Here is a 72,089-nt window from a genome sequence, read left to right as displayed (position 1 = left end):
GGCCTGTACCATCTTAACTGAATAAACCTACATAATCTACACTACTGGCTACTGGACTGATTACCTACACGGATCTTACTTCATTAAAAAAAATTGCAACGATTTTGAAAAGAACCACGTGTGAAGAGCCAAGAAATTACACAAGAAACTAAAAGGTGCTTTCCAGAGTCTAAAAAGAAGCCTAAAAACAAGCCTGAGCAACGGCTGAATGCCCCACCGGTATCTACTACAACAGACAGCCTACACGTTGAACATTTTGGGCGCTGGACATGGTGTGGCTTGAAACCTGCTAGCCTACAGACAGCCTACTGAATGTGAGTTTTGAGTGTTTCATCCTTTAGTCAGCCATCTGAAGTCATCTAGAAATGTTGGATGTAGGCACTTCATGGATGATGTTGGGGCTACATTTCACAAGGAGTAAACCGTCTGTGTTATTTGGCAGCAGTCATCTGATATTTGGTAACCAACCAGCAACATTGCATTGGGAAGTGTACATATAGAGAACCAGCAACGCTGTTAAATAAATAGAACCGGAAGTTGAAAAAAACTCGAACATCGAGTTGGCTTTAACTTCAAGCGAATATGTTTAGCACAAGGTGTTCACGTAAGGAGTCAAATGAGGCCAGTGTACAATCTGAATTCTACCCACTGTGAGTAAATGGCAGTGTGTTTCCGGGAGTTCATATGCTGAGAGCACTGAGTGCAAGAGACATTGTGTACATTTTAAACCTTAAAGGACGCACTCGCTAGTCCTTCAACGGCAGCATCTACATCTACTGTGACGTATGGATGGCTCTAGGACACACTTTAGCGCGCTGGTGTGCTATCTGCTTTCATGGAGCAGGTAAAACAAAATTTTGTATACCTCCTCTATTTGCATCAAATTAATTACGTAATCACTCTAAGCAGTAACTCGTACTAATTAGTTTGAAGTGAGACAACTAACCAACCCTTACACCTTGATAAACACAAGATACACGTGGGACTAAAATGCTAATTGCATGGCAGAGCAACTAAATGAATTAACTGTGGTACGCAAACTAACTTTAGATTGTAGTGAAATAGAAAATTGCATTATTCTTGTTGCTTTTGTGATGGTTTGTGCTTTCAGCAATGCAGAATGGTGAGTATTATTGCTTTAAATGTTGCTATAAGCTAGGAAAATACTAATATACATTGGGATTGGTGTGGGATTAAACATTAGAATCTTCATTTCTATATTCTAATTACTGTTATGTCTGTTTTTGCTTAAGTTGGCTTTGGGCCTGCTAGGCCGCAGTACTGAAGATGGAGCTCCTGTGGTGCCGCCGTCATGTGAGCGCGATGACTACTGCGCAGAATCGGATGGCTCTGGAGATCTCCAAGTGACCTCAGCTCCTGTACCGGCATGTCCCTTGTCAAGGATAGCAGCATGGAGGGTTGCCAAGTGATGAACAGTGTGAACTACCAAGGGGACAATAGCTTGTTATTACTTCGGAACTTTCGCCTGTGAACCGAAGGATACCGGACACATTTGTACACTTTGCTATGCCAAGTCTCATGGAAAACCGTGGGACATGTGAAAAATTTGAGAAATTGCAAATTGAATTGAACTGACCAATCCGAACAGTTTCTACTCTTAAAATTGTTGCATATTGATCTGAAGCAAGCGGGAAAAGGGTATAAAGACCCTCGTCCACCTTAGGGGGGTGATTCACTGGGCTGATCTTCCGTGGCGTTGGGTCTACGTTGAGCTGATGAAGATTTCCATGGTTTACCTTGGGTTTCTTTGATTTTTTCCGAGAAGTTGTTCCATCTGATGATTTGAGCATTGCTGTGGGTTGAACAGTTCGGGAGATTGTAGCAGAGACTTTGAAGATTACATCTGTGTGATCGGAGGGTCAGCAACGTTTGATATTTGGTAAATATAATGCAATTCGAAATCTATGCTTATATTCTAAAGATTTGATTTCTTCTGGAAATAAACTGAATCATGTTATATATTGTAGCGCCTAAATGCGGATGCAGAGCTAATTAATATTAGATAAACAAATTTGGATTAATAAGAAATGAGTTTGTGATTCTTTTAATTGAGTTCTGAAAATTAATCAAATGTTTCCTAGGCTTTAATTGTGTTTTAGCTGGTTCTAAATCACCATCAACCAGTCCAACGAATTGGTCCGTCGACCAAGTGGTGGAGTGCCTTGATGTTAAGGTCAGGATACCATAGGTGCAGATGTATATAATGTAAAGAAATGTAATAATGTAGCCACATGTCCAGCGCTTTTTCTCCCGTGTACAGATTCGTGTGAGACGAGTGCGTTTTGGTGTTATGCGCCCCACCAATGAATGAGTGTATGAATGAGTTAGTATGGTAATGAGTCTGTGACATAGGGAGAATATGTAAATTTGCCCTTTCCGCTGGAGCAATTTAAATAAAGACATTAGTTCGGGGGCGTAAGACGGGCCCCAGGGAGAGCTTAGAGGAGAAGGTAGCATCTTTTCTGATGTGACACTCTTGCGGGAAGACTTTGTTGTGGACTTTTTAAATCATTAAAAACCCGCGCTTGTGGCAATCACCGTTGTGGTGAAGAACGTTCTTCCTGCCATGCGTCAGTCTGCCGTGGGTTGCTTACCTGTCCTTGTGCGGTGTGATTCAAGCTGTACCTGCGAGCTTAGGAGGGCATGAGCCGCGTCACCGGGGAACTGTCCATGAGTGGCGTGATTCAAGTTGTAGCCGCGAGCTTATGGGGGCTCGAACCGTGGCACCTGCCTATCATAAAGGCCATCTTTGACTGACCACAACTGCAAGCTTCGACTTCGTGGGAGGAACCGCTGTGATTTTTTGGATGCAGCTCGCATGTGCCAGCCTTTCAACATTGGCTGTGTTGTGTTCTTGTGAGGAGGCGCATGCGTGCGCAAAGAAGTACAAGCAGAGGTTTGCCCTACTTGCTTAAGTGACATCGTGGAATTTGGGCCAAAGTAGCAGTGTGTGCAGGATCGAGTTGGTTCTGCCAGTGTAGTTGGCCAGTTGTATGTGCCAAGGGGGTCCACCGGACAGTTTTTTAATGTACAGGTAACGCTTTTGAACCGATTTTGGTGAATAGACTCATGGAAGGAATCCATGCATAGTGTGAACTGGATGATGGTGAACGGATTTCTTAGTAGTACTTTAAGTCAGGAGTTTTGAAGTCATACATACTCCTTGTTGATGCTTATACATTTTGTATTGAAGCTAATGTTGAATTTATTCTTCGTGTGACCTTGCTGGGTACTTTACGTAAGTCTGTGGTGAGATTGTGTTTTGATCATCCTTGGTCCAAACGTTAGGGGACCAAGTAGCTGGTTTGTGCTGTAGTGGGTCTGCAGTGCGCACAGTTGTGGGGTGAGGAAGTTGCATCCTGCCTGGAACATGTGCTTTCCTTTGCTTAATGAGATGTGGTGTGCTGTAGTGGTCGGCAGTGCGTACAGTGGTGGGGTGTGGAGGTTGCATCCTGCCTGGAACATGTGCATTTTTTTGCTTAACGAGATGTAGTGTATCGGTAGGGGTTCTGCAGTGCGTACAGTTATGGGGTGTGGAAGTTGCATCCTGCCAGGAACATGTGCGTTTCTTTGCTTAACGAGATGTAGTGTATCGGTAGGGGTTCTGCAGTGCGTACAGTTGTGGGGTGTGGAAGTTGCATCCTGCCAGGAACATGTGCGTTCCTTTGCTTAATGAGATGTGGTGTGCTGTAGTGGTCTGCAGTGCGTACAGTTGTGGGGTGTGGAGGTTGCATCCTGCTATATATGTATATCTGGTGTTGTCTTGCAAGATTTATAGTATGTAATATTTATAGTGATCTATCTTTGCATTGATCTTCCTTTACAAATTCAAGGAATGTAATGATGATTGTAGAGTGGGGTAATCTTATGTCAACTTTCCTGACAATTCTAGGAATGTAGTGATTTATGCAAAATGATCTTGTGTGATCTTATCTTCCAATTTAAGGATTGTAATTATTCTAATATGTGATTGACGTGATGTTATCTTTCTTACAATCTAGGAGTGGAATTATTTATGTAATGTAATGTGATCTTTTCTTGTGATTTAGGATTGGTTGCTTACATGTACAGGAGGCGTGAATGTGTATTTGCCTTCACCTTGCTTCCTGTCGTTTTTAGGTCTCGCCTAGCTATTGCGTTTACGCAATTGCTAGGCGAGACTCTAGTAAGAGGGGCATTTCAAAGTGCTCCCAAAAGTGGATTGCATTGCGAGCACGCGCACAATCACGTGCATCGTGCCGCCATGCAATCCGTTTGGGGAAGCGCTTCAGCCCACTGGCGCACAGCCTCGGCATCATACTTCAAAGGGTCCGCTCCCCCACCGGGAATGCGCTCCCCCGCCCCCGCATACGGAGAGATTGCCCCGATCTGAGTGGGCACGCCAGGATTTAACAGGGCAACATAAATATAAAAGAGCAGCTTCACACTCTGGTGCTGAGCACAGGTCATTGGGGTCATCTATCTAGAGCCCGTGCGCCTCATTTCCTTAAGGCCCCCGTTCTTGGGTTATCACGCACGAGAGGAGCCCTGCTGCCGAGGCGCACAAAACGCGTACCCTTGCAATGACACTTCTCCTCAATCATTCTTCTCCCCCTTACAGTCATTTATTCTTATCTGCCCCTGCCTCCAGTTTTCTCTCTCCTTCTCCCTCCCCCGTTTCTCCGCCCCTCTCAGAAGGGTATGCCTTTCTCTCCATCTTTCTACCCCGTCTCTCCTTTCATTTCATGGCACCGCCATTGCCAGCGTGTTCTCTTCCACCTCTCTCTTTGAAAGGCCGCCTCTGGTGCAGCAGCTCTGCGAGTGTTTCTCTCCCCCCTCTCTCTTTTCTCACTCTTTCCCTCCCCCTTCCTCTTTCCCATTTACTCTCCCCCCGCCAATCTTCACCACCGCTACCCCCTACCAGTCTGACGGCGAGAGGAGAGACTTGCCGTGAGAAACTGGCCTGAGTGATGCCTGGAAAACTGAGTCAGCACCGTGAGGGGACTGGTTTACTGGGAAGCGCTATATTCAATCCAGTCTTATGTACACGCACATAACAAAATTTTAGGACCTGCCATTTAGAGGCAGACAGAAGGGGAGCCGTATATGCTCAATGCATTAAATCTCATCACGGGACATTGTAGCAAACGTGAAATAAAATTAAAGGTAATGTAGCAAACACATAGTAAAAACATGAGAATATCCTTTTATGGTAACGTAAAAAGGAAACCGACTCTGGGTGCGAGGTGAGGGGCGACAGCTCTACATACCTTCCTCCTTAACATTCCCCTGCCACGATACTTAGCTTTTAGTATATACTATTGCGCTTCATTGACACAATAACAAGTGCTGAATAGGGTAGAATGAAAGGCGTGGTACCAGGACACTCGTTTTAGGGGTTTAGATAACAAGGAGGGAGGGGTTCATAGGACATGTAATGAGAAGCGGTAATACGTAAAAGCTGGCAGTATGGACATGGAGTCTACCCCGGCACGGAACACGGCCTTCCCTCCATGAGCGCCCCACTGTTAATGGCTGGCAGGACTGAGTTTAATATGCATCCCGCCATTGTATTTGTTTTTGTTTACTCCTCACGTTAGCAAACCGAGCTTAGGCGCCTGCAGTGAGATCAGCGGGTTTGGCATTCGGTGTGGTTTTGTTTTCCCGTTGAGATATCAGGGATTGCGTAGGCGTTGGCAGTGAGATCAGCAGCTCTACAATTGTGTGTGGTTTCTGTTTCAGGTGCCTGCCTGGAGATCAGATGTTTTTTTTTCTGTGTGTGGAGCTATTGGCATTGTAAATGACAATGCCTTTTATTCATGTTTTCAAAACCAACACATAGATAAAAGTTTTGTCATTTACAATGCCAGTAGCTCAAAGTCTCGCAAATGCGAGACCTATTGCATTGCAAATGCTTGTTATTGTTTCCTAAAGGAAGGAGTTGTGTTATATCTCATGTCTCCTAGTTCCTTGCTGCTCAGCCTGTGTGAGTGTGATGTAATACAATGTTCACGAGTGCATGGTTTGGATGAGTGGTCAGTTGGAATGAGTGGGGCTGAGTAGCAGGATGCTGTTCCCGGTGGGGCCTGTACCATCTTACTTGTAACTGAATAAACCTACATAATCTACACTACTGGCTACTGGACTGATTACCTACAAGGATCTTACTTCATTTACAAAACATAGGTACCTAAACCTAGCACTGGATGTATTTGAGGCCCAAGAGATCTGGTAAAGTGGCCTCCCAGTGTCTCTAATCTCAAAACTGTTGGTTCAGCAAGCAAAACTAATATCAAGCGAACAGGATGCACAAGCCCTGAAGAAACTGGCACACGGTGCTTGGGCTACAACACTGTATGAACCAGGGGTCCTTCTGACCTACCTCACACTGCCTTTTGGTAAGTCCATGAAAAAGCAGGTGGTGAGTCTTTGATTTGATCTAATCCCCCCAAAACCCTAATGGTATGGCCGGAGGAAGCCGGACGACTCCAAAAGACAATGTCATTTTTGTGCAAAAGGAAAGAAATCACTGACTTCTCTGCATTTGTGAAATCCTGCTCCCATTAAGAAAATTCTGGTTGCGGCCAATATGGCGTACCCTTCACATCAGGACCTGCCGAGGCGCTGTGCAGGCCTGCCTGAGAGGCAACTCATCACAGCTATTGGCTAGACTTCTGAAATGTATGTAAATTGCACTAGCACCTCCTGTCATCACGATGGACTCTGAACTTTTAACAATCTGCTAAGAACTAAAGACTTAAAGCATTGCACTTTATACGGGCATCAAGAATTGACCTCGCACATTAGACAAGCCAGCAGGTTAGGTATTGGGGATACAGGTGAACCGAGTATTCCATGCCCATCAAGGTCCTTATGGTCATGAGGCCAGATAACACTATCCCCATCTAATCCTTTTTATCTATTATACTTAACAGTCCCCCGTCTTACTTTAAATTAAGGCAGCAAAAAACCTTGCACTTTATATAGGCCTGAGCTTCGGTCCTTCAACTATTGGCAAACAGAGCTCTATAGGCCTTGAAGGCTAGACACTACCACCTCCAAAGCAGGCCTCCCCATTGAACAGACTATCAATACCCATGCACCTTTTAAAACCATTGCACTTTTCCTAAACATCAGCACAGGAACTTATAACAGAGGCAGCCAGAGTATCCCTAACTCTGGGAGATCAGGCAATTCCATTTTCAAGGTAAAGTTAGCACCTTAGGCATTTAAAGCACTTTAATTTATTGCATTTTACTTAGGCCCCAGTATTGGAATGTGCATTGGGGCAAAGCTAGAATTGTAGATATTGGGTGAAGAGGGTTGTTTAAACTGTTTTTTTTAATGCCTTTTTGATGCATGTGCTTTTAAAATTCACTTGTCTGCAGCCAACCATATATTATGCTTGCCGGGGAACTTGGGGGCTCTATTGTAATGATTTTAATTAATTGTAAAATAAAGAATCTAGATATCTTTCTATCTAGCTATCTTCCAAGCATACACCTAGCAAATAATCATTTACCCCATTCTTGCATTAAGAAATATACAGCTATATATCTGCTGATTTGAAAATTTGCTAGGCAAGTGCAAATTCACGTACTAAAACTTTTTATCTTTTCTCTCCAGGGTTTATCTTTTAACCCATGTAAAAACTATTCTCTACAAAAAGTTTTACTCCTGCCTTTGTCTGCAGTACTAGAGTAGGAAGGGGCTAAAAAGGAGTTGGTGAACGCCCTTAAACATTTAGGTCTGTGGGGGTGCAACAACTCACTGATCATCCCACCCTTGAAACTAACACTTCCTGCCCGTGCCAGCCAGTGGATAGATTTGCACACATGAAAATCTTCATATGGGTAAATCCTTTTATGATTGCAAAACCAATTTGTATGCATGTAAGCCAAACCAACACATGTAAACAGCTTGAAGAACTGGGCTCGTGACATTGTGACTAACAAGCAGTCGCAGAGATCAGCTGTAAAATATAATTGTCCAGTCATTGATAAAGAGCCTGGCATATGCTCACGACTATGGCAAATAAGTAAATTGAGGCACAATGTAGTCAAGTGCCCAAGTATCATCTGGGTTTATTTAGAATAACATTCTGTGATATCAAGTGAATACTTAAAGTTTTTAGTGCACTTACTGGACACTTCATCAGAAACTAAAGTAAGAAATAGAACAACTGTGCAAGAAGGATAGATCATAGGCTCTGCGGTAATGTGAACTCCGGTATAACGAAAGTGCTGGCCTTTTCATTGCACTGCCATTATCAGAGAGGAGCCCTAAATGGATCCCATTCATAAACAAATCCTTTGCATATAAAGAGTCTGTGAATATTTAATACTTTAGCATAAATAGATCTCTGTGATATTAAGAGGCCGATATACTTAGCAAGGGGGCATAATCAGACCCTTGGCAGAATCCAGACGGTGGCCTAACAAACTCTGGCATAATCCTTTAAACCTTAGAGAAAGCTTTAGCAGTCTCAGTAATTGTCCCAGGTAGTGGAGCTGAGCTGGTTTAGATGTATGGCCAATGGATATCTGATTGGAGTGTACAATTTACATATTTTACTGGCAACTGACAGAAAGAAACACAAAAGATGATGGATGGGGTGCTGAACATTGTCAAACAGTCGCCCCCAGTACAGAAATCTGGGCCTAAATCCATTGTTTTTTTGCTCATCCTGCCAGTCCAGTTTGGACCCCCCAGAAATATGCAAATTAGTCTTGACCCTGCTCCCCATGGTAACAGTCCAGCCCAAAATGCCAGGCCAGGTCCTCCGTGGACTGGTCTCTGTAGAAAATAAAGTTTATAAACCAAGCATTATTTTTTTTTACCTATTGACCCCAGGCTTCCCTCTTAGATCACAAACAGGGCAAAGGAGCAGATGTAATAATTAGTTCTCAGACCTTGGTCCTAGGAGCACACTCTCCCCGGCAGCTCCGCTGTGATCTGCGTTCCCCTCAGGGAAACCAGCCCGCCGTTGCAGGGTTCGAGCACACCCTGAATCCGGTCCTTTCAAGCACGCCGTGACCTGCAACTTAATTTGCTTAATTTGTTTATTTTTGTGCCTGCTGCTGTTTTTTTGTTCCAATTTACCCCTTATTGCCTCACTGTGTGCTGTTTGTCCCCCCTCGTCTCCCTGCAGTCTCTCGCTGCTGCTGACCTCTTGACCCCTCCCCCTACCGCCCCGCTCCCGCCTCCCAGCTGCACAACCCTCCCCCTCCCCTACATTATGGCGACCGCTGCCCGACCCAACCCCGACCAGCGCCAGGACCCCTGGTTCTCCTAGAACCCTCCGCTACGACTCAACCACCCTCCACACACTCAACCCCAGAAGAAACGCCGACTGCGCAAAATCCTCGCCGAACACCATCCACGGGCAGTTCTAGTGCAAACCCTGCCGTAGATCCTTCACCATCGACATAGCTCCCACGGCCGCCGGAAACACGCCTGAGGCATGCACCACCGAAACCCTGACATGCATCCTTCTCAACGTGCACTCCCTGCACCGACACGCCATAGAGATCTGGGACCTGACCGACACCCTCTTGCCCGACGTCCCCTTCTTCACCGAAACCTGGGAAAACGCCAACTCTGGCCCCGACATCGCCACTGCTATCCCCAACAGCTACAAAATCCAGACAAAGGACCGGCCGCACCGCCCATAAGGAGGTCTCGCCATCGTACACAAGACCCCCCTCCGACTCTCCACTTCCAGAACGAGTGACCCCCACTCCAACACAGAACACCTCCATTTCAGATCCAGACAAACCCCAGGACCACGCTACGCGGCACCCTCATCTACAGACCGCCAGAACCTCGCACCCACACCGCAACTACCATAACCGAGCTCGCCGCACCACCCACCATCACCTCCATGGACTACATTCTACTGGGGACCTGAACTTCCACCTCGACAAAGGAAACAACCCCTACTCCACCACTCTCCTCGAGAACCTTGCCAACCTAGGATTAAAGCAGCTCATCAACACACCCACCCACAGAGCGGGTCACACCCTCGACCCCATCTTCGCGGGAGGAACAAACATCCGCTTCAGCCACACCATCCAGCCCCTCTGTACTGACCACCACTGCGTCCATTTCACCTGCAACACCACCACAGCACCCAAACCCGCCCCACGCCCGCCATGACGGAACTGGAGCAAGGTTACAGAGGAGCACCTCAACAGCACCCTCCATCAAAACCCCCATTGCCACCACCGACACCAACTCCGCAGCCAGGGAATTTCACCGCTGGGTCTCCTGCTGCACCGACAAGCTTGCACCCCTCCACCCTGCCAAACAACGCCCTCTGAAAGCCACCTGGTTCACCACAGAACTCCAATAAGCCAGAAACTCCTGCAGATGCCTTGAGAAAACCTGGCGAAACCTGAAAACCATGGAAGCACAGAACAACCACAAGAATGCCCAAAAGGAATACCACCAGTGCTTAAGAGACACCAAACGGACATTCATAAGAGACAAGGTCCAGAACAACGTGACCAATGCCAAGGAACTGTTCAACGTCATACACCAGTTCGCAAAACCCACCTGCAAAGTCACGGATGGCACACCCTCCCAGGAACTCTGTGACAAGCTCAGCTCCTACTTCCATCTGAAAATCAAGGCCCTCTACGACAACTACCGCGAACCAACAACTAACACCACCCCCCTACCCACTCCCGCCGATAAGCCGACCATCACGTCCTGGGATCCCGCTACCTTGAACTCATCACCACAACCATGAAGACAACTCACTCAGGAGCCCCTATGGACCCCTGCCCACCTCACATATTCCACAGGGCCGCCTCCGTCATCGCACCCGAACTTGGATGCATCATCAACGTCTCCCTCGGAGCAGGCATCTGCCCAGATGACGAAATGGGCCCCTCCTCAAGAAACCAACTGCCGACCCAATGGACCTGAAAAACTACCGGCCCATCTCTCTCCTCCCGTTTGCAGCCAAATTCACCGAGAGACTCGTAAACACCTAGCTGACCGCCTTCATTGAAGAGAACTCCAACCTGGACGCCTCCCAGTCTGGATTCCGCAGCAACCACAGCACAGAGACCGCCCTCCTTGCCGCCACCGACGACATCCACATGCTACTGGACCAGGGACACACTGAGGCCTTCATACTCCTAGACTTCTCCGCAGCCTTCAACATCGTTTCACATCGCACGCTCGCAGCCAGACTTCACGACGCGGGAATAGAAGGAGCCGCCCTCGACTGGATCCTGTACTTCCTCTCTGGCAGAACACAGAGGATTCTACTCCCTCTCTTCCTCTGCAAACCCACGGAGATCAACTGCGGAGTGCCCCAGGGATCATCACTGAGCCCCACGCTCTTCAACATCTACATGGCCCCCTCGCCGTCATCGTCAGACAGCATGGGCTCAGCATCGTATCATACGCCGACGACACCCAGATCATCCTCTCACTCACAAAGAACCCCGAAGACACCAGACTCTGCTTCCAGGAAGGAATGAAGAACGTGGCAGCCTGGATTAAGGACAGCTGCCTGAAGCTAAACTCAGAGAAGACTAAGGTCCTCATCCTTGGACCCTGCACCTCCGCCTGGGAAAACACCTGGTGGCCCTCCACCCTCGGGAGCCCACCCACCCCCACAGACCACACTCAGAACCTCGACATCATCCTAGACTCCTCCCTCTCCATGAACCGCCAGATCAACGCCGTCGCCTCCACTAGTTTCAACGGCTTCGCATCCTCCGTAAGACCTTTAAATGGATCCCCCCCCGACTACAGAAGGACCGTCACCCACGCACTCATAACCAGCAGACTAGACTACGGCAACGCCCTCTACGCCGGAATCAACAAAACTCTGCTACACAAACTCCAAACCATCCAGAACGCCGCAGTCAGACTCGTCCTCAGGACACTGCGCCACGAGCACTTGACTCAACACCTACGAGGCCTCCACTGGCTCCCCGTCGAGAAGAGGGTCACCTTCAAACTCCTCACCCATGCCTACAAATCCCTCAACAATATCGGACTCAAATACCTTAACGAGAGAGTATTCTTCCACATACCCAAGAGGAGCATCCGCAGAAACAGAACCGGCGGAAGAGCTTTCTCCTACATCGCAGCCAAAACCTGGAACGAGCTCCCTGTGAACATCAGACGCTCTCCGACCCTGCACGCGTTCAGGAAGGACCTCAAGACCTGGCTCTTCGACTGATCCGGAGCCCGCCCCCCCCCCCCCCCCCCCCGCCACCCCCCTGTGCCTTGTGACCCTCACGGGTGAGTAGTGGCTTTATAAACCCCGGATTCATGGATTGATTGTTATTGAATGACTGAATGTTAACATTATAGATGGATAGATATTGAAACAAAATGTCTATATCTACTGTAAGCCTGATATTTATTGTCTCACCTCACCGGGGGCAATCTACCTTTGGCTGCTATTTTTAATGCAGAAAGGTTTCCTGTTATTAGCTGAAACCTTCTCCGGACTTAAATTTGACTAGATCCTGAAGGTGTAAGACACACTTGCTCATGGAAAAAAGCTTTGAGTGTCAGGCCCTAAATCACATTGTTTTAACATCATGACAATCGGGTCGCTCACCACCTTTTCTTAATCAGTTGGAGAACAAAGTCACATCATTTCAGTAAAAGCACATTTGGCATGGCCTTAAAAAGAAGTATTCTTATGGTACAAACAAAATCCCTTCACGGAAGGAACCTGCAAAGTCCCCGGTAAAGCGTTTGTGAAGGGGTATTACAGATAGAATTGGGTGAATAAAGGATCCACGCCACAGCAGTAGGAGTCTCATGCAGCACAAATGACCCTGCTCTCAAGAGAGGATCGGCACAGGATTTTATTTACGTACTCTGGAATCTTTCCAAACTTTCAACTGATTGGCAAAGTGGATGCAATGAAGAGCATCTGAATTGATGTACTGGTGATTTATTAGGCATCATGTCTGCATCAGACTACCTCAGAATAAAAGGCGAAAGATAAAGGGTCGAGAGTGGAAGACAGCAAGCAGGATCTCAACAGGTAATGTTCACAGCATCTAGAGTATTTGCATTCCAGTTTCTGGTTTACAGATGAAGAATATGGGCCTCATGTAGGTAGCCAAATACCGGTCGGTAACGGCCGATTTTCGGTAATTTCACCGTTACCGACCGGTATTTTGGCTAATGGTATGTAGAGGGACAATTTTTGGTGTCGGAATTTACCGAATCGTTAAAATTACCGAATCGGTAATAATACCGAATCGGTAATGTTACCGAATCGGTAACTTCTCCGAATCGGTAATTTTACCGATTCGGTAAATTCCGACACCAAAATCGAGATGTAGGGGGAGTGTGTGGGTGTGTTTTAGAGTCGGTATTTACCACCAACTTTTAGTTGGTGGTAAATAATTAAAGTATGTATTTATGCATTTCTACGCGCGTAGCAGTGTGCAATGTGGCATACATACATGCCCTTAGGGCATGTATGTGTGCCACATGTGCACACATGGCCGAATCAGGGGTGCAACAGGGTGTCAATGTGACACCCTGCCACCCTTGCATTTTCTCCACCATTACCGAATCGGTATTTACCGATTCGGTAATGAGGCATACCTTCCCATCAATGGGAAGGTATGCCTCATTACCGAATCGGTAAATACCGATTCGGTAATTACCGAATTGTAACGAATCGGTAAAAAATACCGACTCATTACCTACATACGAGTTACCACTTCTAAAATGCCGATTCGGTAACGTTCGGTATTTTAGAAGTGGTAACTGGTATGCTACCTACATGAGGCCCTATGTTTTTTAGCTCTAAGTAAACCAAAGGCGACAACATCAATGGCCCTATGCTTTAATAAGGCATGTTTCTGCCAGCTGAGTTCAGATGTAGATGTAGCCCTGGGTACATTTACTGTCAGTTGGGCAGTGAGTCAAGAAGTGGACTCGGAAAAGCCAGGCGGAACAGGAAAATCTTCCATTTCCTTTTCAACTATTACTGTTGTATGAAGGCAGGGGTCCAGTGTGGCACATGAGGTTGCGGAGGGTCACACATCAAGGGTTAGGAAGCAGGCAGCCATGTCCTTGTGTTTGCCCTGCAGGCATTCATATCTAATCGGAGAGGCTTGCAACATCAACACAACAATTGCATTTGAATTACTTTCACCTTTTCTAAAGAATATACCTACACAAGTGTCTGACCCCAAATACCCGAAGACTAGAGACATAATGTTGATGTATCTAGTGACCCTATATTGTAACTAGCATAGCATCACATACGCAACAAAACCGTTTTAGATTAGGGTGACACTGGAATTAGGTTGCATTGACCTGAAAATAGGCAGCAGGGTTGAAAAAGTATGTGGCAAAGCCACACTATGCAATTCAAGGCAAATTACGATGCACACGGTGTGGGATTATTGCCTAGCTATTTTGATACTTAAACAACATTTACACAAAAGAGATCGCAATACTATTCTGAAAAAGCCTAAAAGAACTTTCAGGATAGTACAAGACCTGAGAAAGGTGAATAAAGTTGTTATATCATGTTGTCCCATCGTACCAAATCCTTCTGTGATTCTATATCAGATTCCTCACGATTCTTGCCACACTATCAAGAAGACACAGGTCTTTCGAGAAAGAAATCTATACACGGCACACAGGCCCCATGTCCTATTGAAACGTTATCCACCAATACTCATTCATATTCGCTCACTCTCCTTTCTCCCAGCCCACCAAACCCCACGCATTAACCTGGCTCCAGTTGCAGTTCATACTGTTGGGCCCCTGGAAGAGCCTTTTCCATTAAGGAAACAGCCGTGCATAACACTGTCGCACATTGTTTATTTACAATGTCTGTGTCTCACTCAGGCTCACTTTAGAACTCAAGACATCAGTTATTAAAGAGGGATGAGAAGCGTTGGGATTCTTCTGAACACAGAGTATCTTCTTAAAACAACCGCCCCTTTGAGAATAGTGCCACTTTGAGAAGAGGGTCACCATGAATTCTGAATTTGAATAAACAGTGTAACAAAATGTTTCCATTTAGATCTGAATCTTTTTTTTTCGATGAAGTTAATTTTCTCCAATCCATCAATTCAGGATTTGAAAACCATCTGGGGAAATCTGTCCCCTCTCTAAATGTCTGAATACAGAAATCAACAGACGAAAGGGAGCTAGTTAACTTTTCGAATTTTCAGACACTGCCTTGTGCCCTGTGCATCAGGGCTCCCTGCATTTTTAATCACTTCTGATCTGCCTGAGTTCTAAACCATTTTTTTTTAAATCTGCAAGAGGTGATTAATTTTGTGGCAAATTCCAGAAGTCTGTATTAACACAGAAAAAGATACAGGGATGAAATCGTGCTATTGTGCTAGCCCTTGTTTTGATAAAGGATGCTATGCCTAGAATCTGTGAAAAATGCCATGTCCAAATATTGTAGGACTGTAGCTTTAATAGTAATTTGTTTAGTCCCACAACTTTGTTAACGAAAGATTTATAAAAGTTCAAAGAGAATACTTTACAAAAACACACCGGAAATACACATTTAAATAGTGCGGTTTGTAACAAAGGTCATTTCGAACATTTCCTTTGACAAACATCAACTAGGCGCGCTCCCGTTGTGTTGAGTCTTTGCGACATTGGGGACTCGTTGAGGCCTGGCCTCACTCAGTATGTGAACGAAGATGGCAAATGAGAATGTTGAAAAGCGGCAGGTTCAACAGAGTTTGGTATTTGAGCTGGGAATGGAATTGGGTCGGCGGGAGACTTACCAATTCTAAAATTGCCAATGCTTGTTGAGAGACTGGAATGAACCTTACATGGTGTAAATAAACTACCTTAACCTACTGACCAGTGGCGGCTGGTGACTTTTGAAAGTGGTGTGGCGTAAAAGTTCATGATGAGTGCCCTGTGGCAAGCAAGCGTAGTGAGTGAGCCTGACTGTCATAACAAGGGTTCCAGGAATTCTCCCAGGGGAAAATTTTGTAAAAAGTGTGGGCAAATGGTGCTTTTTCAAGCAAATTTTAGAAAGCAAGAAGTGTCATAAAGCAATTGTGAAACTGTAGTTATGACATCAATAAAAATATTTCATATGATAATGTCGCTGGTAACTGCTTATTCTGTATAATCAGAGAACTGCTATGTTAATTCACAGGCCTGTTCACGAGAACACAGTGCATGCTTTCTTTTTCAAATTGCCACTAGTGAGGCACAGGGTTGGAAAGCACTGGAGAGGGAAGGTTAGGGCTCTGGAGCTGGCATGATATTGGCAGCTGTGCATTCCCTGTGCCTCACCCACCCCAAGGTCCATTTTACCATCCAGTTTCCAACCTCACTAAACATAAACAACACAAAACAACAGCACAATCCTGCCTAGGTAAGCACTTGGTACAGTGCACACATAAATAAACTGAAAACCGAACATTCACTCAAAAAGATAGACAAAAGCATAGCTGGCTTGCTTGCTGCTGAACCGTGTTGTCATAATCATGTGCACATTTTCTTTGCCTGTCCTGAGGTTCGCCCCAAATAAATTAAATGAGCGATGGTCATGAAATTAGAACTCCAAAATGGTGAGCAGGAGGTAGAACTGGCCTGTACCTGCCTGTGCCTGCCTTTAAGGTGCCCGATTCTGCCCCAGTACCTGCCTTTACACGTGACCCATCCTGCCCTGTTTACCGGGATGCAGGCTTCCGGCAGAAGTTCCCTTTGCTGACTGACGGCGGTCACACTCTTAGCAGCTGAGCTGATCTATTACAGCCTATAAGTCAGTAAATTAGGCCCGGGGTTCCTTTAAGTCCAGCATGGGACTCCAAGCTTTCAATGCAGCACATTTAATATCTGCAATAAATAGATGGGTTTTCATCCGGGCCCTGGGGGCTGGAGGCTATAAATGAGCAATGATTGGTTAAGGCCACAGGGTGCTGGGGATATGAGTCTGCCAGTGCTCAGGACGGTGACACCGCCTACCGCGAGCCGTTGCGTAATGCACAAGATCATAAAATAAACCAAATAGCCCTCCTCTGAAGAAGGAAATGTGTGTACGGGCAGCATTTAGTTTCGAAAGAAAGTACTTTTAAATATACAGTTGCACTAAATATTACACAATTCAGTTTGCTATACAAGTTGCAGTCCATGGGTGCACTTTTTCTTTGAGGTGCAACAAATAAATAAACCAAATAGCCCTCCTTTGAAGAAGGAGACGTGTTTACGGGAAGCATTTAATTTGCTTTGCTCTTCTCTTCGAAAAACATCTTGCGCCCCACATACTCTTCCGGCTTTTGTGCGGCATTCAGACTACCTCTCCTGGGGCAGCACTAGGCCTGCTGTGCAAAGCACTGAACCACGCGCCGCTGGTGAATACTGCAAGACGCTGCTGCTGTCTCAATCCATGAAGCGCTGCTGTCCAACAAACTGAGCAAAGCACTTTTGTCCACCACGATCTAAAGACTTCTGTCCAACACTATTTGCTATACACTGGGGTCCCAAAACAAACCGCTAACACCATGAATAAGGTGACCATAATTTGAGAACCAAAAACAGTGAAGTAGACATAGAAGTAGGGTTAACCGTTAGTGAGATTCTATACATACCAGAAGCCCGCTTAGAGGTTTTGCTGCAGAGATCAGAGGAGACTGCAGTAAAGTACACCGGACCAAATCGCTACACACACATGTAATACATACTGTCTTAAAGTAAATGTTGCAGAGAGTATTTTATACTTTTAAAATGTCAGTCAGACTGAACTTTCTTTCTGCAGCTTCTATATTGTTCTAACGCAAATCTCTTACTGGTGCTTTGTGTCCGGGCAGACATTATCAGTTCGTTTTATATAATTACTTAGCTCCACAATAACGGTTCTAGCTCTGGAGGAAAAACGCTGCTCTTTGAGACACGATTGGTGCTACGCTGCTGTGTGGGGTTAGTGATTCCATGCCACACGTGATTGGAGAGTGTGGGGGTGTGACTTCCCTGATTGACATGCAGCCTCGGAACTTCAGGGATGAAGCTTGAAACGCCCAAGGCTGACTTTAGGAGCAACGTCATTTGGGGAGGCCCTTCACCACTGGCAGTCAGGGCTTTGATGAGCTGATGACCTCACAGGCCCCAGGGCTGAGGGATCATTGGCCCAGCAAAGTGTTGCTGAAGAGGCTGGCGCAAGCGCACTGGTGATTCGAATTTGCCTGGCTGACACTGAGCTGTGACCGCTGCCTGACGCACACTCTGAGTGAGGATCACTTTAATAGATACTCAGCAGGCAGTCTAGTATCGGCATCTGTTTTACAGTAACTACAATCAAATTAAAATAGAGGCAGAAACCACAAAGGGCGCCGCCCCTACGCCCTATGTAAAGAACCGCCACTGCTACTGACTATCACCCCAAACATTCCTGCAGACTATCCAGGTGCTCACAGTCCATATAGAAAACAGAAGCAGGAGAATTCTTTGGAGGTACATTTGCTTGATCCAGATGTGATTAAACTCGTTTGTTCTACTGAAGATGACTTGGGGCCTCATGTAGGTAGCCAAATACCGGTCGGTAACGGCCGATTTTCGGTAATTTTACCGTTACCGACCGGTATTTTGGCTAATGGTATGTAGGGGGACAATTTTTGGTGTCGGAATTTACCGAATCGTTAAAATTACCGAATCGGTAATAATACCGAATCGGTAATGTTACCGAATCGGTAACTTTTCCGATTCGGTAATTTTACCGATTCGGTAAATTCCGACACCAAAATCGAGATGTAGGGGGAGTGTGTGGGTGTGTGTTAGAGTCGGTATTTACCACCAACTTTTAGTTGGTGGTAAATAATTAAAGTATGTATTTATGCATTTCTACGCGCGTAGCAGTGTGCAATGTGGCATACATACATGCCCTTAGGGCATGTATGTGTGCCACATGTGCACACATGGCCGAATCAGGGGTGCAGCAGGGTGTCAATGTGACACCCTGCCACCCATGCAAGTGTTCCCCCCATTACCGAATCGGTATTTACCGATTCGGTAATGAGGCATACCTTCCCATCAATGGGAAGGTATGCCTCATTACCGAATCGGTAAATACCGATTCGGTAATTACCGAATAGTAACGAATCGGTAAAAAATACCGACTCATTACCTACATACGAGTTACCACTTCTAAAATACCGATTCGGTATCGTTCGGTATTTTAGAAGTGGTAACTGGTATGCTACCTACATGAGGCCCCAAGTCTTGGCAAGACATTATTTTCTTTTTAGAGTTTAAATTAGTTTTATTGGTCACTTTTTTCTTAACATATTTAAAGATACAAATTGAGCCCCAAATAAGGCTCTGGGCTAAAAGAATAGTAGTAAATTAGTGTAGATAATCGTTTTACATTAGTACAATTAGCAACAAAGTGTCCCGCTGGAGAAACCTGAATTCACCCAATAAATGTCCGCAGTCAGACACTATGATGAACGAAACAGAGGAGGAACAGAAGGGAATTGAAAAACATATGTAAGACAGAGGAAGGGAAAATCGCGATTTGTTGAGTACAAGATTTACACTCCTCTGTCACAACTATTAAAACTATAAAAAGAAAATATGTCTCCAAGAAGTGATACCCAGGAAAACGTATGACCAATGAAGGGCAACAGAAAAAACATCTGAGTTGAGGTAGGTTCCCCCATTCGTAAAAGAAGTTTGTCCGCACTGTGCTACTTCTTTTCACCATTAACATCAATTCTTAATTTGAGTTGGTGGTTGCCGGTGGGGGCACAGACACTTGTATTTGGTGACCAGCACTTATTTTCCCGCAGCAGATATTTACTGTGCACAAAAGAGAGAAAAACACACAGATTGGAAAAACGGAGAAAGAGAAAAAATATCACAAAGGAAGAAAGCGGGAACCTGCAAGAGTGAGATAAAGGGTCAGGGAGTCTCTGGTAGTTAATTAAAGAGGCAGAAGGTGGATTTAAGACTATCATTCTTGGAATTCAACGTGCCGAAAGCGTCCGAGCAGAGCTTCGGGGACCGGGCCTCTTTTTTAATAAATTAAGCACAAGCTAACCTGTGTCTAGCCACTGGAATTCAGGAGTAAGCTCTATCTCAGCCAGGAGTTAGACAGTAAAAGGTATGTGAATTTGGTCCTGTAAAGTGTACATCGCTGCCGTTTAGATGTGGTAAGTTCTCAAGAACACTCAGTCACAGTGAGGATGTGATACACACACAGACGAACCAAACTTATCTAGAACTGTGACAAAATCACGTCGACCTAGCACCCTGTTGGTATTCTTTTGATGTCAATAGCTATGATATCAGCGAAAAGGTCTCTCCTTGATGATCCAACATGAAGGACCAGCCCAGGGATTAAACTATCAACAGTAAAGCTCTAGTTGTCCACATCCTGCCTGCATACACATTTTACCTTTGATGGGCGTAACAGAGATTCTGGAGTTTAAAATATTTCACAACGGCTTGAAACTCTCACAAAATGTCAACTTTTTTTCGGGTATAGGGTATATACAGTTATCCACAATTTTTAACCCTAAAAGTAATATGTTTAGGTACTTTATATACTTTGTTATGTTTCACATCCTTAATGAGAGCAACCATGACCGGCAATAGGAAGATTCCCAGAGGCCAAAAGGACCCCAGGCGGTGCAAATAAGGCCCAAGTCCACCCTGGTAAATGTATGCAGTACAAACAGTGGCATCTGCAATATGCTGACCCATACATGGTATGCAAACAAAAGTGGCTGCCTCACACCGGGCAGACTATTTGTGACAATAGAGACCACTACCCCACACCGACCAATCTATGGCACACAGAGGTGGTGGAGTGAGGAGGTAGTGCTCCAATAGCACAAAGAGGTGGCACACTCATATTACTTGAGATCTCACATTAGTCAATCAATGCTGTGCTAGTAGAAGGGAGTGCCCCACACTGGCCAATTCCTACTGTGCCAATAGTTGCGGGCCGTCTCACATTTGCCAGAGTCAATCTGTGCTGTGCATTTAGTACAAAAACAAAAAAAATGAAGGCAGGTTGCTTCAATTAATCTCAGCCCCTGATAATTAGTGAGGGTGAGTTGAGTCCATCGTGTTTTTTGCCCACCATGCCACACTTGTAAGGATTTTCTCCTTCCAATCAGCACTCGGACGCAGGCTCAAGGGAAGTCCTGGCCCACTACAGCTTCCTTGCTTCTGTGCCCATTGGTGCCTCAGTGTTATTCCCGGCGCCATCTTGTTTGCCTTCACCCTGCTCCATCGAGCCGCACTAGGCATTATGGGGCGACTTTTATCCGCATGGTAGCATCTTACAAACACTGCATGCAGGAGCATCCTGATCACTACAGCATTTAGAACACCACTACGCAATTATTGGAGATGTTATTTTTTTTCTACAGTTATATAAATTCTTGAAATGAATATTGTGATTTACTGTTTTTTTCATGTTTAATCTATATTGGTTTACCAATCCAGGGTGGTCTAATTACTTCTGAATTAACTCACATCCTCTTTAGCTGTATAAAAGGGGAATACTATTTTGAATCCAATTGCATCGCTATTGTAGTTGCTTGATTGCTCACTCTCTGGATTCATGGCATTTCCGTCATCTCTAGTTCCTGTTTGGTTTCTCCTTGCTCTTCGCCTTGCTTCTCAGCCTGGACAGTTAGAAGGTTTCTTTGGTGTCCAGTTATTTTCTTCCTGCTGCTTAATATTTTCTGTAGCAATACTTGATTTCCAGTTCTATTCTGGCATCTGGGTTTGTTTCCGGAGATAGTAGGCAGCTCCTACACACCAACAAGACTACACCAGTCGCCATGAAGACCAGCCCTTACAACGCTAGACAAGATCAGTTTTATGCAAATCAGACTTGGTATATTTCCAAGATGAACTGTCCATCCTAAAATGTCCGTCTGGGACACAAGCAACCCGGACCGATTTCTGTTCTATTTAGGCAATATCAGTGAGGTACTGCTTGAGTCCAATGGCACAGTAAGTCCAGGACCCATATTTGGGCATATTCATCGTATTTAGGGGTCACACTCATTACTCTGGCTGCATTCCAGTCCATCATATTTTGCTCACCATGCTGCTCTAGTCAGACCAGCAATGCAAATCAGGTTTGGTCTGACTTTAGCAAGAACAAACCAGCAGGTTTTGCCAGGTCATAGCTCCACCAGACAGGAAACCAAAAGACCCCAGACCGATTTCAGCCTATTTGAGACACATTTGAGAGGTGCCGCTTGAGTTCAAATGCATAGTGAGCACAGGACCCAAGTCTTGGCATAGATATTGCACTAAGGGCATCTCACTTAGAAATGGCATGGAGGGGGGAGGAGCCAAGATGGCGACCGGGACGGCAGCGTAGGCTCCCGGCTCCGTGAACCTCTACATCCCGCACAGATATCCTGCATGTGATCCTCAGCCTGCGCTACATGCCCGTGTTGGTGATTGAGAGCGGCTACCGATCGTGTGATCCTGAAGTTTCTGGCGGCGGTACCGCCTGAGAAATGTTCATTTGAAGTTTGCGGCCTGTGCAGCCCTGGAGCCGGGACCTCGGGTGGACAACATGGCCGGGCGGCAGTTCAACAACAGCGGCCATTGGTGACCGGGTGGAGTCGGAATACCGAAGCGGAGCGAATATTGGCCTAAATCTCGCTGTGGTCGCTCTTACCATCGAGCGTGGCGTAGTGGGTGCATACCCGGGGTGACGATTCCAGGGTCTTTCGGCGATTGCCTGGGCCCTCGCCAGTGAACTGATCGGACGCGGCCTGTGGCTCGTCCCGATTTGCGCGAGCTGCTCCCGGTTTTCGCGGGCACTGGCCCAGGAGGAGAACGACTGTTACCTGTGACCACACACTGGATGCATATTTTGCCTGCCTCCGGAACCCTGTTTGCAGTGCCATGGAACTTGATGCGCTTGTGCCGGAGTCCCGGTTCCCATCTGGGGTGGCCCTGCCCTGCGGCCATCTTGATGGGATGGACTCTATCATCCTGTACATTGGGTCACAGCAAGATTGGGAGTGTGTGGCGCAGAGGAGCGTAGCGGAGCGAGCGCAGGGGGCTGTGCTGGGGTACGGTGACCTTCTCGACGCTCTCGGAGCCCTTCATTCCACCCTGGTTCACGGCGCCCGGGTATTGGGGAGGAAGCTGGATGGTATTGCGTCAGCGTCGGAACAGTTGCGGTCTGCCTGTCCCCAGGTACACAAGGATCTGCTTCACCCTACACAGGAGGAAAGTAACGTGACCGCCTCTGTGAATAAGGGACAGCTGGAAATTTCGGACACTGTGGCAGCGGGTGGTCGGCTGGCTGTGGGGTCGGCCTGTTCCGGAGATTTTGGACTTGAGCAGAAGGTGCTGACTTTGTCCCATGCGCGGCCTCCGGCGACCTGGGCGATCTTCCCGCAGCGGTCGCTTGCTCTGGCTGATTCCTCCTTCCTGGACCTTGTGTGCGGAGCAGGCCCTGGGGCAGTACTGGGAAAAGTGATCTTCCATGACGATGACTGTGTTGGTGTTCAGAGACATCCTCCCTACATGTGTGTGTCCCTTCCTGGTCTTCTTTGGACGCTCCTCTTCCTTGTAACTTTGGACATGATAATGGGTCGCTGGGTATGCATTGGTGGATTCGCAAAGCGTGGCCAAGGATAAGGCTGATCCTTCAGAGGTTGTCATTTAATAGGCGGGCGGGCTTGGGGGTTGTGTGCTCTCACGGCATAACTAATAGTGTAGTCTGTGAATAATGCTTCCCATTTCTCTTAGACATGGTCGAATTTTGGTTGTTTATTGTTTGTTTTGGGGAGGAATATATTGTGCGGGAGGGAGAAGCCAGGGGCATGATTGAAGGCCCTCCTCCAGTTTATTACTACTCTCTCCCCTTCTCTGTTAGGGGGGGTTTCCTCTCTTTCCCCTTTTTCTCTGTTTCTTCTATATTTCGGGTCTGGTTCTGGGGCGACAGGCACACTGCGGGGGGGGGGGGGGGCCGTAGTCATCTGCAGAGGTGCAGGGTGGGGGGTTGGGGGAGGGGCTTCTTTAGTCCTTTACTTTGTTCCTATGGCCTCCTTTTTCTTCTCTTATTCTTCTTTGTCTTTCTTTTCTGGGGTCAGTACGGTAGGTTTCCTTCGTTGCCAATCATTGTTTTTATTTGTGCATCAATTTCCGTGATGTCTTCTGGGTCCTAGGGCAGGGGACTGCAGGCGCAAACGGCTCGTGACATTCCTCCACATCCTGAACCTCCTGTTTCAGCGCCAGTGACTTGATAGATTGCTGTTCATTGTTGACGTTCACTACTCTGCCTGCCATTTTTCGCTGCTGAGAACTTGATTGGCACCTGATCCTTCTATCCCTTATTGTAAAATGAAAACCTTTTATATCCTGGTTTCCCCTTTGGGCTGTTCACTGGACTAGAGTATACTAGCATGGAGAATCTGCTTCCCGAGGTGCTGCGTGTGATTAAGATTTGCTTGCTGTTACTTTAACTGCTTAGCGGCCGGCCCCGAGGGTTGTAGGCCCATACTTGTCTTTGGTTGCAATGTCAATAAAGGTTTTTCAAAAAAAAAAAAAGAAAAAAAAAAGAAATGGCATGGAACACTTGAATTAATCTCAGGAACGGGGGCATGGCCATGCCGCCGACTGTGATGGCCACGCGGAGGTGGGGCTCCACCAGCAACCCGCTGATCTGTGCCCCTTCTGGGGTGTGTGGCATGGAAGCGAGACCAAGAACACCATGTATGAGCCTGGCATACCTGACTGACCCATCCGGATCGGGGCGTCGGGACCAGGCACGTTAGGCACACAGTGGCAAAAAGATGAAAATAACGCAACGAGAACCGGTGTCGCAATTCGGAGGACTCCTCAAACAGAAGCTGCAGATTACACCAATGTGAATGTTCATAAAAATACAAGCAATGCATGCAAGCAATGCCGACACCTTCAGGAATACAGAATAAAGTTCATAATGATTATGTACAAAACGAAAAGTATTGCTCCTCGTGCCCAGCTGTACTTGGGAGGGCATTGCGTTAGGCTGCAGGCAATAACATTGCCATACACTGTAATAAAAAGCACCGATTTTCCAGGAACCTGCTGAATTTGATTATTTCGAGTATAATTTTATCCTAAAACACGTTTATCTAATGAACTAAATAGGCGCATTTTGACAGCTGGTCAGCGCAGGCTCATGTTTCCAGATTTTATTGTGCGGTTTTGAAAGGCTCTGCACTTGGCGGGGAAACAGTGGCGCAGCGATCCCTCTCTCTTCCATTAACTGGCACCTGGCTCTCTCGTGCGCCCTTTACTTCCCCCACCTCCACCTTCTCCACTACCGAAGAGCGCGCTAACTCCGCTCACACGTTCACGTAATTAATGATCACACAGCAGCATTAAACATGTAAGGGCTCCCTAGGCTCGATATATTTAAATCAGTGTTGTCATAGCAGACACTTGATCTGGCTCTTCCCAGGAGTGCACCATACCTGGTTTATGACGTCACAGCGTGATCTGCTGTTGAACTGGTTCAAAGCCAGCGTCATCTGCGCCCAAAAAAAAGGTTTTTCTTTTAGAAATACACAAAAGATACGTTTTCAGGATAGAGATAAATATCCTGGCTATATCAGTGCTCAGGGAGAGCGGACACCAACAAGAGGGGGCCCCTTCCAGTTCCAATAGCAGTGTCGATATTCCACTTGGCAATGGACCAGTGCCCTCTGTGAGAGGAAAGAACATACCAAGGACCTTCAAACTGCGTTTCTCTCTCTCCATCCATTCATTCTCTCTCTCTCTCTGTCCCCGATGGTCTTCTCTCCACTCTCCTCTTTCTCGCCGTCTTTCTCTTGAAGCCCCTCCCTTGCCTGCTCATAGCTGCCAAGTTTCCAGTTTGCTTATGTGTGATAGTTCCAGTGATTGGGTTTGCTTATCTGTGACATTTTATGGCCATATGTGGGAGACTTTGAGTGACCCTTCATTGTGAATTGAATAAAGCAATTATAACCATGAAATAAGACAAATAATGGGAAACTCTCACTTTGCATATTAGATTGGTTCAGAAATTGCATTAAAACAGACCAGAACGCTGAGGGATCTTCTGAGGAAAACAAGAACAGACTGAAGATTCCTTATTGAAAAGCGGTTCCGGGAAGAAACTTGTTTTAGTGCTGACAGGCCATTTAGTAAAAGCGCGGGCACTCTGCTGGCAAAATATGCAAAGATTGTTCTCTATAACTGATAAATATTTCAATCGTATTGCTTTATTATCCTTCCTGCTTCCTCAAGTTTGCTTGAAAATGCACCATTTGCCCACTCTTTTTTTCAAAATTTTCTTGGGAGAGAACCCCCTCCCCCCCAACCCTCCCGTAAGTTGTTCGGGCTCGCTCGCTACACTCGCTCGACATAGTGCAGTACAGCAATAATTTTACGCCCACCACTTTCAAATGTCACCAGCCACCCCTGCGCTGGATGGAGGTGACGGTGTGCAGGTGACTTGTGGACCTTGGACACTGCTGCGCTCGCTATGGCGCACTTCCCTGGATATGGCCTGTCCCTTGAATGCATGAGAAGCAGCCCCTAAGGGTAACATTGAGGCATGGGATCTGTCCCCCCTTGGACTACTGAGGCCTTACCAGCTATTTGGCTGCATTCACCCCTGTAGAGGTACCGTGGTGGAGGCGGCCCGGGAGGAGCAGGACGATACGAATTGCGTGGAGGTCCCGGGATCGCCCGGCCTCCGAGCGGGGTGCCTGTCCTGTGGCTCGTGGACTATCTGGCCCTGGAGGGGTGAGGCTGAGGGGACTGACAGGGAAATACTGGATGCTATTTGCCATTTGAAGACCCCCCCCTTCTGCCTTTCCTCAGAGTGGAGGGCCCATCCTAAAGTGTGCGTGTTGAGCCCTGTGGATTCCAGGAATACTACCCATACCGCAGCAGCGGAGACTGGAGTGAGGCTTTCTGCCACCAGCATTAGCATGGCCAAATGCGATCCCAAGCAACACAAGCTCCCATTTGACACTGCTAAAGAAAAGGTGACCGCACCCCACGCTGAAGACGCTGCGGATCCCAATATGGCGTCCAGAGATGACACGGCATGGTCAAGCGCTGAAGCACTCTTGAAAGAATTGCCCTCAGGCTTCAAGGCGCTAGATGGCAGATTTGACGCGCTTGACAAGTGGCTGGAGAAAATGCAGGAGAGTCTGGAGAGTCATGATCACAGGCTGGGTGTGGCAGAGGGCAGAGTTTCAGACCTAGAAAACGTTGCGGCACAAATGTCCAAAAAGGTAGAAGACACTTGCAAGTCCGAAGATTTGGAAGCCAGAGGTAGGAGAAACAACTTGCGCATCCTTGGGGTCCTGGAGTCAATCAACAGTGGTAGGCTTGACCAATTTGTCGAAAGGCTGCCCAAGGAGCTGTTCGGAGCAGAATCCTTTATGACCACATTCGTGGTGGAACGAGCCCACAGGTTGTTAGGCCCTCGCCCAAACCTGGGCCTGCCTCCCTGCTCGATAATTGCAAGAATCCTGAATTTCAGGGATCGAGACGCGGTGCTAAGATTGGCGAGGGAGAAGGTGCCGCTGTCATGGCAGGGATCGTCTGTGTCATTGTTCCCCGACTTTACCCTCATGGTACAAGAAGCCTGACATAAGTACATCGGGGTCAACGCCACATTGTGAAATCTAGGACTGCGGTATGGGATGCTCTACCCTGCTTGGCTACAGGATGACGTGCAGGGGAAAGCGTGCATCTTTGACAGTCAAACTGTTGTACAGGAGTTTTGCCGGGCTTTTTCAGAGCCACGGAAGGGCAATCATCGCGGATCACCCAGTGGGTCACAAACAGAGATCCACTCAAGCGCCAGCATGGATTTATTCCCTGCAGGGTGACATTCCTGCCATTGGACCAGATAAGTCAGACATAACCTTGTTGATGCATATGTATTCCTCATTCTCTCTATTTTTTCCTTTTTTTGTGTGCAATCTTTTGATCTCGTTAGGATAACATAACTGGATTGTAAGGTACAGATCCACACACACTTGAACCACTGCTTAGAATTTTGCTCTTCATGAGGCGGGGGCTGACGTAGTGTTGCCACACCCCCAGTGAAGTTCACATTTTTTAAACCTGTTTAGGCTTTGGGACGTTGAGGAGATGTTCTGTTTACGAAATTGGGGTTTTGCCAGGTGGCTATTCACTAGGCTTGGGAGGGGGGTGGGAAGTTGGGCCAGAAGGTTTTTAATAATGCACGGTTTGTTTCATGGGTAGGGAAGCAGCAATGTACAACAGTGTTCACTGCCGTAGGAGATTTATTGTGTAAAATGTGTGATGACTGCGACTAATGTTAAACCCTTTGCTGACATAACATTCATTACGTGGAACGTCAGGAGGCTTAATAATTCGTGAAAATGCTGACAGGTTATACAATACATGCGCCGCTACTCTGTGGACATTGTGTTTCTACAAGAGACACATTTGGCGACCCACACAGGCCCCCAATCTGGGGTCTACATGGGGAAAGGACAGGTTCATCACCAGTTACAGCTCGTATGCACGGGGTGTCGCCATATTGACCCGCAGAAACCTGCCGTTTAGGCACCTGCACACGATAGCGGACCAAATGCGGCGTTATTTGCTTGTCCTGGAAATGCTTATGGGGCATCGCATACTGCTCACAAACGTTTATGCCCCGAATGTTGACGACCCAGCTTTCTTTCATTTCTTACAGACTTTAATCTCCTCACTTGAAGCGGACCACATACTGATGGGTAGGGACATGAACATAGTTATGGAACCCACAATTGACAGCACCAACTGGGCACCCCCCACTAAGCCCGGGGCCCATTGGCTATGTCCGACCTGTGTGAACATTGCATGCTGTGTGAACACTGGCCTGGTGAACACACACACTATGCAGCACCACATCACACGTGGACCAGATTAGACTATTGGTGGATCTATTGTGCTTTGACCCTCAGGTCACTGGCCCCGTACACTGTCTGATCACTCATCAGTAATCTTATGAATGCGCATACCGGGGGCAGGGGATGTTGAGAGACAGTGGAGGTTCCCAGAGAGGGTGCTGATGGACCTGGTTTTCAAAAGTGAACTCAGGACAGCCATAATAGATTATTTTGAACTTAATACTGGATCGGTCCCAAAATACTCTACGCTCTGGAAGGCATTCAAGGCATGCATGAGGGGGGTTTGCATCTCCAAGGGTGCTGGAATTTTTAGAGATCTTCGCAATACGCTGGGTAAACTAGAGGGACAGCTCACACACCTAGATCAGGAACAGGTGGATGGTGAGGCGCAGGATTACTTATCCAAAAGGGCGACACTATTAGCGGAGTATCAGGAAGCTGCGGAGAGAGAATCCCATTATCTGGATAAATATGCCACTGCAAGGAGATACGGGGAAGGGGACAGGGCGGGACACACCTTGGCATGTTTGTTGCAACCGACATGTGGGCAATCTTACATACTTGGCCTAAGAGGACTACAGAATGAATACATAGCTGATTCCCCGGTGTTAGACGGCGACCTCAGAGGAGCCCGGGAAGGGAGTCCTGACTACCCTGAGACCCACCCCCAAGTATCGTAGCCGGGCACTGACGGGGGACTCCTCAGGAGGAGAAGTCTCGTATCGAGGATCGTACTTCGGGCACCACACGACACAGAAACAACACACCGTGCGTTCTCAGGAACCAATCTTTATCAAATAGGTTAGCACTGCAAATATGTACAAGGAGAGCGCGGGCTCAATGAGTCTCGGAAGGGATAGGGGGTAGCGGGACAGTCTTTGGCACAAAAGTTCAAGGCAAGGATGTACCCGGCGCGCAGCTCACAATCCTCGAGCTGGGGGGTAGGTTGGTTGTCGTGGGGTCCGGCGGGACCAGTGGAGTCTGTGGAAGCCGCGAATCACTCAGCGGGCTCAGGTACAAGTTCGGAGGTCTTACGATCTGCAGGGAGCCGCGAGTCACTCAGCAGGGCTCAGGTACAAGTTCGGAGGTTTTACGATCTGCAGGGAGCCGCGAGTCACTCAGAAGGGCTCAGGTACAAGTTCGGAGGTCTTACGATCTTCGGGGAGCCGCGAGTCACTCAGCAGGGCTCAGGTACAAGTTCGGAGGTCTTACGATCTTCGGGGAGCCGCGAGTCACTCAGCAGGGCTCAGGTAGTTCTAAGTTCCAGGAGCCGCGACCGCGTCAGCAGGCTCTCGTTGTTCCAGCGTCGAATCTACCGGACAGTCCCAGAGCACCCCTTGTTATAGGTCGTCCCCTCTTTGATGTCCGGAGCCTGTCCAGGCAGGGGTCTTGTCACCTGGGGGTCGCTTGTCGGGGTTTTCCTGCCATTGTCTTGTGATCTTTTCATGGCCGGGTCGGGAGGAGTCCCAGACACCCAGCAGGCGTGGAGCCAGCCTTCAGGGAGGCCGGAGGGCCGATCGAAACCCATCGTCCCAGGGGAGTTCAGAGGTGCGATAGAAACTGCTCCTCCCTCTCTCACCCCTGGAAGCGTGATGTCCTCCAGCCGGAGTAGCGCCTCTAGGCCCGGGTCGCGCTGAGGCCGGGCGGCCATCTTGGTGCATGAAGTGGGCACGCGGGCCCGGGGTGGCCGAAAGGAGAGAGGCCATGGACGAGGATGTCCGGGTCAAGTGCGTGTGTTCTGGTGGAGAGGCTTGGTGATGCCGGGGGATTGGGCTGCCGGCACCAGGTTAGGTGGTGTGGGGACCAGTAGAGCCATGTTATGAGGCCGGGTCCAACACGCGTCCCCCCCAGCTGAAAGCCGGAGAGAACTGCCCATCATCTTGGGGGGTTCTCTTCGCTGAGGCGGAAGAACCGGGAGAGGCCATCGGCGTTGGCGTGGTCCGTCCCAGGACGGTGTTCCACGGTGAAATCCATCCCCTGAAGGGAGATTGACCACCGCAGTAGCTTGGGGTTTTCTCCCCGCATCTGCATGAGCCATCGCAAGGGCCGATGGTCGGTTTGGACTTTGAAATGTGTGCCGAACAGGTAAGGTCGTAGTTTCTTGAGGGCCCAGACCACGGCAAAGGCTTCGCGCTCAATGGTACTCCATCGCTGTTCTCTGGGCAACAGCCGCCGACTGAGGAAGGCGACGGGCTGGTCCAGGCCTTGGTCATTCATCTGACACAGGACGGCCCCAATGCCATGCTCGGAGGCATCGGTCTGGACTACAAACTCCTTGGAGTAGTCGGGAGCCTGGAGGACGGGGGCCGTGCACATGGCCTTCTTTAGGGCATCGAACGCCTCCTGGCAGGCAGTTGTCCACTGAACCCTTTTTGGCTGTTTTTTGGATGTGAGTTCTGTGAGGGGGCCGACAAGGCTGCCGTACCCCTTGATGAATCTGCGGTAGTAGCCAGTGAGGCCCAGAAAGGCTCGGACCTCCGTTTGGGTGGTGGGGGGTTCCCAGGCCACGATGGCGTCGATTTTTGGTTGTAGAGGGGCGACCTGGCCACTCCCGACCTGGTGCCCCAGGTAGACTACGGATCCTTGTCCAATTTGGCACTTGCTGACTTTTACTGTCAGGCCTGCCTGGCGCAGGGCGGTTAGCACCCTCCGGAGGTGCTGGAGGTGCTCACTCCATCCGGAACTGAAAACGGCGATGTCGTCCAGATAGGCCGTGCTGAACTGTTCTAGCCCGGCCAGGACTCTATTTACCAGTCGCTGGAAGGTGGCAGGGGCATTCTTCATTCCGAAGGGCATTACGCGGAAGCGGTAATGCCCATCTGGGGTGGAGAAGGCCGATCGCTCCTTGGCCCCCTCGGTGAGCGCAATCTGCCAGTATCCGCAGGTGAGGTCGAAGGTGCTAAGGAACCGTGCTGCCCCGAGTCGGTCAATGAGCTCGTCGGCCCGTGGAATGGGGTGGGCATCGGCTCGGGTGACGTCATTGAGCCCCCGGTAGTCCACACAGAACCGGAGCTCGGGGGCGACACCGGGGGCCGCTGCCTTCGGGACCAAGACCACGGGGCTGGCCCAGGGACTGTCAGATGGCTCGATCACTCCCATGGTCAACATCTTTGAGACTTCAGCTTGAATGCAGGACCGGACCCGGTCGGGGACCCGGTAGGCTCGGTGTCTCACCGGCGGGCTATCCCCGGTGTCCACGTCATGGACACACCAGTTGGTAACTCGGGGGATCAGGGAGAAGAGGTCGGCAAATTGTCCCAGTAGCTGGCGGCAGTCCTCTTGTTGCTGGGCAGTGAGAGCTGGGGAGAGATTCACTCCCTCCACGGAGCCATCCTGCTCCTTGACACACAGGAGGTCCGGGAGGGGATCGGACTCATCTTCGGCCCCGTCATCGGTGGCCAGCAGGAGGCTTAGTTCGGTCCGCACGAAGTGAGGCTTGAGGCGGTTCACGTGAAGGACCCGGAGGGGATCCCGGGGCGACTGGACGTCCACCAAGTATGTGACTGGGCTCTTCCGCTCAATCACCTTGTAGGGCCCGGTCCACCTGTCCTGGAGGGCGCCTGGCTTCACAGGAGCCATGACCCATACTTGTTGGCCCGGCTGGAACTCGACCAGAGTGGCATTCTGGTCGTACCAGCGCTTCATCTCTTCTTGGCTTGTCTCTAGGTTGGCCTCGGCCAGCGCTCGGAACTTCCTGGTCTGGTTCCGGAGGGTCAGAACATAGTGGAACACATCTCGTGGGGTGGTCTGGGGTGCCGCCTCCCACCCTTCCTTAACCAAGCTGAGGGGACCTCGGACGGGGTGTCCATAGAGCAACTCAAACGGGCTGAATCCTAGGGACTTCTGGGGGACCTCTCGGTAAGCGAACAAGAGGCAGGGGAGCAGGACGTCCCACTTACGCCGGAGGGGCTCTTCTAGGCCGGTGATCATCCCTTTCAGGGTCCGGTTAAACCTCTCTACTAGGCCGTTCCCTTGGGGATGGTACGGGGTAGTGAATGTGTAGGACACTCCACATTGTTGCCACAGGGACGTCATGTACCTCGAGATAAAATTAGTGCCGCGATCGCTCACGACCTCGCGGGGGAACCCTACCCGGGAAAAGATCCCCATCAGGGCCCGGCCCACTACGGGGGCCGTGACGGTGCGTAGGGGGATCGCCTCAGGGTATCGGGTGGCGTGATCCACCAGGACCAGGATGAAACGGTGACCTTGGGAGGTAGGGGGGTCCAGGGGCCCCACGATGTCGATCCCGACTCGTTCAAAGGGGGTACTGACGACCGGGAAGGGTTGGAGGGGAGCCTTGCGCTTCCCCCCACTCTTCCCGCTAGCTTGGCACGTGGGACAGGACTTGCAGTGGGCTTCTACGGCTGCTCTCATCTTAGGCCAGTAAAAATGGGTCATGAGACGGCTGTAAGTCTTGTCTTGACCCAGGTGGCCGGCAAGGGGGACGTCGTGGGCTAAGCCCAGGAGGAAGTCTCGGAAGCGGAGGGGTACCACCAGCACCCGTCCGGATCCCAGCTCCACCGACTTCTGCTCACTATACAAAATGCTATTTTCCCAATAAATTCAGTGCGTGCCAGTTTGGTCGCCTGCGGCTTGGCCCTCGGCCTGGCGCCGCAGTCCTACCAGGGAAGGACAGGTGGCTTGCTCCCGGCAAAACTCCTCCCGGGTGGGCCCACCCTCGTGGCGCCATTGGGCCAACGCGGGTAGATCGCCTAACTCAGGGACCGGGGCGGTGTCGGACAGGGAGGGCTCGTCGCTGGCGACGGGCCCCTCCGATGGGGGGACGGGAGGACCCTCGGGGGTTACTGCTCTGACTTCTTCGGTCGGGGCGTCTTCGACTTCTCCCAGGGGGGTGAGTCGGGCTGACATAGATCGGGTGGTGGCGCACACCCACTCGGGGAGCCCCATCATCTCTAGGTGGGCCTTGCGTTCGACGTGCTTCCAGGGCGAACTCTCCAGGTCGTTCCCTAGGAGGCAGTCGACCGGCTGGGAGGTTCTTACGGCAACCCTCAGTTTACCTACTACTCCACCCCACTCAAACGGCACCAGAGCTACCTGACACATACTTTCTCTATTATCGGCGGAAATGACTGGGCAAAAGACGTTGGGGAGGATCTGCTCCTCGGGGACTAAGTGCCTGAGGACACCGGTGATGCTGGCCCCGGTGTCCCGCAGGGCCTCTGTTTGGTGGCCATTGATCTTAACGAGATGCCCGTATTTCTTCGTGTTGGAGGGCAGGAGGCTACCAGGGACCATCTCCCTATCTCCCAGGGATACTAGGGCCATGGCTGCGGGTTCCCACTCCCCGGTTTCCTCAACCTCCTCCCCCAGAGCTACGTTGGCTATCTGTCTTGCAGGGGTGTTTTGGGTGGCCATGGGGCACTCTGGGTCATTGGCGTAGTGCCCGGGCTTCTGGCAACGGAAGCAAGTGACGGTTACCCTGTGTCCCCGTCTCCCGGGTGGTCCGGATACTGGTGGGGGGGGGCGCTGGGAAAGGTGGAGATTGGGTCTTCGGAGGGCTAGGCTGGGACTCTCTCTGGCCTCCCTGGTTCCACCCTCCACTCTGGCGGGGTGGTCCCTGACTGGCTCGGGGGTATTCTCCTACCATGCCCCGGGTGACCCGGGTGTTGGTCCAGCGGTCTGCTTCCACCGCCAGCTTCCTGGGATCGGTGAGTTTGCTGTCGAGCAGATGCTGGCGTAGTTCCACAAAGCAGTTCGCAGCCAGGTGTTCCCACAATAGGAGGTCGGTGAGCTCCTCAAGAGTGGTGACTTTGCTGCCCTTGACCCACCCATCGAAGGCCCGACTAAAAAAGTTTACATATTCTACCCAGGTGGTGCCCGGGATTTTCCTGCAGTCCCGGAATCGCTGACGGTACATCTCGGGGGTGAGACCGTACCTCGTGAGTAGAGCCTCTTTCATGTGGCTGTAGGAGGTCTGCAGAGAGAGGGGTAGGTCGAGCAGGGTGTCTCTTCCTTCGCTCAGAAACCGTCCCCACAACCCTGCCCCCCAGTCCTTCTGCGGGACCCGATGGGAGGTCATGGCGACCTCGTAGGCCCTGAACCATTGCTGAATGTCATCGTTTTTATAATATTCCTTGACCACATCCTTGGGGATGTGGACCTTCTGCTCCGCTGGGGAGGTCGCCTCTCGGTTTCCCGGGGGCCTCCCTTCCTCACTTCTGGCCTTGAGTTCGATTTCCTTCAAGCTGCGTTCGTGCTCCAGTTGGAGCTTCCTTCCTTCGTGTTCTCGTTGGAGCTTCTTCTCTTCTAGCTCGCCTTGCACGCGCATTTGCTCTACTGCTAGCTTTTTCTCTGCTAACTTTAATTCACCTTCGATTTTGAGTTTCGCTAACTCGAGTTCGTGATTGCGGCTTCTCTCCCTGTCCGCGAGTTCCTCCGGGGATAGGCCCCAGTCTGGTACGACGCTTCGCACCTGATTGTTGCTGCTTTCGCCTTGGGGAGGTTCGGCCTCGTCGGGGCGCTCCCCCGTGTTTTCCGGGCGGGAGGCCCCGGTATCCACCCAGGCTTTCAGCGCTTTCTGCAAATCTTCCTTGGTGTTGAGACCGATGGTAGCGATTCTAAGTTCTTTGCAGAATTGCTTTAGTTCTTTGTGTGTGTATTCTTCTAGTTGTTCCACCTGGAACACCCTGTTGGCGTTGATTTCTGCGGGGATCACGGTGTTTCCTTCTGCCATCTTTGTTGGTAGTGCGTCCGTCGTTCACAGTACGATCTCTCGGTGATGGGCCCGAATCCCGTCGCTTGCCACCAATGTTAGACGGCGACCTCAGAGGAGCCCGGGAAGGGAGTCCTGACTACCCTGAGACCCACCCCCAAGTATCGTAGCCTGGCACTGGCGTGGGACTCCTCAGGAGGAGAAGTCTCGTATCGAGGATCGTACTTCGGGCACCACACGACACAGAAACAACACACCGTGCGTTCTCAGGAACCAATCTTTATCAAATAGGTTAGCACTGCAAATATGTACAAGGAGAGCGCGGGCTCAATGAGTCTCGGAAGGGATAGGGGGTAGCGGGACAGTCTTTGGCACAAAAGTTCAAGGCAAGGATGTACCCGGCGCGCAGCTCACAATCCTCGAGCTGGGGGGTAGGTTGGTTGTCGTGGGGTCCGGCGGGACCAGTGGAGTCTGTGGAAGCCGCGAGTCACTCAGCGGGCTCAGGTACAAGTTTGGAGGTCTTACGATCTGCAGGGAGCCGCGAGTCACTCAGCAGGGCTCAGGTACAAGTTCGGAGGTTTTACGATCTGCAGGGAGCCGCGAGTCACTCAGCAGGGCTCAGGTACAAGTTCGGAGGTCTTACGATCTTCGGGGAGCCGCGAGTCACTCAGCAGGGCTCAGGTACAAGTTCGGAGGTCTTACGATCTTCGGGGAGCTGCGAGTCACTCAGCAGGGCTCAGGTAGTTCTAAGTTCCAGGAGCCGCGACCGCGTCAGCAGGCTCTCGTTGTTCCAGCGTCGAATCTACCGGATAGTCCCAGAGCACCCCTTGTTATAGGTCGTCCCCTCTTTGATGTCCGGAGCCTGTCCAGGCAGGGGTCTTGTCACCTGGGGGTCGCTTGTCGGGGTTTTCCTGCCATTGTCTTGTGATCTTTTCATGGCCGGGTCGGGAGGAGTCCCAGACACCCAGCAGGCGTGGAGCCAGCCTTCAGGGAGGCCGGAGGGCCGATCGAAACCCATCGTCCCAGGGGAGTTCAGAGGTGCGATAGAAACTGCTCCTCCCTCTCTCACCCCTGGAATCGTGATGTCCTCCAGCCGGAGTGGCGCCTCTAGGCCCGGGTCGCGCTGAGGCCGGGCGGCCATCTTGGTGCATGAAGTGGGCACGCGGGCCCGGGGTGGCCGAAAGGAGAGAGGCCATGGACGAGGATGTCCGGGTCGAGTGCGTGTGTTCTGGTGGAGAGGCTTGGTGAGGCCGGGGGATTGGGCTGCCGGCACCAGGTTAGGTGGTGTGGGGACCAGTAGAGCCATGTTATGAGGCCGGGTCCAACACCCGGTATTAAACAAGAGCTTATAAGATACTATACGGATGTATTCACAGCTAGATACACAGAAGGGGAGAGCGACATTGCCAGTAACCTAGAGAGTCTAGCTATGGTGTGGCTCAGGTCTGCTCAACAACAATTCCAGAGTGAGCCCTTCTCAGCTGATGAGATTAAACAAGCAATAGAGGCAATGGATGGCAGTAAGGCCCCAGGTACAGACGGGTTCACCGGCGCCTTCTTTAAGGCCTTTAAGGAACTGCTTGCCCCGCAGTTGTTGGAGATGTACGCTGAGGCTATGCAAGAGGGTATATTACCCCCTTTGTTACGGGAGGCAGTTCTTGTGCTGCTTCTCAAACCTGGTAAAGACCCCGAACAATGCAGCTCCTACGGACCATTGTCACTATTACATTTTGATATGAAAATACTTGCCAAGATGATTGTTACCCAGTTAATGCTACTAATGGGGGGAAATCATATCACCCGCACAATCCGGGTTTGTGTTCATTAAATCTTCGCACGTTCTTTTCCATCCTGCATGGAATAGAGCCAACTATGCCGGCGATAGCGGCGCTACTTGATGCAGAAAAGGCCTTTGATTCACTTGAGTGGCCGTCGCTCCAGGCAGTGCTATGTAAAATGGGGTTTCCAGCTGGGTATATATTGTTAAATAACCTGCTCTATACCTGACCCACGGCGCGAATATGAGTCAATGGCACAATAACTGATCACCTGGACATAACGCGAAATACTAGGCAGGGATGTCCCCTGTCACCACTGTTCATTATAGCCATAGACCCCTTTGTCAGACGTTTGCAGGAAAATCATCTACATAGGGGACTGCAATTTATGACCGGCCCTGTGCTGCTGATGCTGTATGCGTATGTGATCATACTGTATGTTAGACACCCCGCAGAGAATTTAACCCCACTACTTCGCGAGGTCAGTCTTTGGGGGCCTTTCGGGGCTGTGCACATTAATTGGTCAAAATCGGTGGTATTCCCGCTGACTGACATGCATGACCATGGCTGTGAGGGATTCCTATTAATATGGTGCAGAGCGGAAAATCGATATCCGGGAATTGTTTTCCATAGAGAAAAGGAACAGATATTGCGGCTTAACTATAAACAAGTGATGGAGAAATTACAAAGACAAATCGATCGTTGGATGGGGCGACCTCTTAATTGCTGGGAGGATTTCCATAATCAAAATGGTAGTCTTGCTCAAATTACTGTATCTTTTTCACAACATTCCCATACCACTCACAAACTCCTTCTTTGTACAGCTGCGTACTCCCTTGAAATGCTTGGTGTGGGTGGGGGGGGGGGGTGGAAGGGGGGATGGCAACCTCTCATTGGCTGGGACACCTTAATGTTACCGTTTGAAAGAGGAGGGTTCGGTGTCCCCAACATGCAGCTATACTACCTAGCAGCACAGTGTAGCTATGCATGGCACTGGTACCACTCAGATGCCCGAATACCATATACTAAACCTTAAACGGACCTTGCGGCCCCAGTGCCGTTATGGGGGCTGTTGCCATTGGGGATGCCTTCCGATAGAATAGATATCCAAACAGTATCCACCACGTGCTGGGCCTGGAGAAAAATGCTACGGATCATGGGTGGCAGTGAACTGTACGCTTCCCAACTTCCATTGGTAGACAACCCATGGGTGCCCATCACGTCGGAACTACTGGTGAGGTGCACGCTACTGCTATATGGATTGCACACATTTGGGGACTTATTCCGCGGGGGACATGTTTTCTCACGAGTGGAGGATCCACGCTTCGCTCATGGACCAATTCGTATTGGCCAGGCTCGTAAATGCGCTAAGGAGCTGAATATCCACCTATCCCCTAGAACCAGTCATCTTCATGCCATTACAACTATTGATATTGGACTCCGATGGGGGCAGACTAGTGGCAAGACTGTACCGGGCGAGTTTAGAGCACATGCCCACGCGTGATGGCAAGATTCGAGGTGCCTGGTACATAGATCTGGGGCTTTCTATTTCAGATGCGGTGTGGAAAACATGTTATATGCATACTCGTACAATTTCTGGTAATTACAGGCACAAGTTGATACATTATAAATATCTACATAGGGTATATATGACACTGGTTACGATGGCACGCATAGATCCATCCTGCACGTAGAACTGCCCCAAATGCCAAGCACCAATGGCTCACTACATTTACGTGACATGGACATGCAGAAGAGTGCCGGGATACTGGGTACAAATTTTTACTGCACTGCAGCAAATGACGGACCTTCAACTCAGCCCATCTCCATTGGCTGCACTCTTGGGCTATACTGTGGACATTCCAAAAGCAATGCGAAGGTATGTAGGTACAGCACTACTTTCAGCTAAGAGAGAGCTGGCACTGCACTGGGGCCGTACAAGTACTCCTGCACTCGAACACTGGCTCCGCAGCTTGATGTATTGTGACACCAATAGTGAACTGTTTACCACACGGCAACCCATTACATCTAGACCGTAGGACATCTTCAACCACTGCGAAACTACTTGAGTAATAGGGTGGCAGATGAAAGTAGTCAGTGAATATAATGCTGTACGGTGACAACACTTGGGGGCTGTTGGGCGCGGGTGGGGGGGTAAGAGGACGTGACCGGAAAGATGGTGCGATGCAAAGATTTATTGGATACCACGGGGGCAACAAGATGGACATTGTGATGCTAGGTTGACCGTTTAACACAGCTTTTGAATGTAATGTCATCTGTAGCGCCATCAGACTCACAACTTGGCACTTTGTTGACTTCTTTTCTCCTTTTACTGATATTGAAGTAATGTATACTGTTGTACTGCTGTGCACCGAACGTATTTGATAAAATAATACATATAGTGTTAAAACAAATTAATCTCAGCCACTGGAAGTAATTCTGGCTGAAATTAAGAGAACAGCGATGGCAAAATCATTTCTGTGTAGGTATGCACTGTCCCACACACGTAAATCAAAGCTTTACAAACAGTATTTAAAATCCGTAATGTACAAACAGTATGGGCTGACCCACACTAGCCAATCAATACATTACAAATAAAAGCACTGTGCCAAAAGAGCCATTCTCTGCTTTACTAACAGGAGAGGTTGTCTCACTTTAGCCGATCCATGCTTTACAAATAGTTTAAGCTTTCCCAAACTTTCCCACATTAGCCAATCTGTGGTGTGCATATAGTAAGGGCTATTCTGATATAGTCAGACTGACGGATACTTATAGTACACTCTGTTATACCGTAGCCATGCTATGCAGTACAAACAGAAGGGCCTATTTCACACTGGCTTCTCTGTACTGTGCCCCCACCAGGAGCTGTCCCACACTAGCCAATCTATGATGTACACACAGTAGGGCCTGTCCTATCCTAACCACCATGTGGTGTACATGTAGTAGAGGCTGTTCCACGTGAGCCAATCTTTGTTGTACAACTAGGACGGGCTCTCCCGGGATAGCCAATCTCTTCTAAACTTATAGTAGGCACTGCCCAGTTATGACATTTTATACCTACTTTGATTAACATGCCAGAAATCTTTTTTATTCCTGCTTAAAGTGTTATCCAAGCCCATCAACCTTGATGCTGATCCACTACTCACCCTACTGGGACACTCCCTAAAAGCATTCGACAGGGCATAGCGATGTCGTTGCTCCTAGCCAAATGCGAGATTGCAATACAATGGGGTAAATACCAGCCTCCCACCACCACCAACTGGCTCACCAGCATGACATACTGTGACAATACTAGTGAATTGTATGCCTCTCTTCAACCACCAACCTCTAGAACAAAAGAGATCTCTCAGCCCCTGCGAGAATATTTGTTGTCCACCTCTGATCAGTCCCAAGCATCGTGTTCTGCTGTAGCGGAGCCTCCTTCAGACAGTCAGTAGCTCACTCTCTGGTAATTACCTTCCCTTTATCCCCTCTACAAACTTCTGATGGGTGACTTGTCAACTTCAGGTTATCAAAATTTCCCCTTTGTTGCCCTCCCCTTTCTACCCCCCATTTCCCCACCTCTTAATTTGTCGATCTTTTAACCCCTGGAGTGTACTGGTAGACCGGCCATCCAGCAATTATTTTTGATTAAATAGCATGGCCTAGCGACTATGTATATTCAGATTGAAGCAATGGGAGGATTTATTGAATTTTTTTTTCATGTTTGTTCCCTGGTTGTAACCAATGACACATATGATTGTACTGTTCCACTGCTTTACACAAATGGTCCTTGTGCTTTCATTTCCCATGTTTTTCACACGTTGTCGTTTCTTGCAACTACTCAGTTTTTGTGCTGATCGTATATGTTCATGTCTGCTTGCCTTACCGCCAATTACTTTTATTATGCCTGTAGGCCTCTGTACTGTTGGTACATCAAAATTAATAAAAACAGTAGGAAAAAAAAGTATTATCCAAGCCTTTGTATCATTAATTATACATTTAAAATGAACATACTGCCATTTTGCATTTCAGTGTTGTTGTACATTTAGCTTTGCTGGTCAAGTAAGCCTAGCCTGATTTTGAAGTTGGCAGAGGGAAGTGAAACCCCCCAGATTTAGTGATGTCAGCTGTCTGCCTTACCCCATTGCATCACCTTCAAGGACTTCGCACATTCATCGCGGCGTAGCTACACCTCTGGCCGCCCGAGGTGGGCCCTGTGTTTGCCGGCTGCATGTAAGAGCCGTGGGGGTGGGGTGCTGGCGATTTGTGGGTTTGCCGCCCTGCTTTGGCTGCAAATTAGAACATAAGGGGAGGCCGCTGCCCCCAAAACTCGTGCTGCCTGTGGCGGACCACCCCCCCCCCGCTTCCCCCTTGCCAGGCCACTGAGCTAGGCACATTCTTTATTAGTGGCTATCTGGCATTTCAGTTTAATCATGCGTTCTATCCCCTGCTTAATAAACTATGGAAAATTGTATAGAAGAATGAGAACATTAAAATAAATGTAGCATTACAGGCTCCAACAGTACAGACAGTGAAGCTCTGGTCGGACCTCTGTGGGCTTCTCCAAGTGCGAGTTTTCTTTCATTCCAAACTAGGCAATCTGTTGTGTGCATATATGAGAGACGGTCTGCACGTGTCAATCAATGCTGCACGTATAATAGGCATTGTTGCACACTAGAACAATCTATGCATATCTTAGGGGGGCTCTCACGCCGCCCAATCTACCCACCTACCTACCTACACACACACAAATACAGTGTAGTTCTAGTTATTTCACAGTTACTATAGGAAGAGAGGTTTTTGTGCTAATACCTTTGGCACCGTTTGACAAATCATCACAAAGCTTTATAAAAGAAAAATTCACTCACCTCCCCTCCTATTTGAAAGTGTTGTGCCGATCTCTCAAGCGACGGCCTAGAAAAAAGGTAGGGTCTCAATCAATCAATTTGAACAGCTTTATTCAATTTAATCTTCGAAACCATAAAAGCACATCAACAAAGTACTTTACATATTACATAAAACAAGAATTAAAAAATGAGTATCCATAAATAAATATAATCAGAATTCATGTATTCCAAAAGCTTATCATACAGGAGGTAAAATAAAACATTTCCTGCATCTCCAAATAGGCAAATTGCTGTAACTGCTCCCTCAAGAAAACAGGCAACAGAATGACAAATCCTCTCATCCTTAAGGAGTTGTGGGCACAAAAGCGCTGGTCTGATCTGTTTACATTTTAACATGATAAAAAAAGGACAAATAAAAATGTCCTTAAAAACTATACATAGGGCAAAACATGATAAAAGGCATAGTCTCATGTTGTGAGACATTATCACATGGACATGGGACAATACCCGATTCTTTATCCATGCTGTCTGCGTTATTATTAAATAATGAAAAAGATTCAACTTAAACCTAGTCAGCAGATATTTTTGAAAGTTAGACATTACATAGCAAAGGTATGGTTCACTTGTCAAGGCAGTTTTGACCTCAGACTGTTTCTACTGAGGAAAAGCATTTCTTGTCTGAACCACATCAGCCTCGGTGATCTTGCTAGGTTGATTAAACAACTCAGGTCGATTCAGAGCCCCAAGGTTAAACTCTAGAAATTTCAACCAAGGTATCAACAACACATGGTCAAGGCCAAGATAATCCCCCAGAAGAAGTTGGTTCTACTTTGTTTCGGGTTTCGTCCACACACAGCAATAACGGACGGAGCCGTAGCATATCGGTGATATAACTCAAACCCAATTCTTCATGTACCACCTTTAAGGCAACACTATTTGGCAAAGATAAAAACCGTCCCATAAAATTGTTCTCTTCAGTCTTAAGTGATTGTGCAAGAACATATCAACAGTTGGCACACCCATTAGAAACAATTGAAATACATTTTGCAATATGTATTTTGATCATAGCGTCTACAGAGTTATAACCTTAATGCTTAGCAAAATCAAATACACCATAAATTGCCCTACCAAATGATAGCAATTTTTGTTTCAGAAGCAGAGACCAACTTACCAAGGCATCAAACAAGATGCCTAAGTAGGAGAATTACTTCACTTATGTGACAACCCTTGATATAAAAAAAAGTCCTACATTTAGTACTCTTTTGGGCCGATGAACACAGCATGCAATTTTTTAACATTGGTACTTAAGTTCAAAGTATCCATAAACTCAACAAAGGAGTCTAAAAGTCACTGCAATCCTACAGCAGTTCTAGAAATCAGCACAGCGTCATTGGCATACAACAATGCTGCTATCAATCAATTACCCACATGGGGAATATCACTCCCATCCTTCAGCAAGGGTTGTTCTAAATGATTAATGTACAAGGTAAATAGGAAAGGGGCTATAATACAGCCCTGTTGGGCTCCCCCCTTTTAGGTCGAACCTGCAATGCTTGCGCTCAGGGCCGGACTGGCGGCACCGGGCATTTCCCAGGTGGGCCGCCAGGGTTCGGCCTGATTTTGTTACCGGGTCGTTTTTGCAGCATAGCTGCAATATCGGCCGCTGTAACGAAATCGGCCGAAACCGGCCCTGGCAAACTGCTCGGCCACACCCTCAATCCCCCAGGGGGCCAGCCGAGCACTTTGCCAGGGTTCCCAGTCCAGCCCTGCTTGTGCTGCAGGTTCCCAGTCCAGCCTTGCTTGTGCTGCAGGACAATCTGTAGTATGTACTTTGTGGGGTTTAACTCCTAGCTGCTGATTGGTTAAGGGGAGTGTCACTTGCAAAAGCTTGCTTTTCGGTGGATTATTTAGCTTCTCTGTCCCACCTTCTAGTGTATTGCTCCTCCCCTGGAGTTTTGGTCTAGTGGTGCTTTTCTTTGGCCATCTAACACGTTGTTCGCGTTCCTCTAAAGTCCCACCTCCCTGGCACCTCCGCTGGTGATTTGTTTTTATTGTTGAGTCACTTTGTAAAGACTCTATAATTTACAGCTTGTTTTTGGTAGGCACAGGGAGATTAAGTGGTTTGGCCAGAATCACAGGATGTTGAGCCGATCACGAAACTTGAACCTGGTTCCCCAGCTCAAAAGTTGGCAGCTCTGACCAATACACCACATCCTCTCACATTGAAGCTGGGGTAGGAAAGGGAGCTTTATTGTTGTATTTAAAAAGCTTTTCTGGACATACTTACTATGATATTGTTTAGGAAGTATATACACACAAAACCCTAAAAGTTAAAGGGGAGGGGGAGGGAAGAAGAGGCTACGGGGCAGTCAGGGTAAGCTGGCCTCCAATTTACATATATCACACAGCTAGAAGCTGCCCTGGCAAGCTGTCTGATTCCTACTACTCCACTTTGGTAGGTTCACCTTTGTCAAACTCTACAATGCAACTCCAGAAACCCTGGGTAAGGGGTAAAAATGTCCCATGGGAAGGGAGGAATTGAGAGACTCCTGTAGTCACACTTACTTCAAGGTGCGTCCCTCGCGATGCTCCTATGGTCCGTCCTCGCTGCTTCCCTTACCCGCGGTTTCTGGAGTTGCATTGTAGAGTTTGACAACGGTCAACCTACCAAAGTGGATTAATCTTAGTCTCTTTGAGACTAGATAGGAGCCCATGTGTCCACGGCCTGATGAATGACTCGGACCCTCCTGGCCACAGAAGTAGAAACATGTTGGCAACACTGCTGTGGATGGGGCACTAATCCCTCAAATCCCCTTTACGAGTTTTAATATTGAGCAAATTCTGCGCAATTAAAGTTTCATGTAATATTTGCATCAATTTTTAACATCACTCACTCACTTTCCTAGCAGAGGCCCCCACTTAGTTGTAGAAGTGCCTCTCTGTCTCCAGGTGTAGGCCCGCTCTTTATCAAACGCGCTTTTTAAAGAGCGAGGACTGCCGATGATGAAGCATGACACCAGGTGGTGTGTGAAGACAGTCCATACATTTTTTTGAGATGCCCAACAGCACATAGGTTATCGGCATAGTGTGCCTTAACCGCCCGTAGGAATCAGAGAGCTTGCCAGGGTAGCTTCTTGTTGTGTGAGATATTGTTTAGGAAGTGTCTGCTCCTAAAAAGTGTTTTATTTGCATAGAGGAGAATTTTTTTTAGGTGCCAGGTGAGCTCGACTATATTACATTTAAATGCTGCCAAAGATACACAAACCCACCAAGCTATCTTAGTATTGCATTCATCTGCTCTGTTGAGCATGATCACGGTGCAGCAGCACCCTTCGTGCGTCCCTTTTTTGTCATTGAGAAAATACACAATAGGTTTGCCAACTGCATTGAAAACTCACTCTCAGGACGAAAGCAAACCCTCGACAATGACACTGTCATAAATCCACACAATTCCCAATGTAATCATTACCCGGGCCCCTCTTAACAAAGTGCACATGCCAAAGCACTGTATACCCTAGTCAAAAAGGAAGATCATCCTGGAATCATTCTGGACTCACCCGATGATTACAGTCAGGCTATTCCTGCAATATCTGGGGAAGTCATCCGAAGCCATCCTGGAGTATGCCTATAGGAAGAAATATTTAAATGAGATGACTCTATAGACTCATCACAAAAACTACCCTAGGATGGTGCTCTGATGACGTCCACTGGCAGGGAGTGATTACCTTTTACAACTCCACGAATACTAATTGACAACTTCAGGATGAGTGAGAATTACTCCAGGATGGGTTCTAGCCAATTTAAGGATGTCTGTCAATTATTCCTGGATGATCCTATAACCGCTTCAGGATGGAAGTTGATTACTCTGGAATGATCCCATGACAATTTCCGGATGAATGTGGATTATTCCTGGATGATCCTATGACAGCTTCAGGATCGCTATTGATTACTTCAGAAAGGCCCCATTATATTTTTAGTAATGACTGTAGATTACTCTAGGGTGCTGTAATGCCAACTCCAAAAGGAGCTTGGATTACTCATGATTATTTGAAATACTCCTGGATGACTTTAAACCAACTGAAGGATAAGAGTAGATTACTCCCAGATGATTTAATTAATAATTTAGAATGCCTGTAGATCACTAATAAATCATTACAGGTGCATTACACCTTGACAATTCCATGTTAGGAGCACGTTAGCCGCCTGCCAGTATTCCCTACTGGTTTAGGACTGGTAGGAAAACATTTGGCAGACAACCTTAGATGTACTTTCCTGTTGAAAACAGGTCACTTTGATGTAATATGCCTTTTTTTACACAATACCAAATATTGTTTGCAATGCCACAAGTTCTAAAGTAAGGCCCAGCTTTACAAATCTGTCACTGAACGCAGTGCAGCACCCGATTGGCTGTGTTGCATAACCAGGGAGAGAGCGGGGAAGGGTCATGTCTATCTCTCTCTCTAGCACCACTGCACTAGAATGCAATGTCTGTGAGAGTCTAGCCTGGGTTTTGTCCTGGAAGGGTACGCTTCTGGTTCCCAAAAAATACTGGGGCATATTTAGAAGCCCCTTGCGTCACGTTTACGCCGCCGTTGCGTCACTTGCGTGACGCATCGGCGGCGTAAACGTGGCGATCCCTGCGACCCATTTACAACATGACGCATCTAGGCAGATGTGTCAGGTTGTAAAGCCCTGCACCACATGTGGGTGTTCCCGGGGCAGGTGCACCTTACGCCTGCTTGAACCAGGCGTAAGGACTGACGCACCGCCGTGATGCAAGGGTAGTTTTGCGTGACGTAAATCTTCTGGCGCATCTCTGCTGATTTGCAGAGATGCGCCAGAAGTTGTAAATATGCCCCACTATGTCTAGGCAAACGTGTAACCTTTCCCATTTTGGATGAGTGTTGTACCAAATACCAATACACTGATTTGTAAATCCTGAAAAGGATTTTGATTAAGGTCTGCATTGTAAAACTTAAGCAAACCAAAGAAAACTTCTCTAAATCTGGTCCTAATAATCTGTTTATTTTTTAAATTGTACAGTGAGGGGTAGATACCTGTATAAAATAAATCTGAGAAATGCTATTTTTGGCTAGGTTTGTGCTGCAGAAATACCACAAGCACCTTCATACAAAAGAAGTGGTCTGAAAGAATGTTATACTTTGCATTCAGATAAGTGTAACAACCAGTAGCAGCTTGCATAGGGCGTGCAACAGGGCAGTGGGACGGGAGGGGCAGGGTGGGGGGGTAGTAAACACGGACATGCGACGGACGAAGGTAAGTAATTATTACGTTCCTCCGTTCTGTCGTATGTCATTGTTTGCTACCCTCCCACCCGGTCTCTCCCCCGCCCGCAGCACGCCCTATACGAGCCGCTACTGTTAACCTGTGCTGCTACTCACATACTCCTGACTCACTGGGACTTGCCTTATTTTGAGGTACAGAGCATTATCTGAATCTGTTTGACATGGTAACCAGTGGCAAAAGAACAAACAAAACAGTGGTTAAATGAAAAATGTTCAAAAAGGTATGTGTCAACATGTAATTTTATTTATCGAAAGCACATATTTGGCCCCATAGGGGCCAGGATACCAAACAAGAGGAAAAATCCAGAAAAAAAAGTCCAGTAAAAAACAAAAAGGAGGGAAAAAAAGGCCAGACTACTGCAACCAGAAAAAATTGCTTAACGAAAACCAGCAAGTTCGTTGTTTGATTCTAGATGCGGAGTTTTCTTTAATCCTCTCCTAGCATTACACATCTTTGTAGCCAGCTTCCTTCTCATACTTCTGTAGTCCAGTGATGGCCAGCCATTGCTACTGCATACAGACTTCATAAACTCTGGAAAAATAAAACATACATCAGTATCATGTCACCACCACTATTTTTAGATTTTAAATGGGCTGATCTGTCTTTAAAAAGTTTCAGTACCATTATTTCATATAGAGTGCCAGATGAGATATGGTTAGGGTTACAAGGGTTCACAAGTGTAACATTAAGGGCAGTTGGTCAAAGAGGCACAGGTGAGAGCAAGGCATTGATGAAGAGGGGGCGGAAGGTGAGGAAAGAAAAAAGTTCCTTTATGGACTTAAGAGTGAAGCAGCAAGTTGTGGATTCAGGAAATCTGTTGGAGTTTCAGGAAGGACACAGAAATGTGCACCTTCAACAAAGGTCTTAAATGTTGTGCAATGGGACCCCTGATGATAAAAGATGAGGTCCCCTCCAAAACTTCAGATAAAACGCAGGGCAGCAGGAGTGGGCATGGCTCAGAGCAGGCGTACATTTCTGTAGCTCTAAATCCACACTAAATAGGAGAATTATTAAGGAGCAAACGTGACCGACGACAGAAATTGAACACAAAGCACCACCACATAACTGGTGTGTAGCCCCTGGTCCCCAATGACCATTACAGCCCAAAGTAGAAGTCTGTCTTCTCTGCCTCTTTCACCCATTTGAAACGCTGGGGTACTTGGAAGAAAGACTGTACCGATGTAGAGGAATTGAAACAAACATGTGCCATAGTCATATTCTGTAAACACAGTCACGCTTCCTCTGCAAACAAAGTAATCAGTGCCAGATTTCTTTACAAAACCATCCTGGAGGCAGAACTCTACTTGCAATGTTCATATTTTGAAAACAGTCTAACTAGCATAGGGACTAGAAATAAAAATTGGAGCTTACAACCAAGTGCTAGGGACAGGACCAACTGGTCTATTAATCATAAAAGCTGCAATTACAGTATTTTATAAGTTCAGTTTGCTATCACCCATTCATCCAGTTTGAGCCCCTCACCTGGACCACAGACTTAGAAATGAAATCCCAACTCAAGGCTTTGTGCCAGATTTGTAGCACAAACTCAGCACACATTGTTAATAAATGACAAGCCACCCCCATTGTTCTTCTTGCTCATTTGCAGACATCTGTTGAGTAATGATGGAGTCATCGTACCATTATATGATACAAGACCACATATGCAAACCTTCTTTAACACCATGTATAATAATGAATTTTCACAATCCAAGATAGACAATGTTAAGTTGAACATTTGTAATATCTTACCAAATAATGCCTCGACCTTCTCCTCATCAAGGACAGCTGCTCCAGAAGGAGACTTCGTTACACCTTTTGCAGAAGCAAGTTCTTTTGGAGAAAAAAGTATTTCGCTGATACCATTGAGAAGAAAACCCGCACTGTCTCTAGCTGCCTTGGCTTCCTCCAAGAGTTTGTGCAATTTTCGCTTTGGAACGAGAACATCTTTGAACCGTGAAGGATCATTTGAGTCCTTCACCAACTGCTGCATATCAGGCTGCAAAATAATACAACTATTAACTATTTGCCATCATGTTAGGTTAAATATTAAAAAATATATGAGTTTTATATTTTGATTTGGCATCTATACATTGTGTTGTATATTGATTCTTAACATGGCTGACTGTATTAGTTAGTCCTTTCTTAGTGTTATTACCTCCTCAGCCTACCACATTACCTAAGAGTATTCTAGCCTGTACTCTAGCATTCTACACTTGTCAGCTGATGGCCTGGTCAGCTGGTGAGGTTTTCTGTACTCTGCTGTAACTTGAATAAATCTACTTATATCTAACAAGAAGCTTCAAGAACATTTTACAACACTTTGCTAACAATGTAATATTTGCTAGGGTAGCGCCTCGAGTATAAGGCAGCCATATTTAAAAACATAGCATGCAGAAAGATTTCAAAGTCCTCATGCAGGAAATCTACAAGGTTTACCCTATATACACTTCAACTGGGCTAAAAGAGTGGCAGAGAAAAGAAGTACCTTTTGTACAGTGAATGATCGACTGTATATCTTTGATGCTGCTGTATCTGTTACGTTGCTTGCATTGGTCAAAGCAGACATCACAGCTTGCAAATACTCTAATGCCAACTCCCTATTGCAAGTGCCTTGCAACTGTGCTATAATCAAATAAATACAGTTGTTAAAGGCAGCAGATAATACAATAGTCACATAACGAGCATACTTTTTGGCAATGAATGTGTTGTCGGTGGAAAAAATGATTATTAATGGGAATTTGTTGCAGTTTACTTGGGAAGGTAGAATATTAAGCACGCACCCTTTAAGTGTTCGATTTCAGCTCGTAACTGTACACACTCCTCATTCTGACAGGAACCAGGGCCAACGGAATAGTTTTCATTGTGATTAATTATGGCCAAGGAGTTATATACCATTTCCTTAGAGAGAAAGCAAATCATAATTAGGCCATACAGGTGGAAATGCAATTTCCTATGTATCTTAAAAAAAACACAAAAAAACATTACCCCAGTGTTGAATAATGGACTTTCCTCCGTCATCAAATGAAAGGATTCTTCACTGTCCTGAGGGGAGGGGGGGGGGGGGGGGGGGGGGAAGAGAAAAAAAATCATTAGGCCCTTATTTACACTGACCATGTCAAACAGTTTTCCATTTGTCTATTCATATTTCACAGGTAGGTATATGTGCCTTATTGTTGAGGAAATGAATGCCCCATATTAATTCTATGCTTTAATGAGTATCTAGGCTTTTTGTAGAGATAACAGGTAGAAGTTGTGGTTTTGGCACCAAAAGGCAAATTGTGTTAACCAAGGAAAAACGGCTGGCATACAGGCTTAACAATATGCAAATGTGTATAATGGCAGCACTCATTTATCTCTGCTTACATTCTGGTCAAAGTTTTCGTTGCTTCCAAACAGGTCATCACGGCACGGGGTATGGTTCATATCCACAGCTGTTGCTGCAGATGGAAAGTCACTGTAGGCCAGGCAGTGTGACTGAGCCGTGAGCCACAAATTCTTGTGGTGTCAAAATATGTGGTGCCGAGTGTACCATCATTTTAGGATCTTGTTTGCAGGGTCTAGAAGGTGTTACTTCTTTGCTCGCAACAGCCAGTTCTCGTGCAGGGAATAGTTTTTTGGGCATTAACTGGTGCCGTGGTGAAAGGGAGGCATGTTTTTGTCCTTGATATTTGGATTTAAGTTGGGACTCCAAGACAAGTTCATTGTCACATTCTACTGCGTCTTTTTTACTTGTGGATTTAGGATGAAGGACACTTCAAGGTTTTCAAGTTTCTGCAAATTCATCCGCGAACTCGCATCACCATGCTGAGAAGTTGTGCTTTCGGCATGAGCTTTGTTACCAACTCTTGTAGAATCCAGTCCACTCTGCTTGGCTATTTTGTCCTTACATCTTTTCTCTGCAATTTCTTCCTCTTGGAGTTCGCGTAACACCCTCTTAAGTCTCCCAGCGCTTCCCCGATTGCCACAGTCCATTAACAACTGCTTTTCCTCCTGTGCCCTTTGAAGTAACACCTGTTTTAGACCCTCTGTTGTGCCAGAATAGCTTGCAATTATGTCTTCAAAATTAGCCTGAATCATTAGACACGGTTTCTTCACTAAAAAGAGAAAAAAAAATATTTACATATAAACTTCAAAACAGAGATAAGAACATAGTGCTCAATTGCAATATATCTTCACGCGCTAGACAGAATATATAAATAAAGAGGTATGGATAATAAAGGATAAATGTACAATCTATCCATAACCACAAAAAGAAAGTGACAAAAATAAATAAATGTGTTAAAAATAACCACTGACTTATACACTGTTTGCTAAAGCACATTGTATGCTCTGTTGTGTATAATAGAAAACGTATGTGTCATTTTGCGTTTATCACACTATCCACTTTGTATAATGCGCATAGCGTCAGTTCCACATCATCATTTGCACAAGTGTTGAGCACAAAAAAAACGGATTTTTGCCATAAAGCGTTACACCAAAACCTTTTGGAAAGACACTTCTCTTTGTAAAAGCTGTTTGTAGTTTACCCAGTTTGTCTCCTTCAAAATTACTTTTAGCCAAAATGTTGTTCCACCAGATCCCTTATCTTTAAACTTTAAATGTGCACACTGGTATTGTTGTGAGTACGGAAGATGAGACTTGCTACTAGTAACAAGTGGCCTGCTTAGCGCCAGAGCGCCCTGTGTTTCATGTTGCTTAGTGCCCTTCCATTTCTAGTGCTTTGCAGCTTTATTAAGACTTTTTTTTAGTGTTTCTGGTTGCTCAAATGGATCTAATTTCTGTTATTTATATATTTCCCTCATCTTCATTGTTTGATTTTTGTTCCCAGGAAAGTGTCACTCATAGTCGTTGAATGTCACTCCTAATTACAGTGAAATATGAAAATGTCACACATACGCAATCTGAAACCATGGCAGCTATGATAGAGGCATCATAGTCTTTCCACTTTTAGGTGCGTGAAATTCTATTTCCAACCTTTAACGCTGCATACATTTTGCTATTCATGCACAGCATCATTTCTGCCCTTTTTGTTTATTAAAAATTGCAAAGCAATTTTTCACCTTTGTATAAAAATGCACAACCACGCGATATAATCACCCCGCAAACTTTTACTCCGCATATGCCTTTACCACGCATGCCATGACAACGCAAAGGCGTGCATGGTGAATGCATAAACTTTGTAAAAGTGTTTATGGTAAATATATATACATTTTTTAATATGATATGTATATTATATATTTAATTTTAATTATTTTTTTTTAAAAACTAAAAACCCCAAAAGTCCTTTTTTATGCCAATAACTAAACACCCCTAACATTGTTAAATTACCCATACCACCCCAATACCCATGCCCACTAAAATCTTAAATTACCCTTGGAACCCCAAATCCACACTGAACCCTAAAACACACCCTGACCACTAACAATACCCCTACACCCCCAATCCCACCCTGATACCTTAAACTACCCTAGCACCCCAAAACCTAAACTGAACCCTGTACACTAAAATTACCCTGAGCACCCCAAAAACAAAACACACCCTGATCCCTAAATTTTCTACTACACCCCAAACCTAAAGCCACCCTGAACCCTAAAAATCCCCCAGCACCTCTAAACCCAAACACACCCTGAACCCTAAAAATTCCCCTACACCCGAAAACCCTAACCCACCATGCCACTTAAAAATACCCCAGCACCCCAAAAACTAAACCCACCCTGAACCCTAAAAATACCCCAGCACCCCAAAACCCAAACATACCCTTAACCCTAAAATGACCCATAACCACTAAAAATAAACCTGCACCCCAAAACCTAAAATGACCCTGAACCCTAAAAATACCCCTGCACCCCAAAACCTAAACCCACCCTGAACCCCAAAAATACCCTGGGCACCCCAAAACCCAAACATGTCCTTAACCCTAAAACTACCCCGGACCACTACAAATAAACCTGCACCCCAAAACCTAAACCTTAAAAATACCCCTGCACCCCAAAAACTAAACCCACCCTGAACCCTAAAAATACCCCAGCACCCCAAAACCCAAACATACCCTTAACCATAAAATTAGCCATGACCACTAAAAATAAACCTGCACCCCAAAACCTAAAATGACCCTGAACCCTAAAAATACCCCTGCACCCCTAAACCCACCCTGAACCCCAAAAATACCCTGGGCACCTCAAAACCCAAACATGCCCTTAACCCTAAAACTACCCCTGACAACTACAAATAAACCTGCACCCCAAAACCTAAACCCTAAAAATACCCCTGCACCCTAAAACCTAAACCCACCCTGAACCCTAAAAATACCCCAGCATCCCAAAACCCAAACCCACCCTGAACCCTAAAATTACTCCTGACCACTAAAAATAAACCTGCACCCCAAATCCTAAACCCACCCTGAACCCTAAAAATACCCCTGCACCCCAAAACCTAAACCCACCCTGAACCCTATAAATACCCCAGCACCCCAAACGCCTTAACCCTAAAATTACCCCTGAACCCCAAATCATATAACCCTACACTCCAAAACCCAAACCCTATACATACCTTATACTTCCATATAAATCACATATGCTTCTACCATTCATGCATTTACAACAAATTTCGTTGTAAAAGCATGTGTGGTAAATGCATATGCATTGTAATGCCATGCGTTGTAATGGCATTGCCGAGTAATGGTAGTTGCATTGTGAAGGTATGCGGGGTGATGGTAGTAGTGGTAAAAGATTAGTTGTAATGGGTGTTTACCTCTTGCACTAGAAGTATAATCATTCTCAAAACATAAGGAGCAATTTCATCATGTTAAGAAGAAATGATGCTTGTGGAGATTTGGATGTTTATTTTCAAATCATCAAGCACAATTGGATCTTATGAAGTAATCACATACTCATTCTTAAATCCTCCTGAAGTCATCAGGAATAGTCACACCTTGTGAAGTCATCGCATACTCATTCTTAAGTCTTCCCGAAGTCATCAGGAATAGTCACACCTTGTGAAGTCATCGCATACTCATTCTTAAATCCTCCTGAAGTCCTCAGGAATAGTCACACCTTGTGAAGTCATCAGATGCTCATTTTCAAGTCATCCACAAGTCATCGAGCTCAAGTTTCTAAACTCTGCTGATGACTTCAAGAGCTTGATGATGTCTGATGATGTGAAAATTACTTCTAGAGTAGTTGGATGATCATCCAATGACTCTGGGATTGCTTCTAAAGTAATCCTGTTTGACCTGGCATACCCTTCCTGAGTGTTGAGGGGCTTGTACCCTCTGATGTGAGGAATGGGGCATGTGCAACATCGGCTGGCTCAGAATGTAGGGAATTCCTGGCTGCTACAAATCCCCCGGGAAGAGCCAATCAGCTGCAGAGACCGACATGGGCTCCTTACAGCATTCTGTGTGCCTGTTTGTTGTAGCCCCCCCCCCCCCCCCACCTCCTTTCCCGTAAACCCAGATGAAATGCCCACGCAGCGTCCTCGTGGAGGAGGCATGGTGGCGTGGCGACAGGTCTTTGGTGCGCGTGTCAGTCATGTAGTCCGTTTCGCCGGATTTGTGTGCTTTGTGACTAACGAGTCCACGAGGACGCTAAGCGGCAGGATGTTCTCCTATCTATTCTGGCTTGGACGAGCCGTGCACTGCTATCAGATCACCGCATCTCCGATGGGGAGAGCGGCTACTCAAGTAATTGGAAATGCCCAGTCCCGATCACAGTAAGAATATTTTTAGCACAGAATCCACCCCTTTTTCTTAACTGAATACTTTAATATTGCCACATTGTAATCTCCCTAAATATACCCTTTTCACTCAACAGGGTTGTATTTACATTATGCAAGCACTTCTCTAGTCTACTTTCACTGCATGCAAGTCAACATTTGTATTGCCTTCTACAATTAGTTGTATATTTTTAACTGTAGGAAGAAACAGTGGTCGAAGTGGAGAAAAAAAGAGTAGGGGAACTGTGGGCAGAGAATCGGAGGGCGGGAATAACACAAGGATTGGATAAGTGGGTGGAGTCAGAGGTGTGGCTAGAATGCGCAAAACATCACAATTTTTAGTATTTGTTTGGCATTTCAATGATCAGCTACAGCGCATTATATTATTTAATTCAATGAATGGATACACAATTATTTAAGGCTTAATTTGAGCTATTGATATTAGAATACGTTCACAAAGTGGGATATGTTTCCAATCACAGAATGTCCCAAATATGCTTAAAAATAGATGTACAAGCTATATGTCTCCGAGCCATGGAGTTTCTGTCATCAGCACTTCTCTCTGGTTCCGCAAGACCAGATCAAACATGAACGGCAAAATATTCTAGTTTGCAAACGTTTTCCATATAATTATGGCTCTACCATATTTGCCACGTAATACATCTGCTGCATAATCTGACAATTTTAACTAATAAATTGTTTGTAGCTTCAACAGATCAAAAAGTTACAAAAAATGGGACTAATGATGCTGCAAAGTGGACACCCCTTTGCAAAGGTTGACTGATCCCCTTTCTTACTGATTCATTTGTATGTTACCCTGGTACTAATAAGGCAAACTATTTGCAGAGACTGTTAGCATGTGTAAAATGCCAAAATAATAAAGTATTAGAGAATATACTGCATTAAACTGCAGCATTTTTTGCTGCATAATTTAGTCAACACTGCAGCATAATTTTGTCTTTCATTGCTCCATAATTCCAGTGCCCCCAAAGCAGGTAGCACATGTTAAAAGTGCTTGTACATGAAGCAGAGAGACTGTGGAGTTTGCAAACTTAGTTTGGTGTGCATGCAAATCATGCATTACTGATCCTGGGTAAGTTGCAGCTACTACTGTTGAAACAAGGCCAATGGAGGTACCAATGGGTGAGGCGGACTGACCTCAGGGGCAGGGCCGGCTTTAACGCTAGTGGAGCCCTGTGCGACAATGTTGGTTGGTGCCACCCAATGACACCCTTTGTCACGGATTCCCTCACTACCACCCTTTAACAGTGTCCCCCAAGTCTCCATAACCCCACACTCCATCAGATGCATTTATTTTGATTTACAGCACCACTCATACCAGTGTAGGGTGGCAGAGCACTTTACATCACACAAATTACACAGAGACAATCAATCATACTTGTGTAAATCATTATATAGGAAACTTTACATAAGACAGAGGACTACAAAGTGTAGGAGTCACATGATAACCATACTAGAGGGCCGTATAGTTTAATAGTGATTGGTCTGGAGAAACACAAACTCAGAATTTAAATTGTAATACCATGGCTGGTGGTTCTCTTTAATAATCAGAATTGATTTATATCCAAATGAACACTTTTTGCAACATTAGGATAATCAAAAACTGGGAGGGAAAAAAAACATAACGCTCTAATCTATACCTTGCAGTTTGCATGCAGCTTTTTAGTGACAGTTAATAGCTCACTGTTCCATGTTAGGATTTTAACTTGTGAACTGCAAGTAACAAAAGGATCACTCTGACAAAAGCACTAACCCACTGACCTATTTGGATTATGTGCACTTTGTGATCTGCATGGTGCAAGTTTTTTGCAGCAGGTACATTAACCCTCTATGCTACCTTTCCATGAGTCGAAACTTCCACTAGACTAAACTCCTATCTCTCTCTAGGAAGAACATTAATCACTGAAGTTATCATGACATTTTTTTTGTTGCCGAAACGTGCTGGAGGCAAGGAAGGAGGCAGCAAGTGCTTTTAAAACCATAATATCCTTGCAATCACGACTCCCCCACCCGAAGTCAGCGACCGGTGTGGTCACACAGTTTGCACCGCCCTAGAGCTGGCCCTTCTCAAGGGTCCTGTGACCTCAGTGACAGAGTCACTGTTGCTGTAGGGTATGCTGCTTCATAGGTCTGCCCGCAAGACTGGAGGTGAACTTCAGTATGGATTGTGGGGGATAGGCCTTCAAGGTTCACCCACACTTGCCACCTGCTGGTGCTAAGACACCAGGGCTTCTAAGGTCTAGCATGGGAATGCGCTTCCTCAGGAGAGTGGTCTGGTGGACTGGTCATGAAGTTACCTGGTTCCCCTGTTCCAAATTCAGCAGCTCTGACCATAGTGCCACATCCTCTCCCCCACTGAACACCATACTGCCCCACTGAGAGAAACTCGCACTGCCTTCAACTACAACCCAATTGTGCCCGACGATAAACACCTGGATGCGACTCAATTCAAATTACGCGCAAGACGTGTAATATGCTGCCTAAAAAAAAAAAGTGACAACATCCTGGGAAAACTAATCGCTCATAGGGAATGCAAGATTAAGTAAAGCATGTGAAATGTAAGCAGGAACAACACAGTTACTTTAACGCTTTTACACTCACTATTCAGAAATCAGTGTGTGTTTTTGCCTGAAAAGTTAAGGACATGACTACAGGGCCCGTAAGGGACTCATTTCAATGTCCATTTCTTATATACTTACAAAACGCGAGCAGTATGGTTCAAAAAGACCACATCCCTGAACATAGAGCCGCAGTACGCATTTTGTTTTCCAATCTACCTACTAACCAGGTATTGCAGTATCTCCAGGATTGTTGCACTTCCCCAACCAGGAAAAAAACATGTTTTTCAAAGAAAGACAAGAAAACAAAAGTAGCGATTCACTGGCAAACTCTGTAAAGTGGCGCTAATGTTTCGGTGTGAATAAAACCAATCTGGCCACTTTGCGGCCCCTATGTTTTGTTTAGTTATTTATTTGTCATACTTTGAACCTTTTCCTGAGGCTGAACTTTGGAATAGAAAAATGTCAAATAGACAGCATTTCCATCAAAAGTGCTTTTCTTTTTGGATCCATTTCACAAGGGAACAAATACACGAAAGGAGAAAAGATAGGGTGAGGACCCTGTTTGTTGAAGTCACGATTTTCACTAAATCAGGAGAAGCGAGACAGAAAAGATGGAAGAAGAGGAAGAAAGAGAGAGAGGGGGGTAGGGGGACAGCTGCCAGTGGCAGAGCAGAAGTGCACACTGTCCTGGTCTTCTCTGGGCAAGAAGGAAAAGATAGAGTCCTCTTCCTTCTCTGCCCACCCGCCCGTTCCCGAACGGCCACGAATGCCGAGCCCCCTTGGATATTTGCCCTATCCTGGGACCCATGTTTAAAAAAGAAAGTAGGGGAACGGAATCCATTTAATTAAAGAAGTAGCCGGGGCACGGCGTGCCCTGCCGATCCCGCCCACTTCGACCACTGGGAAAAAATAAGGGATATTATGCCCCTCCAAGTTGACACTAGCCACCACCATCCCGACATATCTGAGCCCACCAGTTAACCTCAGTCTGGGCCTGCGATAATTCCGGTCACCATACACACAGTGGTCCCTGACTGAGCGAACACGACCTCCAACAATCAGCCAGATATATTGTAATAGGGTAGGTTTTAGAAGTGGCGTTGAATCCCCGATCATCTTCTTTATTGGCTGGCGTCATCGGTTATGGTAAACGCTGGCTTCTGATTGAAAATTAGGCTTCTTTGTTACCGCCCGGTCACCTTTTGGGACTGCCCATCCGGACTGGATCGTTTACTTGCGGCGTTACACGGTGGGCGTTATCTGGTGGGAGAGCACTATTTTTAAAACGGACACTGTGCTATGCGCTCAAAATTGTATGCTTTTTATTACTTTAATGAGCGCGGCGTCCGCTAGGAACACCGCGCTCACTTTATTTATTTATATTTAGCATTTATGTTGAGCGCGGTCTCCACTTCAGGGATACCGCGCTCTGTTGTTTTTTACATTAAAACTGAGCGCGGCGCAGCTTCAAGGACACCGCGCTCGGTTTTTTATATTTTTTTTTACTTTAACACCGAGTGCAGCGCCTGTTTCAAGGACACCGCTCTCGTGTGTTAAAAGTTTTAAAAAAAACAAAAAACGAGTGCGGTGTCCTTGAAGCGGCGCCGTGCTCAGTTTTAAACTTAACCATTTGCAATGTAATTGGACCTATTGCATTGCAAATGCTTGTGGTTAGCCTGCCTTGCAGTTAGAATCGATCGGGCTTTGTTTACTTCCCTTTATTTGATGTGTGCTTAATCTTTCCTTCTGGATGTCGCCTGTTAAGCTTAGGCGCGCTGTGTTAATATTTTCTTTTCTTTTTTTGTCTGGCAATGGGACTCACAGTGTGTGTGTTTATTGCGTTTACACTTTCTCTCCTCTAGCCACCATAACTTTTTTGTGGTGTAAGAAAGTAATGAAGCCAGCGTGTACCTTCCGCTTTTCTAGAAGACCAGGGATTCCCAGGGACTTCTAACGTAAGCACGAGGAGACACTTACAAACAGCTGCTCTACCAGACCTGGAGGTGATTCCTCCTTGCTTCGGGCGCAGCACTGCCCTCGCCGAGCTCCTAAAGAGGCACAGGCCAAGCACAACTCCACTCGCTGCGGTGTGCACAGAGGCCCTGGGGTGCAGCCTGGTTTTACTTTCAGATGAGAATATAAAGCAACTAAAGAGTGTCCTTCCAGTGTGATCACGTGGTGCTGTGTAGCGCCAAACAAAGCGCCTCTTGTCACTATTAGCAGGAGAACGACCGGTAATGCAATCGTTCGAGGTTTCAGTGAACAGCAACATGAGCCTTCACTGTTTGTCATGGAGTGCACAAGAAGCAAGTGTGTCATTTGTGCAAGACCCGCATATGGAAACCAGCAGCTGATCTCGTGACAGGTACTGGTGCGTACCTGCATGTGTGTGCGTGCATGTGTGCGCAAGTGTGTGTGTTCGCCCATGTGTGTCTGTGTATCTGTGTGTGTGTATGTTTGTTTGCATCTATGTATGTGTGGCCATGTGTGTGTGTGCGTGTGTGTGTGTATGCATGTATGTTTGTTTGTCTGTGTGTTACAGTCCAGACCCGTGAAATGTTTCTCTCTGCCAACGAAGGGCTCATGCAGGACATCTGCTAATCGGGGAGCACATTTTGGATCCTATTGCAGTTTCCATCGTCCAAGTAAAATACCAAATCCAGAAATAGGATTAAAAAAAGATAGAGGCAATGAAATTGATAACCTCGAAGTATGGGGGTGTCATGATATAAATTTTACCCCCCTGTTTTGTCGATGCCTACTTTTACGGTCAAAAACAGAAGCTCTTTTTGGTTTTAGGGAAAAAAATCTAACCACAATGAGAGAGATTTCAACCTCCTGCAGGGGTGCATTCCTGGGTACACGGCTACATGCTGTGTCTAAAAGGGCAACAGGAAAGCAGTGAACTTCATATTTGGTTAAGAGCCGCCCCTCCCTCCAAACTTTGGAGCCCTCCAATCCAGGATCCCGGCGCTATCTGTCCTCACCGGGTGATCTTGGCAAATCGCTTTGCTCCCACCGTGCCGGCTGCACTCCTGACAAACGTGGACGTGGTTAGAACGGTCTGAGGGCCAGTATTCACCTTAATTGTGACATATTTGGTAATACTGAAGAGGTAATTGATTGGCCAAGAGTTCCATTAAGGGCCACCTCAGCCTTTCATCTTTCCAAATCGGCACACTGGCCACCAGGGCTGTAAGTGGGATGAAAAAACTGAGGGGTCTCTCAAAGGGGCGTGGCCAATGAAATTAAGGGCGTGGCTTAAAAACACGTAAGCTAAAAATCTGCTCTTAGCATAGTGTGCCGCCCGACTTGTATTTTGCGGTTTCTGTCATTGCATCCAGATATATGATACAACAAGTAACATCGTACCTACAGCTTTGTCAATGGATATTAGTTGGATAAGATAGGCAGCAACTATGGCTTGTATATAATATTGAAAAAGCTTCCACTTAAAGCCCTGGTGACACCACGACAATGTTGTTGCTCCTGAATTTCAAAAAGAGAAGGGAAATCCTGAGAGAAAATTACTCTTTAAAGGAATTCCCTCCCCTACAACGCTTACCTGCCATGACGTCATGCCGTAACTTTTCCACTACTGAGAAGGGAGCAGTGTGAGCACGCGCACACATGGATGTGCCTGCTGTCACTGCAGTCTGGAAAAAAATGGACCGCCTCTTCAAGGGCACAAAACAGAGCCCAATAGAGACCCGTTTCTAGCCCCCCTTTAAAAAACTGCCGGTGCTCAGCACTGGTGAGACCCGGCCCACTTAAAGGCCTGCTGGCCATCGTCACCGGGTGTCAACCTGACGCAGGGGTAAGAATCGGTATAGCTCCTTCTTTAAGCAATTTATTGGCAAAAAAACGAGTTATTCATGGCCACCGATATTTTAGAAATCAAGTTGATTATTTTTGAAAATAATAAATACAAAAATCACTTTTCCAGCTAATCTCCAAATTTGGAGTTACACGACTGAAAATAGGCAAAGGAGGTAAAATGTTGGTAGCAGACAGCTGACCGTAAAGTGCTGAAAATCAATGAGTTTTTGTGATCTGCTTTTTTTGCACACCTTTTTAACCTAAAGCAACTTTTTATACATCCTTTGCACGTTTCTACACGAAAAAACATTTTGGGTGAATCCGAATTGTAGACTGCAAGTGTCTGTCCCACACAGCCCTGCGCCGTGAGTGTTTGCTTGGTGCTACTCGAGCGGACCAGCGACCAGTGCTTTAAATAGGCAGGTGCTGTCCGGTACTGAGCACCTGCACTTCTTTCATTTGAAGGGGAGAGTACCACTTCTCAATGGATGAGCACCTGTGATGGAGCTTAGATTTCACCTATAAAATGTATGCATTATTATATGACAAAAAGCTGCAGACATGAGTTTTATAATGGCACGCAGATTGTGGAAAAGCAAGTTGAGATCATAATGCTTAAGTTTGGAGGTGCTTTCATGTGAAAACATGCTTAATTAGTTGAACAGCCATGCTTATATGTGATTAATCCATATGTAATCTCACTATAGAATGCACATTAATTTAGAAAATGTATTTGTACTTTTAAAATGGCATCATGTATTTTTGCAAGAGTAGAAATGTGCTGAATTGGGTTTCACAGTGTAGAAAACCACGTGATTTTAGTTTGCTTTAGTGGACTAAATTGAAACATTAGTTTGGAATGTGCTCCTCTTTCCCTAGCCACTTTCAATGAAAGGGCCCTGATAAAAAAATCCTGCCTACAGCTTCCTTCGACCTTCAAAATGTTGCATATTTGTGTAGCCTGTTTAAACTTGAAGAGAAGAACACACTTTTTTTTTTCATAAATCACAAGACTGAAATTTGAACAAGAACAAGCCTGATAAATGACGTATCCAGCCAGCCCATGGGGAGATGATATGTCTTGAAGTTCTGATTGGACCAGCTATGAGGACTGAGCACGTGAACTTTTATTTGAAATATGGCTTACAAGTGGGAGGAGTGCCTTTGTGCCTTGCTTTTTGCCCCTCTCTTCTTTTTTCATTTTTCTGAGGGCCAGGCCCAGTTTCTGTGCTGGACACAGACACAGGGAGGGGCTGCATTCTGTGGGGGCTATGGTGCAGCTTGAGACAGAGACACAGACTAGCACAGCGAAGCAGAGGCAGAGGCAAAGAGCTGAAAGGATCAGAACAGATTTAGATTTTAGGTCCTAAACTGCATTTATTTCTCTTTATGGGATATTTTTGCCATTATTAATGATTGATTAACCTTGTAAGACTTACTCTTTTTCTTAGAAACTCTTTAAGAGTTTTGACTGACAATTTGTGCCACATTTCCCTTCCTATATGTGATGCTTATATGCAGATTGTACTATTTTCTGTATTAATGCTATTTTTCCTATTTTTCAATTCTGTAACCTGATTGATATTTGACTAATGAATAAAGAGTCAGAGAACCTTAACTTTTGACATTTTTTTTTTTGTATTCCTCATATGCCACCAGATGAAAAGGGCAATCTAGATGGGGAGCCCCTTCCCCTCTGCCCCCAATATGTATGATGCGGTTCCGATGTTTAAAGCCCAGGGGGAGAAAGAGAAGGGTCTAACCCCACTAGCATTTTACTGTTTGCTCCGTCCACTCCAACCTTCTCTCACTGAGAGGCCCCTTAACGATGTTGGAGATTGAGCCCCAACAGTGCCCAGGTAAAATCATCGGAATACCTTCATCTGTTCCGCCAGGCCATTAGAGCTGCCCATATCTTTACACCACTTGAAGGATCACAAGCAATATCGGACTCACATACAAGAATGATGTGTTTCAAACAGTCTGGAAAAGTGGGTGCCTTCTCGTTTTTCCACGCCCTGCATATTTCTCGCCTAGCTAACAACATTACATAAAAAATGAATTTAGAGTCCATGTCGATATTCCTTAGCTAGCCCAAACAAGATTATCCTTGGAGTGATTGTAAATTGTATATTCAAAACTGCCGCGATAAATTCGCCTATTCTAGTCCAATAACTCACCAGTAATGGACAATCAACAAACATGTGTATGTCGTCAGCGGCGAGGAACCTGCAACGAGGGCATCGATGTTCTAGGTTTGTAATTCTTACTAATTTCTTAGGTGAGATGTATACTCTATACAGGGTAAACAAATGATTCCTTTTGAGTGATTTGATTGATTTGATTGATTGATTTGATTTGATTTGATTTTAGGTTTTATAGAGCGCACAGCTACCCTAGGGCATCCCGGCGCTAACAAGAAAAGACCACGGTACTGAGGGAAAGAAAGGTCAGGAAGATGAGCTCAAGGGAAGAGTAGGGTTTTTAGACGTTTCCTGAACCTGAGGTGGTTGTGTTCTTGCCTCAGGGAGAGAGGAAGAACGTTCCACAGTCTAGGAGCATTATAGGAGAACAGGCGACCGCCTGTTCTGGCCTTCCTAATTCTAGGGACATTGGCGAGGGAAAGAGAGTTAGATCTTAGTTGTCGGCTTGAATGTTGTTGGGTCACGAGTGTCCTCAGAATGGGAGGGCCTTCGTTGTGCAACATTCTATGCGTAATGCACAGGGTCTTAAATTTGACCCTCTCCTTTACTGGCAACCAGTGCAGGCTTTTGAGAGCTGGTTTGGCCGAATTCCTCGCTGGGGTTCCTGTGAGTATTCTAGCTGCCGCATTCTGTGCGCGTTGAAGTCTTTGGACAACCGAGACTGGGGCCCCCAGATACAGGACATTTCCATAGTCCAGTCTGGAGTTCACAAGCCCCTGCATCAGGAGTTTCCTAGACTGGAGCGGGAGTAGATGTAAAATCTTTCGAGCCATCTTTATAAGGCCGAAACAAGTTCCCGCCGTTTTCCTAGCCTGAGTTTTAAAACTTAGGTCCTGGTCAAGCCATATCCCTAAGCTCTTGACTTCGGATTTGGGTATAGGTGGCGTTCCCATACATGGAGGCCAAGGGAGGGATATGGGGATTTTGTTAGAGGTTCCCAGGAGGAGAATTTCAGATTTCTCCCCATTCAGTTTTAACCTGGATTCGCACATCCATTGATGCACCTTCTCCAGGCAGCTGCTCAGATTAGACAAGGCGTTGTCAAGTTGGTTAAGCGAAACGACGAGCTGAGTGTCGTCCGCATACATTATTGTTTTAATGCCGAATGGCTTGACAACATCCTCAAGGGGAGCCATGTAGACATTAAAAAGTGTGGGGCTCAGGGAGGATCCCTGAGGCACACCACACTTGAGAGACTGAGCATTAGAAACGGAATGCCCGTCAACAACTTGAAAGGACCTGTCTTCAAGAAAGGATGAGATCCAGGCCAAAGCGGAGTCCGCCACTCCCATCAGACCAAGGCGCTGGACAAGGGTTGCATGGTCAACCGTGTCGAAGGCGGCACTCAGGTCGAGGAGGATCACTGCCACTGATCCTCCTGCGTCCATTATGCCCCTTGCTTCTTCGACCACGGCTAACAAAGCGGTGTCAGTCCCTTGTCCGGGTCTAAAGCCCGTCTGGGACATGCGGAGAAGATGATTGGTCTCTAAATATGCCGAGAGTTGTTGATTTGCTACCCGTTCGGCTATTTTACTCATAGCCGGTAGCAATGAGATCGGTCTAAAATTAGAAGGATCTGTGGGATCTAAGTGCGGTTTTTTAATGAGAGCCTTGACTGTGGCTTTTTTCCAGTTCGCCGGGACTATACCAGTTTTGAGGGAAGCGTTAATCAGATTGGTAAAAAGGGGGGCGATAGTGGGAGCGACTAGCTTCAGTTTACTAATGGGAGCTGGATCGGATGGGGAGCCACTTTTGATTTTCTGAAGAACGTTGAGAAACGTTTCAATGGAGATTTGAGAGAAAAAGGTTAATCTCAGGGTGTCTTGAGTGGGAGAGGAACCAAGGGCTGATTGTACGGTAGAAGGAGCTGGAAGGGAACTCAGGATTTTAGCAATTTTTGCCGAAAAGAAATCTGCCATTTGATTGCTTTTTACCCCATCCAAGTCTGAGGATGATGGAGGGTCTTGTATTTTGGTGAGGAGTTTCACTATTCGGTAGGTCTCTTTCGCGGAATTAGCAGCTAAGGCTATTTGCTCCTCAAAGTAGGAGGCCTGCGCGGTTTTTAATGCGTTTTTATAAAGCCTAATATGGGTTCTATAGTCGCTTTTGTTGGCTGTGTTCCAGTTCTTTCTCCATTGGCGTTCAAGCCTTTTTCCCTTCCTTCTTATTTTGCGTAACTCTTCAGAGAACCAAGGTAATTTGGACGATTTCCTGCTGGATGGAAGTATTTTAAATGGTAAGACTGAGTCGAGGGAGTCATTTATCCAGTTGTGAAGTTGGATTTCAGCTGACGAGGGGTTAGGGTCTACTATAGGCAAAGTGGAAGTCAGCGCGTGATTCCATAGGATAGTGTCCAATTTTTTCCAGGGACGAGAGGGGACTCGAGGAAGGGGGGTGTCAGACGGTTTACCTGGAAGTTGAAGTTTGAAAGGGACCATAAAGTGGTCTGACCAGGGCAGGGGAAGAGGGGTTTGTACGGAGAGTTTGGAAAGGTTGGAAAAGATGGGGTCCAGTAGCCGTCCTTTCATATGGGTTGGTTCATTGTTAAGTAGTTGAAGATTAAAGGAAGCCAAATCGGCTTGTAAGTCAGTGGCGAGTTTGTTGCTTTGATCATTGAAGTGGAGATTTAAGTCTCCGAGAATAGTGAAGTTTGGGGTCACACAGGCATAAGAAGCGATGGCGTCCATGAGTGAGTCTATGAAACCCCCTACCTGTCCCGGAGGTCGGTAAATTAGGGCCCCAGAAAGTGTTGTAGATGGCGGCAAGTGAAGGGAGAACAGAACATTTTCACTATCTGCAATGGGACTATCTTTAAACTGGCATAAGAATTTGTCACGATAGATGATTGCAATACCCCCTCCAATACCCTTCGGTCTATTAAGGGTTTTAATGAGGTATCCGGGGGGAAGTGCTTGATTAATGTCCGGATCAGTGCTAGGAGAGAGCCAAGTTTCTGTTAAAAACAGGACGTCTAAGTTCGACTCTGATAATAATAGGTGAATTTCTGTCTGGTGCTTTGGGAGTGACCTGCAGTTAAGCAGGGCCATCTCAATGTATACCGGTTCGGGTAGGGGGAATGGGGACAATCTGTAGTCGCAATTTGAGCAGCCCGTGGGATCAGTTTCCAGAGTGATAGTGCCACTACACCTGGTGTTTAATGGTTTCCTGAGCTGGTACAGGGTATCTAGTGAATAGTTCAGTCGAGGGCAGGTGTGACCAGCCTGGGGTATGGGCTCAGAGCTCGGTCTGGCGCGGACGGGCGCAGACGGGCTTGCCCTTGGCGCGCCTTCGGCGCGCAAACGGCGCTCCCGCTGCGCTCGTCCGCTGCGCTTCCGCCTTAGGCACATTTTATAGGGGTTGAATGAGGGAGGGGAGAGAGGGGGGTGTGGCCAAACAAGTGGGCGTGGCCTGAGTCCTCGCGCTACGAGCGTCCGAGGAGTTGAGCAATGTCGGTGTCAGCTGGCAGCGTTCAAGTCCGCTACGTGAGCTGGGTGAAGTGCTCGATTGGTTTGGCAGTTGCCAGGTGCTGTGGTGAGTTTTAAAAGCTAGCACACGTAAATCTGTGACAGTTTTAAAATAATTAAGTTTTTAAGAAGCAAAGGTAATGCGCTGCGCGCTTCTCCCGGCTTCCGCCTCAGGAGTGTGATCTGTATCTACCTGGCGCTTGTACTCAGCGTTTAAGTAGTCGCCTTGGGGGGGCGTGGCCAAACAAGTGGGCGTGGCCTGAGTCCTCGCACTACGAGCGTCCGAGGAGTTGAGCAATGTCGGTGTCAGCTGGCAGCGTTCAAGTCCGCTACGTGAGCTGGGTGAAGTGCTCGATTGGTTTGGCAGTTGCCAGGTGCTGTGGTGAGTTTTAAAAGCTAGCACACGTAAATCTGTGACAGTTTTAAAATAATTAAGTTTTTAAGAAGCAAAGGCAATGCGCTGCGCGCTTCTCCCGGCTTCCGCCTCAGGAGTGTGATCTGTATCTACCTGGCGCTTGTACTCAGCGTTTAAGTAGTCGCCTTGGGGGGGCGTGGCCAAACAAGTGGGCGTGGCCTGAGTCCTCGCGCTACGAGCGTCCGAGGAGTTGAGCAATGTCGGTGTCAGCTGGCAGCGTTCAAGTCCGCTACGTGAGCTGGGTGAAGTGCTCGATTGGTTTGGCAGTTGCCAGGTGCTGTGGTGAGTTTTAAAAGCTAGCACACGTAAATCTGTGACAGTTTTAAAATAATTAAGTTTTTAAGAAGCAAAGGCAATGCGCTGCGCGCTTCTCCCGGCTTCCGCCTCAGGAGTGTGATCTGTATCTACCTGGCGCTTGTACTCAGCGTTTAAGTAGTCGCCTTGGGGGGGCGTGGCCAAACAAGTGGGCGTGGCCTGAGTCCTCGCGCTACGAGCGTCCGAGGAGTTGAGCAATGTCGGTGTCAGCTGGCAGCGTTCAAGTCCGCTACGTGAGCTGGGTGAAGTGCTCGATTGGTTTGGCAGTTGCCAGGTGCTGTGGTGAGTTTTAAAAGCTAGCACACGTAAATCTGTGACAGTTTTAAAATAATTAAGTTTTTAAGAAGCAAAGGCAATGCGCTGCGCGCTTCTCCCGGCTTCCGCCTCAGGAGTGTGATCTGTATCTGAGTGTAGCTGACTTAACCACAGTGTGTAACATTGTAAAGGAATCCACCCACAGCTCCTGAAGATTGTTATGATCTAAATCAACCTGCTCACCCCATATTTTTAAGAGTTCGGCCTCTGGCACTTCTTCTTCACCCATCATGGCCCAATACCAAAAGGCCAGCTCTCTTTTCCAAGTCCCTTTCCTATTTACTAAATCAAACTTTGGATTAGGTGAACAAGACGTCGACACGAGAGTTGCCCACCAACCCGATAGTTGATAATATTTAAACCTGGTGAGTGTACCCCCTGTCAATCTACAGAGAGAATCCCAATCCATAAGCTGCGTATCCTTTAGAAGATCTCCCCAGTGTGTTATACCGGCCGACCTCAAGGGGCGAGCTAGTTGATCCTTTAATCACTCGGGAGTCCCTGGGGAGTCCCAAATCGGGGCCTGGGGAACATAATAGGGAATTCCCAGCTTTTTCCTGAAAAAAACCCAATTTTTGGGCTGCTGTTAAAATCTTTAGTCTCACTTTTTTATAAAACCTGGGATCTCCGAATTTAAACAGAAAGTATTCCTGACCTTGGGGTAATCCATGTAACAATGCCTGAAATAGACAGCCTAAAACAGAAGTATCTGCCTTATCAGCCATTCGTCTAAAGTTTTTTTAGTTGGAACGAGTGACAGTAAATGAGTATATCTGGGAGGACGAGACCCCCAATTTTTAGTTTCCTCCTCAATTTCTTCCATGATATTCTCGGTGACTTGGAGTTCCATATAAATGAACCTATTTTCCCCTGTATTTTAGCCATGTCTTTCGGATTGAAAGTTAACGGGATTGAATTAAATAAGTAGGTGATTTTTGGTAAAATAACCATTTTTATGAGATTCACTCTGCCGAATATATTAAGCGAGAGACCAGACCAGCGTTTTAGGAGATGACAAATCTCCTTATAAACTCTATCCAGATTTATTTTAGATAGCTGATTAATATCTTGAACTAAGTGAATTCCCAGGTACCTCATCTTAGGGTTGACAGCAGGATACTTCTTAACCTGGTTCCACTGCATAAGCTTGGTCTTCTCTCTATTTATTTTGTAGCCAGAGATTGCCCCAAAGTCTTCTGCCCGAGCAAAAAGTCTAGGGATAGCCTCTTCAGGATTCAGAGAACATTAAAAGGTCATCCGCGTAGAGAGCAAATTTCAGCTCCAAACTTGCAATATTAAAAGGTTTGAAAACAGGATCTGCTCTCAGCTTAATAACAAAAGGTTCAATGTATAAATTAAACAAAAGGGGAGCAAGGGGACATCCCTGTCTGGTGCCACGGGATATATCTACCCAATCGGTCAGAAGGCCATTTACTAGGATTTTAGCTTTGGGACTAATATATAGGGATCGAATCGAGGCTATAAAGTTCAATGGCATACCAAATGCGGCTAATGTTTCCCATAAATAGAACCAATTAACTTGGTCGAAGGCCTTTGCGGCATCAATAGCCACAATGGTCAGGGGAGATTTTTCATTAGTAGCGACATCTATAGCAGCAATAGCCTGAAACGTAAGCTCGTTCAGCTGCCTACCCGGCATAAAGCCCCTTTGATCGCTGTGAACCACTGATTTAATAACCTTAGCCAATCTCGCTGCCAGTACACCTGCAAAGATTTTATAGTCAGTATTCAACAGCGAGATTGGCCGATAGGATTCAACGGTCTGGGGGTCCTTACTGGGTTTTAATATTAAAGTCACTGTCGCTTCAGTCCATGTTTGTGGGACAGCCTCACCTGAAAGATGTATTTTATTAAATAAGATTGTGAGGACCGGTACGATTAATTCTGGACTGATTTGATACACATCTACTGGGAGCCCGTCTGGTCCCGCTGCTTTACCTTTTGCCATGCTCTTTAGTTGATTATATACTTCTCCCTCTTTGATTGGCGAGCTTAAAAAGACCCTATCTGCTTCTGTGAGATGTGGTAGGACTAGTTGATTAAGCCACATTTCAGCTCTTTCAGGGGAGAAGTCCCCACGCTCTGCATACATCCTTGACATATATTTTTGGACTTCCTCTAATATCTGACCGTTATCATAGGTCAAAATCCCTGTATCTTGTATGATTAGACTCGCAATTTGGTACTTAGCTCGATCTATTCTGGCCTTCCAGGCCAGGAGACGACCACACTTCTCCCCATAAGAAAAATTTTGTAGTCTACTCGCATCCCATCTTTCCTTAATAGCTTTATCAAGCTGGGCCTGATACTCTGCCTTTAAAGAATTCAACTCGTTTAGTATTACATCAGAGTTAGGATATTGCTTTAGGGAAGAGAGTTGAAATTGTTGTTCTTTCAGCTTAATTTTACTAAGAGAGTCTGCTTCTGCTCTCCTTTTATCCCGGTTTCTCTTAATCGTGAGTGAAGTTAATATTCCCCTCAAGAAGGACTTAAAGGCCTCCCACACAGTCTGAGCACCAGCGGACCCACAGGTGAACCTAAAATATTCTTCCATCTGTATTAATAATCGTGTTTTTACTTCTTCTATATGTAGTATTGACCTATCAAGAGTCCACCTTCTCAGTTGTACTTCTTTTACAAGTTTAATTGTTAATTCTACCATGGAATGATCAGAGAGCAGAGCAGGAATGTAAGTGGAGGAATCTACTCGAGGAAGTAGCATCTGATCTATCAAAAAAAAGTCAATCCGGGAATGATGTCTGTATCTGTGGCTATAATAAGAATAATCTCTACAATTGATATTTCTAGCCCTCCAAATATCTAGTAAATTAAAGTCTTTCATTATGTTCTTAAGTTCTAATTTCATTTTAGGTAAAGGAGTGATAGTGGCCCTAGAAGTCCTATCCAAGGTTTTATCAAAAACCAAGTTAAAATCTCCCCCCAAAATAATGGGGGCATTTAGGTCGAGAAGAGATGATTTTAACTTGACCAAATGTTCTGGACAATCTTGATTAGGACCATAATAGACAGCACATGACAAGGGAAGACTATCTACCATTAACAATGTGGACAACCATCTACCTGACGTGTCAGTAACATGTTTCTCAATTCTAATTTTACTATTTACCCGGATTAACATCGCAACCCCCCTTGTACTTCCACTTTGATGAGAACAAAGAAGATCCTGAACCCACCTTTGTTTCCCGAAAGTAGTCTTGCATTCTTGAAACTCAAGGTGGGTCTCTTGTAGAAGACATATATGTGCCCCTGATTTTCTCAAAAATTCACAAACTCTGTTAAATTTCCTGCCATCTCTCAATCCGTTCACGTTCCAGCTAATTATTTTAATTTTATTTGAGGAGTTCATCATACTAGGGAGTAGGTTGTTCTATACGCCTTGCGATAAACATTAAGAGACTTAACCCGATCCATCTTACATACTAATAGTGAATTAATGACCACCCTCAAGCTTGCCACCCGGAAGCACCACCAACTGATCCGCGCCGCCAAGAAAACTGCATTCAAGGACCGGCTGGACAACAACGCACACAACAGCAAGGAACTCTTCAACATCGTGAAAGAGCTCTCCAACCCCAACGCCGGAAACAACGACATCACCCCATCGCAAGACCTCTGCAACTCCCTCGCCTCCTACTTCCACAACAAGATCGCGGACATACACAACAGCTTCACCACTCAACCGACGCACGCCACGACCGCAGCAACGCCGCCCACCACCACCCTCCGCGCCTGGACTCCGATCAGCACCGAAGACACCGCCCG

The 72,089-nt window shown here is 46.8% G+C and overlaps 1 pseudogene; it reads right to left on the bottom strand.

Annotated features, from left to right (window-relative positions):
• Positions 1–47,834: 47,834 nt before the first annotated feature.
• LOC146784062 (uncharacterized) lies at positions 47,835–70,968 on the bottom strand (annotated as a pseudogene).
• Between the last annotated feature and the right edge of the window lie 1,121 nt (positions 70,969–72,089).

The sequence above is a fragment of the Triturus cristatus genome, chromosome 11 (assembly GCF_964204655.1).
Source record: "Triturus cristatus chromosome 11, aTriCri1.1, whole genome shotgun sequence".
Taxonomy (NCBI): domain Eukaryota; kingdom Metazoa; phylum Chordata; class Amphibia; order Caudata; family Salamandridae; genus Triturus; species Triturus cristatus.
The sequence above is the reverse complement of the archived record's forward strand: the minus strand, read 5'-3'. Positions and strand labels throughout refer to the sequence as shown.